The 70,587-nt window shown below is 46.8% G+C and overlaps 4 protein-coding genes across 7 annotated transcripts; 1 reads left to right on the forward strand and 3 right to left on the reverse strand.

Moving 5' to 3' along the window:
• Positions 1–22,838: 22,838 nt before the first annotated feature.
• On the reverse strand, positions 22,839–27,556 carry LOC125524151 (U-box domain-containing protein 70). 2 transcript variants are annotated; one of them, XM_048689223.2, is made up of 8 exons: positions 27,042–27,554; positions 26,651–26,939; positions 25,442–25,527; positions 24,964–25,187; positions 24,829–24,895; positions 24,130–24,249; positions 23,601–23,894; positions 22,839–23,421 (listed from the first exon to the last, which is right to left on the reverse strand). In XM_048689223.2, exons 1-8 carry the CDS (start codon positions 27,219–27,221, stop codon positions 23,227–23,229), a joined length of 1,455 nt encoding a protein of 484 aa, XP_048545180.1. In that variant the 5' UTR covers positions 27,222–27,554; the 3' UTR covers positions 22,839–23,226. The 2 variants fall into 2 exon arrangements, with proteins under 2 accessions (XP_048545180.1, XP_087390607.1); XM_087534481.1 differs by having other exon boundaries at positions 26,651–27,556.
• Positions 27,557–38,010: 10,454 nt separating this feature from the next.
• LOC147958231 (uncharacterized) lies at positions 38,011–41,015 on the reverse strand. Its single transcript, XM_087532002.1, has 4 exons — positions 39,952–41,015; positions 39,784–39,848; positions 39,435–39,645; positions 38,011–38,320 (listed from the first exon to the last, which is right to left on the reverse strand). The coding sequence occupies exons 1-4, from the start codon at positions 41,013–41,015 to the stop codon at positions 38,011–38,013; spliced, it is 1,650 nt and encodes a 549-aa protein (XP_087388128.1).
• Positions 41,016–43,201: 2,186 nt separating this feature from the next.
• Positions 43,202–46,416, forward strand: LOC125524150 (serine carboxypeptidase-like 13). Of its 2 annotated transcripts, XM_048689222.2 has the most exons (14): positions 43,203–43,505; positions 43,608–43,753; positions 43,875–43,951; positions 44,054–44,179; positions 44,268–44,370; positions 44,557–44,594; positions 44,707–44,808; positions 44,911–44,991; positions 45,083–45,235; positions 45,352–45,423; positions 45,522–45,640; positions 45,737–45,850; positions 45,977–46,022; positions 46,163–46,416. In XM_048689222.2, exons 1-14 carry the CDS (start codon positions 43,291–43,293, stop codon positions 46,244–46,246), a joined length of 1,476 nt encoding a protein of 491 aa, XP_048545179.1. In that variant the 5' UTR covers positions 43,203–43,290; the 3' UTR covers positions 46,247–46,416. The 2 variants fall into 2 exon arrangements, with proteins under 2 accessions (XP_087390608.1, XP_048545179.1); XM_087534482.1 differs by lacking the exon at positions 45,083–45,235 and having other exon boundaries at positions 43,202–43,505.
• Positions 46,417–48,312: 1,896 nt separating this feature from the next.
• LOC125524152 (sulfite exporter TauE/SafE family protein 3) lies at positions 48,313–52,212 on the reverse strand. 2 transcript variants are annotated; one of them, XM_048689225.2, is made up of 13 exons: positions 52,057–52,212; positions 51,733–51,950; positions 51,316–51,475; positions 50,490–50,690; positions 50,334–50,398; positions 50,208–50,235; positions 50,032–50,135; positions 49,855–49,941; positions 49,462–49,512; positions 49,146–49,367; positions 48,941–49,034; positions 48,718–48,858; positions 48,313–48,626 (listed from the first exon to the last, which is right to left on the reverse strand). In XM_048689225.2, the coding sequence occupies exons 2-13, from the start codon at positions 51,919–51,921 to the stop codon at positions 48,541–48,543; spliced, it is 1,428 nt and encodes a 475-aa protein (XP_048545182.1). In that variant the 5' UTR covers positions 51,922–51,950; positions 52,057–52,212; the 3' UTR covers positions 48,313–48,540. The 2 variants fall into 2 exon arrangements, with proteins under 2 accessions (XP_048545182.1, XP_048545181.1); XM_048689224.2 differs by having other exon boundaries at positions 51,733–51,960; positions 52,057–52,180.
• Positions 52,213–70,587: the final 18,375 nt, after the last annotated feature.

Below are 70,587 nucleotides of genomic sequence, written 5' to 3' on the forward strand. Positions count from 1 at the left end.
TGACTACTCAAGATACACTTGGGTTTATTTCTTCAAGACGAAGAGTGAGACCCAACAAACTGTCATTGACTTTGCAAATGAAGCACAACGTCAACACAATGCAAAGATCTTGACAATAAGAAGTGACAACGGCACCGAGTTCAAGAACTACACCTTGGATGAGTTTCTTAGTGATGAGGGGATCAAGCATCAATATTCCGCACCTTACACCCCTCAAAAAAATGGTGTTGCGGAGAGGAAGAACCGGACGTTGATGGATGCGGCAAGGACCATGATGGCGGAGTTCAAGTCTCCATACAACTTTTGGGTCGAAGCCATAAACATCGTGTGTCATGCATCCAATCGGCTCTACCTCCGCAAGGGCTTGAACAAGACTCCATATGAGATACTCACCGGTAACAAGCCCAACCTCAAGTACTTTCGGGTGTTCGGGTGTAAGTGTTTCATTCTCAAGAAAGGTGTTCGGTTGTCTAAATTTGAGGCTAGAGCTTATGAGGGCATATTTGTTGGTTATGCTACAAACTCTCATGCTTACCGTGTCCTTAATAAATCCACGGGACTTATTGAGGAGACGTGTAACGTGGAGTTTGATGAGAATAACGGCTCCCAAGTGGAGCAAAGTGGCACTTGTGATGTAGGTGATGAAATTCCTCCTCAAGCCATAAGAAGAATGGGTGTTGGTTTTATCCTACCCATTGAGGAACCCCTTGTGGCCAAAGGAGAAGGACAATGCTCCACTCAAGTGGAGCCATCACCAACCCAAGGCCCACACGCTTCCGAAGAACAACGTGAAGGCCCTCATCCTCAAGAACAAGACCAAGGACAAGATCATGCTCAAGACGGTGTTGACACACCAAGTGATGCCCAAGGTCAAGTTCTCTCCTCCGAGCAAGTTCAAGAACAAGAGCAAGCTCAAGACGATGCTCAAGATGATCAAGTGACCACTCCTCGTCTCACCCCCGAGGAGGAATTGGAGTGTCGTGCCGCCAAGGTTGCTTCCAAGCTCTCCACCAAGGATCATCTCATGACGAATGTTCTTGGAAGCTTAAGAAAGGGGGTAAGCACTCGTAGATAATTAGCAAACTATTGTGAACATCACGTGTTTGTCTCTTGTGTCGAACCCCACAAGGTCTATGAGGCGCTCGAAGATCCGGATTGGCTCAATGCCGTGCATGAAGAACTCAACAACTTCAAGCGCAACAAAGTGTGGAGATTGGTGCCAAGACCGACGGGGAACCACAATGTCATTGGAACCAAGTGGATATTTAAGAACAAGCAAGATGCCCATGGGATTATCATTCGCAACAAGGCTCGTTTGGTAGCACAAGGCTACTCCCAAGTCGAGGGTATCGACTACGGTGAAACATTTGCTCCCGTTGCTCGTCTTGAATCCATTCGCATGTTGATTGCATATGCTTCTCATCATAACTTTAAGTTACAACGAATGGATGTGAAGAGTGCTTTTCTTAATGGTCCTATTAATGAATTGGTTTATGTCAAGCAACCCCCCAGGTTTGAGGATCCCTACTTTCCCGATCATGTGTATCAACTCGATAAGGCATTCTATGGTCTTAAACAAGCCCCACGTGCGTGGTATGACCACCTTACCAAGTTGTTACAAGACCGTGGTTTTGAAGTTGGGCTAATCGACCCCACTCTTTTTACTAAGAAGGTCAAAGGGGAGTTGTTTGTGTGCCAATTATATGTTGATGATATTATCTTTGGTTCCCCTAACAAAGCTTTCAATGAGTAATTTGCCACTCTCATGACCTCAAAGTTCGAGATGTCTTCCATGGGAGAGTTGAAGTTCTTTCTAGGGTTCGAAGTGAAACAAAGAAGAGAAGGAACATTCATCAACCAAGCCAAATACACTCAAGACATGCTCAAGAGATTCAAGCTAAGTGTTGTCAAGCCGGCTTCCACTCCAATGCCCACCAAGTGCCAACTTGACATAGATCCCAATGGTAAAGCGGTGGATCAAAAGGTATATCGCTCCATGATTGGATCCTTGCTTTACCTTTGTGCATCTAGACCGGATATCATGTTGAGTGTGGGAATTTGTGCACGGTTTCAAGCCGCACCTAAGGAAAGTCACTTTGTGGCAGTCAAACGAATCTTTCGATATTTGGCTCATACCCCAAACTTTGGCTTATGGTACCCAAGAGGAACAAACTTCAAGCTTGTAGGGTATTCGGATTCCGATTGGGCAGGAGACAAAGTGGATAGGAAGTCCACTTCCGGAGGGTGCCAATTCCTTGGTTGCTCTTTGGTAAGTTGGTCTTTCAAAAAACAAAGTTGTGTGTCTCTCTCGTCCACCGAAGCGGAGTATGTAGCGGTCGGTAGTTGTTGTGCACAACTCTTATGGATGAGGCAAACTTTAAAGGATTACGGTGTCATTTGTGACAAAGTGCCTCTTTGGTGTGACAATGAAAGTACCATCAAGATCTATCTCAACCCGGTGCAACACTTCAAGACAAAGCATATTGAGATTCGGTATCACTTCATCCGGGATCACATTAGGCGAGGAGAGATCGAGCTCAACTATGTCAACACTCATGATAACCTTGCAGATATTTTCACGAAGCCCTTGGATGAAGCAAGATTTCGCGAGTTAAGGCATGAGCTAAATATCATTGATTCGAGCAATGTGACTTGAACCCTTGCACACCCCACCACACTCAATCTGTTGTCTAATTTAGATGTAGGCATGGACATAGGGGGAGTGTTGTTCTCTCAATGAACTCTCCCTCCCCCCTTTATGCATAAATTGATCAAGTCTTTCACAATTAGCCATTGTTGATGGTACTTGTGCTTCAAAGACGAGTTTTGTTCATGGGCCCAAGGATAAAATCTTCGCGGCGCCATACCTCTTGACTCAAACATAGGTGGCCTCGGCCACCGCCCTCTCTTGAAGAGGTGTGTCTTGGCCTCTTGCTGCTGTGTTCTCTCTTATTCTTGCCTTTTGTTCTCTTTTTTTCTCTCGAGCTAAGCCATGTTGTTTAGTTGCCGTGGCGTGCTGGGCGGTACTACCACTGGTGGTGCACGGTACTACCGCCCCCAGCGCTGTACTACCGCTGTGGGACGGGATCAGGGGGTTATATCGGGTGACGGTGTCCTGGACTAGGGGGTACTCACCATGTCATCTCCCGATCTATTAGATTGGGCCGAGGACCCCCATGGCCGTATACTCATGGGTCAGTTCGGACAGGTGCCGCATACAAGGAAGATTCCACAAAGACTTGGCGATCAAGACAAGGACTCCTCCTCACCGGCGTATTCGGCTAGGACTCTTGTTATCCTAGGCCTCTGGTGCATTATATAAACCGAGGCCAGGCTAGTCGATAGACAACGTACAATATATACAACAATCATACCATAGGCTAGCTTCTAGGGTTTAGCCTCCTTAATCTCGTGGTAGATCTACTCTTGTACTACCCATATCATCAATATTAATCAAGCAGGACGTAGGGTTTTACCTCCATCAAGAGGGCCCGAACCTGGGTAAAACATTGCGTCCCTTGTCTCCTGTTACCATCCGGCCTAGACGCACAGTTCGGGACCCCCTACCCGAGATCCGCCGGTTTTGACACCGACATTGGTGCTTTCATTGAGAGTTCCGCTGTGTGATCGACAAAAGGATCAATGGCTCGCCTGCAGATCAACTACGACTTCGGCATCTTCGTCACCAGCTCGACTGGTCACCTTGGTTCGACCAAGAATTGCACCCCGTGTTCGGATCACCATGTCCGTACGAGGGCCTTCATCAAACATCAACTCCGATCTCTATCAAGATCACAGAGGAATCATCTATGGAGCTCGGGGGCTCAACGTCAACATTGCCCTCAAGCGACCGTGCTGTTTTTCTGGACAGCGAACTCGTATCTACCACCACCACCTCCTTGAGTATCGCTTTGATGATCGCTTTGGTGAAATTGTGCGGAATTGAGTCTACAACAAACCTGAAAAATTTCGTCGAGTTCCGATGGAGGAATCTCTGGCAATCCATGATATACCGGAGCCCTGTCAAATTTGGACGGGAATTTGGATGAGTTTAGGGCGTGGTGTCCAGCTTCTAGCTCGGACGTCCTTTGGAAGATCCAACCGTTGATCGGCTGCGGAATTCCTGTATCTACCACCTCTCAAAATTTCGGCTCGATCCGACCGTCCAAACTCCGGTAACCTTCCGATTAGTGCATCACTTTTCGGATCTGTTTTCTACGCGAAAACGAATCCGACCCGAGTTCATCTTTTTTATGAACAGGATTTCGGACATCCCTTTTGAAGGAAGTTTTGTATGGGGTATTGTGTTTTGTTCCCGAACACATCCCACTAACTGTAAGATATTTTGAACATGATCTTCAACATAATGCTGGTGTCAAATCAGTCCGGCAATATTACTCCACGGCTGCCGACCTGCGCTAGACACGGCGTCACTTTGTTGAGCCGAGCTCAACTTCTTCGGATCATCATCTCGGCAAGCCGAACAAGAGCCCGGCATCGCGAAGGATAAATCATCACCAACATCGCCGCCCCACGGATTACATGGAGCGGGCATACCGGCATCGCCGCACGGTCGCTTCATCAAGCCGGCATCGACCACGTCACGACCTGCATCGACAGGGCTGCACTATTGCTTCTTCAAGCTGGTGTCCATCACGCCGACCTACTTCGACTCATCGGTTGACATCGAGGCTTCGACATCTCGGCTGGACCGGGGGCTTCGCCATCTCTTCATCAACCTACTCTGGACACTTCGGCGTCACTAGCCGACCAGCTCCGTCACGTTAGCTGGGCCGAGGGCTTTGCCTCGGCGAGTCAACCTTTACCAGCATTGCCATGCCGTCGTTTTATCGCCCATCAGGCAATGGGTGTGCGGAGCGGGTCCCAATTTTAGGAATCACCTTCCTTCGGATTGCTACAACAAATAAACCAGGTGCTATTAATCCCAGTATTTTTTACTTGTTTGGGTTCATTTTTCCCAAGGAATTATTATTCTGGTTTGTCCGTCATATGTACACAGGTCTATCAAATGGTGGCCGCATTAACGACAGTCGTATGGTGGTTCGGTCAGTTTCCGTACATAGTCCGGCGAACGCCGCACTCGGAGCTCGGACCGACCTGCGAATTCAGGCTTTGCCACGCCTTTACCGCATCACGCCGACGCCCTGCATCGACATTGACTTCGGCGCCAGGCCATATTTATTTTATTACTCACTTTGCATAAATTATTTATTATGCAACGATTTTTTTTTAATTATCATTATTACTATTATCTCCGCTTTGCACTATTTTTTGTGCACAGGAAAATGATCCAGGAACTTCGGCGTCACTCTGCCGGTCAGCATTGATCGTGCTATGTCACCACTTCGGTGTGTCAAGCTCTCCGCTCCGCCACCTCGGGACCGGCTTGAGGGATGGAACCTTGCCCCGCATCAAGCTCGAACCGCGTCATCAATACCGAACACATTAACCAGCTAAGTCGCTTTCATGCTTAAAGCTTTAATTTCTAACTTGCGTTCGGTTCGACCAAGCATTATACTTTTTTGGGAAAAAGTTGCTTCTAAAAAATTTCCTTGTCCAAACTTTGTTTGTGACACATAAATTCAAATACCCCGTTTACTTGGGGGCTTCCTTTATGAAGCTTTTCCTGTTGCATATGATTATACTTGTACGGCTTCGTTCCTTGTTCGTGTATTACGCCACAATATGCACCATATTGACTTAAGCGATTTGCAAGCTGGGTTGCCTCGCTCCTGTGTTTACCCCTACGTTCCCGATTGTTTGGCTAGGGAGTAAAGGGAGCACCTCTGCGATTGTCACGATCGGGTCACCCGAGCCGGACCTCAGACTGGGTGAAGCCGAAAGCTAGCACTCTTATAGTTATTCAATGATGGTCGGCACACAACGGAACTCATGAGTACAAAAAATCTATTGCACAAGTCTCATAATAACAATGAGCACCGAAGAAAGGTATCGGTGGGGGTACTATTTTCTTCGAAGATGCTTCTTACTCTTCGCAGTAATATAGCATAAGTTCCCTGAGCGCGCTCTGTCTGTTACAGCCTTATGGCCTGATTGCCTGATTATTGGAAACACCGTCGATATTCTCGACCGATGGAGTACATAACACTTTTCGGTCCTTAACCGAAGAGGGAGAAGCCGACGGTCGGTTAAGACGCGTTTAAAGTTCGGTTGAACATAGATATGATATAAGTACTTCGGTACATGCAATCATTCTTCTACCCAAGTCACTTGGGGGCTCTTAAGTTTATTTGAGCCGTTTTATAATAAGTGTTCTTCTTCTCAGTCGTTGCAAAGTTCTATTATTATTATTTATCACTCCTTTTTTCGACGCGAGTGTGCGGTCACTAGCCGGGGAGCCTAATTTCTCTCTCAAAGCCGCTAGAGTTTAGTTTGCTAAACTGGCCTAATGAGAAGCACTCCGCCCTCGGGATAGGAGGTTGAAGCCGTAGGCTGACCCGCTCGAAGTCTTGAGATAGGATGTGTCATGTTAAAGGACGACAGAAGCACTTCTTTTTTCTAAGACCAATTTTCGGATTGGCACCGAACACTTGATCTTGTTCGGACGTCATGTTTTTACTGACGTTTCTTGGTTTTCCAAGCTTTTTGGCACTTTTAAACTATTTGTGCTTTTCCAGCATTAGTCTCGCAGTGCAACGCCGGACACCTTTAGGGATTCGGCAAAAACATTCTCAGATATTGCTATATATGCATCGGTTTCGAATTGTGTCTTCGGTCAATAGTTGGGTTGCCCGGCTCCTGCACTTGCTTCCTACGTTCCGTTTTGTTCGACTAGGCGTGCAAAGGAAGAACCACTGCGATTGTGCTTCCAGCTCACATGGTTAAGCACCTCAGTGGAGAAAGCCGAAAACTGACTGTCACAATAAGCGTAAACTGGTCAGCGATCTGATGACTATGACGGGCCATTCATAACATTGGCCGAAGTGTTTACGGCTTGACCTCGACTGTCGCCGAACACTACCGGGGGCTATTAACTGGCCTCCCAAACTAAATCCTCGATATTTTGCTCTTACATTCGAGCTGAGGTTTCATGATCATGCTTAGCATGACAACCCAAAGAAAGGAACTGATAGCGGGACTATTTTCTTTGGAATACATTTCTTTTGTTAAACAGTAATATAACATATCTCTCTGCGTACCTTTGTTTATAAAATCGTATGGCCAGATTGCCTTGTTTGTCGTAAATCTTTGCCCTCATAAAGGCTTTATAAAGTAGGACAAACACTCCTCGGCTACTGGCCAAGGAGGTGGAAGCCGATGGTCGGTCAACAAAGTTTTGTACAATGCGGATCCGAGCATTAATGACGTAAAGTACTTGGATACATAGAGTCATTACACATAATTTGTGATTTTACTATGGATATTGATCCTTAATTCGGCCACCCGTGCCCGCATTAAGGCTCGGGGGCTACTGGGCTTCGGGCTTATTATTTACAAATATTAAAGGGGCACATCGATCCCCTGATCTGGTGTTACCACCCGACCAGTGTCTCGGGGGCTACTGCATTGCTTGTCCAATGCAGAAAATTTTATGTGCAATATAGTTTCCGAGGAGATTTTGATCCTCAGGTTGGTCGGCCGCACCCAACCTGAGTCTCGAGGATTGAGCACGCCGCTTTTAGTGTCCCGAAGTATTCTGCCGAGCTTGGACTTGATCCTCAGGCCAATTTTGCAAATCAACCTGAGTCTCAGTGGCTACTAGGATCAGCGGTCTTACGTCATCCTTCAGGTGCATCTCGGGTTTTAGACCGATACACACCTTGAGGGCTACTGGCTATATATCTCGGCAGAGAATAAATTGCACCAACAAAAAATATTCACAAAAATCGGCCCACATTCGGGGTGGTGCACCACCTCGGAAGCAGTCCGGCATAAAGCTCGGGCGCTAGTGGCTGGCTCCATAGAGGGCATTTCCGGCATTAAGCTCGGCTAAACTCCTTCAAACTTTTTTGAACCAAGGTGATATGACACCTCGGATATAGTCCGGCGTTGGAGCTCGGATACATAGTCCGGCGTTGGAGCTCGGATACATTCCGGCGTTAGAGCTGGGAAGCGGTCCGGCGTTGGTGCTCGGCTGCAAAAGATACCTCGAATGCAGTCCAGCGTTGGAGCTCGGACGCAAGAGGACGCTGCCACCCGAGAACAACTTCAAACCCGAGGTGTGGCATAAAAATAACAAGGCATTGATAAAGGCCAGAAACTTAAAGGGGCTCCTCGGATACCCGACGTGTAAACTCGCCGAATGCATTTCGGCGATCCTCAAGATCGAAGATGAGAAGATTTGTTGAACCAGTTTTCAAGACCGTCAACCGAAGATGAAGAACAGTTCGGAAGAATCGAGGAGCATCCCTAACTTGAAGACCGGTTCAGGGGGCTACTGACGGTGTCCTGGACTAGGGGGTACTCACCACGTCATCTCCCGATCTATTAGATTGGGCCGAGGACCCCCATGGCCGTATACTCATGGGCCAGTTCGGACAGCTGCCGCATACAAGGAAGATTCCACAAAGACTTGGCGATCAAGACAAGGACTCCTCCTCACCGGCGTATTCGGCTAGGACTCTTGTTATCCTAGGCCTCTGGTGCATTATATAAACCGAGGCCAGGCTAGTCGATAGACAACATACAATATATACAACAATCATACCATAGGCTAGCTTCTAGGGTTTAGCCTCCTTGATCTCGTGGTAGATCTACTCTTGTACTACCCATATCATCAATATTAATCAAGCAGGACGTAGGGTTTTACCTCCATCAAGAGGGCCCGAACCTGGGTAAAACATTGTGTCCCTTGTCTCCTGTTACCATCCGGCCTAGACGCACAGTTCGGGACCCCCTACCCGAGATCCACCGGTTTTGAAACCGACATTGGGGCAGGGGGAGGTTTCTTCTCCCTCATACCCATTCGCTTCGCCCCCTCGTTCCTCTTCCTCTCTCCAGCCACGCATCACCGCGGGAGGGCTCCGGCGGATCTTCGTCTCCGGGGGTCCCTCTCCATTTCCTTCGGTGGAGTCGATCCCCACCTCATTCTCTTGCCATGGATGCCGGTATTGCCCCTGTTTCTTCTCTCCTTTTGTCTCGTTTTCAGATCTCGCGTCTTAGGGGCAATGGTGGTTGCATCTCTAGATTTTTGGCTAAATCTAGGCTTGAGTAGGTTGGAGAAGGCAACTAGGCTATCTAGATTAGAGTTTGGTAGGAATATTTTTGAATTTGGCAGGCCGGTAGTGCCGGATCTGACCACGGTAGTAGGGAACTGTTGTTTCCCCGCCTCGAGCGGTACTACCGCTCTCTTTGGAGCGGTACTACCGCTTGGGCGGTACTGCCGCGTGCATGTCGCGGTACTACCGCTGCCTGCCAAGTTCCATCATGTTCCTGCCATACATTGATCCTTTTGTTGTGTTTGTTGGCTTATGCTCGTTCTTTCTGGGTTGTTTTGCGTGTTCTTGTGTTTGGTTCCAGGTGATGAACATCCTGAGCCTCAAGCTCGCCGTGTCAACCCCGGGCGTGCAACGTCAAAGCGCTACCGCACCTCTAAGCCAGCAGGTGGTTCCTCTAGCACTCAAGCGCCACCAGCAGGCGCATCCGCAAGTGCTCCTCCACCACCTCAGCAGTCGAAGAGATCCGCCAACAAGCCAAAGGGAAAGACTGTGACTGAGATGACTGCCAAGTAGTTTTGGGAAAAGCGTCACCGCAACCCCTATGAGGGGGACCAAGATCCCACTTTGGTCAACCGCCCGTTCTGGAACCGCTTTCAGTTTGCCATCTATTTTGATGTGATCAAGGCCAAGAAGAATATCTATGTTGATGTTCGCTCTATCGACACTGATGCCATGGAGAAGGACCCTGAGTACTTTGGCGAAGCCCTTTAGATGTGTACTCAGCTGAACATTCTCAGGATCATGCAGTTCAAGAAGGATTTCGATGCAGATCTGGTGGCTCAATTCTTTGCTACCGTTCATCTTGGAACTAATGCCGACAGGACTCTGACTTGGATGACCAATGGCAAGTTGCTTTCCGTCAAGTGGAAGGCCTTCATGGAGTTACTTGATGTGGAAGATCAAGGGCTTGAGACTCCAGTAGGCTTCCGCCCTCACCGCAATGCTACATCCACTCACAAGCAAGCCCTTTGGCCCTACTGCACTGTGAAGGTTCACCCAATGACCAAGAAGGAAACCTATGAGCTGTCTATGTTTCTGGACATTCTTCATTGTGTCTTCCGTGAGAGTCTCTTCCCTCGCATCGGGAATCTGGATCAGGTCCACTCCTCTCTCGTGGACATGCTTCTTTTCTGCTAGCATGAGAAGGAAGCAAACACTGGAGAGAGCCTGGACATTTCTCATGTTATGTGGTCTGAACTTCTCTCTGCCGTTTCTGAGCGCAAGTGCCCGATATATGGTCCATTCATCATGAGGCTCATTGAGAAGGCCTGGGCTCATGTCTATCCCAGAGTGTTGCTGGAAACTGGAGACTTGGTTTATCATGAGATCAAGCGTCTGAGGAAGAAGGACAATTGGGGCACCCCAGCGCCTAAACCCGGGGGTCCATCTACTGCTGTTGCTGCCGTGGAGGCTGAGGGTGAGGCTGCAACTGATGATCACGAGGAGGACTTTGGGCCCGCTAGTGCAGAACCTTCTTGGGCAAAGAAGCTTAAATGCAAGATGAAGAAGCTTTTCTGCATGGAGTCTCATGGTCAGTACATGACTCATGTGGCTGAGAAGCAGGCCAGGGTGCGCCACCTGGGTGCGACCGTTGTCAGCGGTTCTGAGGGACAGATCACTAAAGAGGAGGAATGGATTCACTAGCATTGCCCTTGGACTGATTCAGACGCCGAGCAATTTCCGACCAACGACGGAGATGCAGATGATCACGTTGAGATGTGATGTTCGAGATCCTCAGCTTGCCATCACTTGGAGCCGTAGCAATGCTCTTTGCCCTTTTGGTGTCTCGATGCCAAAGGGGGAGAGAGTTTAGGGATTTGGGTTGTTGCTGTGTTGTGAGTGTGTCTTTGTGTCTTGTGTTTTCTCGTGTGTTTTCTAGTTGTCTTTGCTTGGTTTGGTTTGGTGCCAGTGAGACCTAAGTTCTAGTCATATGGTGTGAGACATATGCTCCCTATCGCTACCTTATTACTTATGTCTATTTAGTACTGTAGTATCTTATGAGTTGCATGCTTATCCTATATTATACCCTTCTCTCTTATATCCTGTGCTTAGAATTGTTGGACTATAAAATATAGGGGGAGTGTTGATCCGAATGTGTATGTCTTGCATTCCAAAGGCTCCACTAACTAGGTGCACTCATTCAGGGGGGCCCGTCTATATTTTGTAGTTCTAAGTATCCTTACTTTTATATATTTTCTTTGTGCAAATCCCTAGTTGTCATCAATCCACCAAAAAAGGGGAGATTGTTGAGGCATGTCTCTCTCGATGTGGTTTTGGTGATTGATGACAATGTGTTTGCGGACTAATCGTGTGCTTTGAGCGTTTCAGAGATTCATCCTTGGCACGAGACGATTTCTTCCCCTCGGAGTGTCATTCAAGACGGTGTAGCTCTTTCGTTTCTCTTTCAGTGGTCTAGTTGCGTAGACGGCACCGTACTATCAAGAGGGGGTCCGCTGTGGTATTGCTTGGGTGGAATCAACACGTACACTTCCGCTTCTCACCCTCAGAGCTCTTCCGCTTCAATGGAGAGAGATCTTTTCTCTACTTGTGTGTCTTGTCTGGGTCCCAGCGGTAGTACCGCTGAGGGGTCACAGGCGGTAGTACCGCTCTGCGACGGTAGTACCGCCGGTGACTCCGCATCTGTACTACCGCTGGCTTGCCAGGTTCCTACCGCCTCGACTCGAGGGCTCTTTTTCTCGTGTCGGGTTTTGCGGCACTAGTTGCAACAGTAGAGGCGGTAGTACCGCTTCTCAGCGGTAGTACCGCCCTACCACCGCGGTAGTACCGCTCTGGGTCCAGGTCCCTGCTTCTCTCCATTGCGCGGTAGTACCGCTAGTTGGAATAGTAGTACCGCTTCTCAGCGGTAGTACCGCCCCTACCACCGCGGTAGTACCGCTCTGGGTCCAGGTCCCTGCTTCCCTCCTTTGCGCGGCAGTGCCGCTAGTTGGAACGGCAGTACCGCTGGCTCTGCGGTAGTACCCCCCCCTCCCCAAGCGGTACTACCACCCTTTGCGGGGCTGTTTAGTGGGGCAACGGTTGGATTGTTGCCCCCACTATAAAAGGGGGTCCCCTTCTTCCCCGTTGACTCACCTCTTCCCTCTCAAGCTCCATTAATGCTCCAAGCTCCATTTTCGCCCGATCTATCTCTCTAGCCAATCAAACTTGTTGATTTGCTCTGGAGTGGTTGAGAAGGCCCCGATCTACACTTCCACCAAGAGATTTTCGATTCCCCCACCTATCCCTAGCGGATCTTGTTACTCTTGGGTGTTTGAGCACCCTAGACGGTTGAGGTCACGACGGAGCCATAGTCCGTTGTGGTGAAGCTTCGTGGTATTGTTGGGAGCCTCTGATTAAGTTGTGAGATTGCCCCAACCTTGTTTGTAAAGGTCCGGTCGCCGCCTTCAAGGGCACCAATAGTGGAATCACGGCATCTCGCATTGTGTGAGGGCATGAGGAGAATACGGTGGTCCTAGTGGCTTCTTGGGGAGCATTGTGCCTCCACACCACTCTAACGGAGACGTACTTCCCTTCAAAAGGAAGGAACTTCGGTAACACATCCTCGTCTTCACCGGATCCACTCTTGGTTATTTCTTACCTTTACTTGTGCAAGCTCTTTAGTGTTACTTCTCTTGCTTGCTTGTTTGTTTGTTATTATTGCATCATATAGGTTGCTCACCTAGTTGCACATCTAGACAACCTACTTTGATGCAACGTTTAATTTGGTAAAGAAAAGTTAAAAATTGTTAGTTGCCTATTCACCCCCCCCCCCCCTCTAGTCAACCATATCGATCCTTTCAAAGTGCATTGAACATCGATTTGAAAAAAGACTAAGCTACTGGAAGGGCAAGCTTATGTCTTATGCGGGGCCGACTCGTGCTGATAAACTTAGTTCTGACTAGTTTGTCGATGTTCATCTTATCTTTTTTTGAATTACCGGTAGCGGTACAAAAAGATTAGACTTTTATCAATTTAGTTTTTTCTCTCAAAGTGATGAAGTTAAAAAGAAATACAGATTGACCAGATGAGATATAATTTGCAGACCCAAAGACCAAAGTGTGTTAGGGATCAAGAAATTAGAAGTTCAAAATAGATGTCTACTTAGCAAATGGCTATTTAGGTTATCAGTTGAGACCAAGGGTGTGTGGGTACAAATTTTGCGTAATAAGTACCTACAACCTAAGACATTGGCCCAGGTTATCGCTAGACCTAATGACTCGCCGTTTTGAAAGGGGTTAATGAGAACGAAAGAAACATTTTTTCATAGGGTGATATTTATAATTGGTAACGGTAACACGACTAGATTCTAAGAGGATGCATGGTTAGGGGAGACACTCTTAGCCTTACAATATCCCACTCTGTATAATATTGTACAATGAGGAAGCTTATGTTGCTACAATATTACAATCGGTCCATGTTAATATCCAATTCAGGAGGTCTTTGGTGGGGAAACTTGTGGCTGCACTTGATGCGTAGGTTGATGGATGTTCAAGTTTCTGACCAGCCAGATGCCATTCACTAGAAATTATCTAGGAATGGTAGCTTCACGGTGAAATCTATGTACTTGGACCTAATTGATACTAGGCCAATCCTAAGATCACTACATATCTGGAAGATTAAAGTTCCGTCTAAAATTAAAATTTGCATATGGTTTGTCCACAAGAAAGTGATTTTAATGAAGGGTAACTTGGTAAAGCGAAGATGGGTGGGTAGTTCTCGATATTGTTTTTGTAACGAGAATGAAACCATACAACACCTCTTTCTCGATTGTCCGTTAGTCAAACTTCTTTGGCGTACGATACATATAGCCTTCAACATTAACCCTTCAATTAGTATTAACGCGTTATTTGGGATTTTCCTAAATGGACTGGAATCAAATATTATGGGACGTATTCGGATAGGCATATGTGCACTATCTTGGGCTATATGAAACTGCAGAAATGATATGATTTTTAACTTTTTGCAGGTTATCTACAGAGGCACTGCTTGGATCTGTACGTGATCGTTACTCACTCGTGCGGACTCCAGGGAGATTTTGGTTATTGGGTGCCACCATTAGCATGGGTTATCTTCAACCGATTTGGATGGCGAGCTAATAAATATAGGCTAGGTGTTTAGTCATCGTAGCCGGTTTCTCGCCGGCAGTGGCGGTTTTATTATTTTTACCTCTTTTGGTCTCCATTTATGAGCCAGTACTGAACCTTAAACTCTTCACACTTTTGTTTAATAAAATGGTTGCATGCATCATTCTGATGCAGAGACCGAAGGCTTGATATGTCAATTTTGTATCATATTTTCCTACTGTTATTTATAGTGTTTTCAATCAATATAACACTTTGTGGAGTAATTTAATGTCTTTTCTCTCATAATATGCAAGATTTACACAAAGAGGGAGATTACCAGCAGTTGAAATTCTGGACCTGAAAAAGCTATGTCAGAGATATCTATTCTGCACATCTCCAAATGAGCTGAAATTTTACGAAGATTTATTTTGAAATATATAAAAATTATTGGAGAAAATAAATACTAGAGGGGGCCACCCAGGTGCCCACTAGGCACCAGCACACGCCTACCTCGCCCCCCTAGCGCGCCCTAAAAAAGCTATGTCAGAGATATCTATTCTGCGCATCTCCAAATGAGTTGAAATTTTACGAAGATTTATTTTGAAATATATAAAAATTATTGGAGAAAATAAATACTAGAGGGGGCCACCCACGTGCCCACTAGGCACCAGCACGCGCCTACCTCGCCCCCCTGGCGCGCCCTGGTGGGTAGTGGGTCCCCTGACCAGCCTCCGGTGCCCATCTTCTGATATATAAGCCCATTTGCCCTAGAAAAAAAATTAAGGAGAGGACTTTGGAAACGGAGCGTCGGCGTCTCGAGGCGGAACTTGGGTAGGAGCATTTTTCCTCTTCGACGGAGAGATTCTGTCGGGGATACTTCCCTCCGAGAGGGGGAAATCGAAGTTGTCATCATCACCAACAACCCTCTTATCATGGGAGGAGCAATCTTCATCAACATGTTTAACAGAATCATCTCATCTCAAACCGTAGTTCATCTCTTGTATTCAATCTTTGTATCAAACCTCAGATTGGTACATGTGGGTCGCTAGTAGTGTTGATTACATCTTGTAATTGATGCTAGTTGGTTTATTTGGTGGAAGATCATATGTTCAGACTATTATGCTATTCAATACCCCTCTGATTTTGAACATGAATATGTTCATAAGTAATCATGTGAATTTTATATTCATTCGATGTTTTGATGATATTTATGTTGTGATTTCCTTAGTGCACTAGTGGAAAAACGACTTTATGTGAGCTCCATTACTCCCAGTTTGATAACGACCCGGTACTAATGTGACCATTAGTCCCGATTCCAAGGGCTAGGGGGCAGGCATCATTAGTCTCGGTTCATGGCGTGCCTCTACTCCCGGTTTGTGTCACAAGCCGGGACTAAAGGGGTGGGGGCAGGCTTGGGCCCCCACGAGCACGTTTAGTCCCGGTTCGTGTCACAAAGCGGGACTAGAGGTGCAGCTTTAGTTCCGGTTTGTATAACCAACCGGGACTAAAGAGATCATTGTATATAGTACTTCGTCCAGCCCGAGCCGAAGCTCTCTGTTTTTCCCTTTCCTCTTTGTTTTCTTCCCCTCTTGCTCGAGCCCACCTTCATTTTTACCAAAATTTGTCAAGATTTGAAGGCACCCCATCCATCCAAGTGTTATGTGAGCGTCGACTACATGACACTTCGTCATCTTTGGGCCTAAGGGAATGCATTAATGTGGATTAATTATTAGATGATGGGTTGCTAGAGTGACACAAGCTTAAACCCTACTTTATGCGCTATTCCGTAAGGGGCTAATTTGGATCCATATGTTTAATGCAATGGTTCGATTTTATCTTAATTCTTCTTTCGTAGTTGAGGATGCTTGCGAGAAGGGTTAATTATAAATGGGAGGTTTGTTCAAGTAAGATTAGCACCCAAGCACCGGTCCACCCACATATCAAATTATCAAAGTAGCGAACGCGAATCAAACAAACATGATGAAAGTGACTAGATGAAATTCGCATGTGTCCTTAAGATTGCTTTGCTTATTATAAGAGACCGTTCCGGCATGTCCTTTGTTATAAAAAGGATTAGGCTATCTTGTTGCACATTTATTATCGTTACTATTACTTGCTCATTACAAATTATTTTGCTATCAAACTATCTGTTACCGACAATTTAAGTGCCTGTAGAAAATACCTTGCTGAAAACAGCTTGTCGTTTCCTTCTGCTTCTTTTTGGGTTCGACACTCTTATTTATCAAAAGGACTACACTAGATTCCCTATATTTGTGGGTCATCAAGGCTATCCTCTTTTCCAAAAAAATGCATCCAGTTGTAGGTAGCAACAACATTGGCACCAACAATAACAATGTATGTGGTTGGAAGATGCGTAGCAACAAGTGATTGTTTCTTGGGCATTGACGAAAAAGGTCTCCCCCGTTTTATTATATTATAAAGCGCCAACCACATAGCAAAGTAACGGTAGCAAGGTTCCGTCAGCCGGATCTGACAAACGGACATACAAGTACATAGAACAAAGGTCTTGCTGGGGAGCAGCACAACAATCCCCTAAAACGGGAAGGAAAAGCTAATCCAGCTCCGGCGGTGGCGGAGGTAGCGGCGGCTGGAGTGGAGGCGCGAGTCTGGAGGCGATGGAGCAGAGGTCGGTGATCATCCTGTAAAAAGCCACACAGTTTATATACGGCGTCAGTGACACGCTGAGTAATACTGTGTTCAAACACCAATTTATTACGGACATTCCATAATGTCCACAACAGCGATCCGACCAACACTCAGAGGGAGGGAACTGCAGAGCTAGGGAAGGTAAGAACTTCCGCAAGCATATCCGGAAGGTTAGTATGGCACCAACTGCCACCCACGATCTCGTGCATGCAACTCCATAAGAATCTCGCGGAGGGGCAAGAAAAGAAGATGTGATTCGAGTCTCCAGGAACTGAGCACAGAGGGCATAGGCCATCGAAGGGGCCATTCCGCTTAAGCACCTCCGTGCGAGACGGAAGGCGCCATTAGCACCAACAATAGCTATGTTACGAGTTTCGCGTGTTGGTACACCGTTTTCTCAAACTATAGGAGTATACCCTTTTTTTTCTTTGATCAGACGCATCCATGCTCCCGTTGACAACGTACTGCTGCTCCTATACAAACAAAAAGCCGGGCAGGGCAGGGCAGGCCGGGCCTGCTTTGAATGAACCGCCGAGGCGGCTGGCAAGCACTGTAGCGCGCTGTGGACCGGCCGGCCGGACGGGACGACAGACGCTGGGCGCGAGGCGAGCCAGCGGCGAAGCGACGCGCACTCTACTGTCGCGGGTGGGCACGTGTCGACCGGGGCCTGGCCGTGCCCCCGTCATTCCTTCCACGTACTCCACTCCACCCCTGGCCGGCTAATTAATGGATGAACGCCCTTCTCCTCCTTCCTCCGCCTTCCCTCTCTTTTTTCTCTCTTCGTCGGTTGGTCCGGACAAACAGTGCCATGCGTTCGCGTCCGTGGCTTTGGTTTGTCATCTAAAAAAGACAAATCTGTGAGTTTTTTTTCTTTTTGAGAACAGCAAATCTGTGACTTTGGTCTGTAAAACTTTCGCGGGGCCTCTTTGTCGGTGTTTGCGGTAAGATTCCATCCATGGCCACTTTCCTTTTTCCTTTCTCAGACACCGGCCGGTCTCTTCTTTTCTCATTTCTCACCTGATAAACAATACTAAATCAGATCCACTGGAACAGTGCCATGCGGCACGCCAGCACGCAGGGCCCGGCGTCGGCGTCTCCGGCTGTGGCATCTGCTGTCTGCTTCTTTGGTCTCTATGCAAGTACCTCCTCTGTCAAAAATTACAGGACGTCTACCAAAACCGTCTTATAGTTTGGGATTTGAGGTAGTATTTTCAAAGAAAAAACTTTCCCAGAGCCTCCTTCTCCTTGTGACTGCAGTAATTAAGGGCACGCTTGCCCTATATCAAATGCTCCGTCCCATCACAAATATGCAAAGATGTTTTGGATATTTTAATATGGACTACATACGGACTAAAATTAGTGAATAACATGGTAAAACTTGTCCATATGCATCTTGGTTTGCGAGGAAAACTTTCAATCTATTGATCCACTGTCAATGTTTGTACAAACAACAACAGAAAGTAAAAGATGCATTCAAGTTCGTAGACCACATAGCGACGACTACAAGCACTGAAGCAAGCCGAAGGCGCCCCGCCGTCATCGCCCCTCCATCATCGGAGCCTGGCAAACCTTTTTGTAGTAGACAGTCGGAAAGTCGTTGTGCTAAGACCCCATAGGACCAGCAAACGATCACATCAACCGCCACTAATGAAGATATGCGTAGATAAGAATGGTCCAACCTATAGACACATGAACATAAACGAACAAAGATCTACATGGATTCATCGAAGACAAACGCCTACCGAATACTACGAGATCCGCTGAAGACAAACCTCCATGTGCCCTCCGATGATGCTGGAAGCACCATCAGAATGGGACTAGGTGGGGAAAATCTTATTCCATCTTCATAGAGCCGCCACCGCCGCCTCGCCTCTTTGATCAAGACACAAACCCTAACAAAACTCAAAAACTCATCTAAAAACGGAGCCCTTCCACCGGCAAGGGTCGGAATCCACCGCACTTCCATGGCCCTAAGACTACAGAAGACGGGGTAGACCGGCGGCGGCGCCGACGGGAGGTAGGAGAAACCCTAGCGCTTGGGGTGCCCTTGCTGAGAGAGAGAGAGAGAGAGAGAGAGAGAGATTTGATTCCAAAAAAAAAGATAGAGCATCTTACCTTTGTGGACGGAGGGAGTAGTTTGCTAGCCAAAATGTTGGTGGAGCTTTTGCTTCAAAATTGGCTACAAAAATGACAAAGAATGGTAGGTTGAATGTTGGCCATCATCCACACAAACACCCCAAAATTTTCAAAATTGCACTGAATAATAATCCCTAATATTAGTTGCCCTTTGCTCCGAAGTAACATTTGCTGAAGTTTTGCTTTCGAGTGCTCCGATTTCATAGGAATTAGGGCATCCACTCCACAATTCTTTTTTTTCACACAAGTTCGTTCAGGATCAAGCGATGTGTTCCATGTTTGATTCAAATGATTGTTTCTTGCAGTTCTTCTGCCGATCAAGTATCTACTTTTGCATGTTCATGGATTATATATATGCACTTGCATTCCCTCCTGCAAATTCACAAGTTTGTACCCTCAGCCCATCGGAAAATAAAAACCCACGGTTTAATGTCATCAACATCGAGGCATCTATGGCCATTTTGTTAGAGTTATTGCTTCTTGATCTTTTCTTAGGCAGTATGCTCATGGGGTGGTTGTGCGTGCGTGTTGTATACTTTGTGTTTCTCAACAACAGCAAAATCTATGTTTCTGTTGTGTCTTAATAAATTCCTATATGATCCAAAGAGGCCCCTAATTTTTGCTCACTTTAGTTTAATAAATGGATCAAACTTGTGTTATGTGAGAGGTCACATGTTATTCTTTTGTGTGTGTGTGTGTGTGAGAGAGAGAGAGAGATTTCCAATCTATTTACAGAGAACACTAAAGGTAATACAAATTACAATCAGGTCCATGGACCACCTAGCGATAACTATAAGCACTAGAGCGAGCCGAAGGCACACCGCCATCATCACCCCTCCCTCACCGGACCCGGGCAAATTACCTTGTTGTAGTGGACAGTCAAGAAATCGTCGTGCTAAGGCCCCAAAGGACCAGCGCACCAGAGCAGCAACCATCGATGAAGAGGTCACATGTTATTCTTACTAGATAATTATCCGTGTGTTGCCAATGACATAATTTATACAACATGTGGTAAGACCCGGGGCAGTTGAGGTGACTTTTATGGGAAACCAGTGGGAGAAACCCATAGATGAAAGGGGAAAATCAAAATAGTGAAGGAGGAGGGGCACGCACATAGGGAGGTTGGACAAATGAAAGAGGTAAAGAGGGGAACACTATTATTTTTAAAATTATATAATTAGGTAGGAGAGGTCAGCAGCTTCGGCCGATGACTTTTCGCATGCACATTTAAATAAATGGTTATAAGAGACAACGTTCTTTTTTGAGGGATATAAAAGACAACATTGTTTTTTAGGGATACACAAAGACAACATTCATAAACAAAGGAAACCAATTTCCTACTAATTAGAAGAAAAAATAATGAAGTTTAACTGCATGTTTACTGGGGCATCATTATTTGAATAGAGGTAGTAGACAAAGAGTATATATTAGTTGTTTTTTTGAGCAGTGAGAGTATATATTAGATGGGGAAGATATAGCACACGTGAGGGTGGATGCTCTTGTTTACAAGATTCAATGTTAGTTTTATACTTTTACATTTGGGGAAATCTAAAAAAAAAGTGTGATGTAATATGATGTCGTGGTTTGAACTAAAACCACGACAAGAATAATGAAACGGAGGGAGTGTTAGCTTATTCATTGAACAAAAGAGTATGGTGTTATGCATCTACAGGTATTTCTTCACTATAAACATTAACATCGCACAGAAGTATCACGCAAAAAAAAACACACACACATCGCATAGTAATACATTTATATTTTCAGATATAAAAGCAACTCCAACAGGCCGACCCAAACGGACGGCGATTTCGTTCGCTTTTTGTCCGTTTGGGTCGGCCAGACGGACACAGATGCCCGCTTCTGCATTTGGGTCGGCGCCTGCGCCCAACGCTGGCTTGAGACCCATTTTGACGGCGCCAAGAAAAATGAACGCATGCATATTTAAAAAAAGAGAAACAGCATTAATTAAACATTAAAGCCGGCCACGAAGGCCGGCGAGAGTCCACGCGTCCACATTTGCATTTAAAAAAATAAAAACAGCCTAAACTACGAGGCGGCGCGCTGCCCTAGGCGTCGACGTCGTCGTCCTTGGGGTCCGTAAGGTCGATGAGCGTCGGCGCCGGCCCGGCCCAGGCGAACGCCGTGTTCTAGAGCGCCGCCATGTCGGGTTGTGCCGGCGCAGGCAGAGCATCGTCGCTGACGCGTGGGCCTGTCATCATAAATAAAGCTAACCGCGTGGGCAACGGGTAATTGAACGGCTGCCATATGAGAACGCGGCGGATAGTGAAAAGGCGTGCGAAGCGTCCGTTCGGTATCCGCGCCGACGCATTTGGGACACAAATTAGGCCGTAAATGCGTCGGCGCGGCCGTGATTTGGATTTGGATCGACGCGTTGGGCCGCCATTTTTGTCCGTGCCAATCTAAACAGACACAGATGGACGAAATGGGTCGGCCCTTTGAAGTTGCTCTAAACGTATGCATTGGTTGTAGTATCTGTGGCCACAGAGTTAGGCGGCAAATTCGAATAGTTGCCATGAAAACCATGATCGAACAGTCTACTTTCTCAAATTGATCCTTTGGACGGTGGACGCCAAGTTATCGGCGCGTCCACACCTACGCCGCGCAGCAGGCCCGGAGCCAGTTTTTTGGCGAGACGTGTGTGGCGGAATCCTTGGCAGTTGGATAGAAACGGGCCGGGCCGTTTGCTCCTGTGGGGTGGGGGCCTGTGGCCGTACCGGACGACTGTGCTAAAATTCCGGACCGGACACCATCAGTGCCGCTGTCTGCACTGTGCAAGGCTTTGATCAAAGGGTCTGCCACTCACACGTCCTTTTCGCGTACTCACAAGCGCTACTCCGCTTGGGCTGGGCCCCCATGGACAATCAATGCCGGCCTGACCCCCACCGGCCCACCCCCAGTGCATCTGTCATGTCATGTACCTGAGCCCCAAGCTTGGCATACACACATTTTCCTTTTACGGAGCGCACCGCGCCGTTTTTACCCCACCCCTTGCATTTTCTACCGCGTACGCGAACGAATGGCCGTGCCATCTACTCGTTGCATTTTATACTGTACGTATGATTCACATTCATGCATTTCTTGTAGCCCCTGAAGACACAAAGCTAGGTAAACACTTGTTAGAAAAATCTACTGCTGCTCAATGAAAAAAACTCCTCATCGTCGATGGTAAGCCGATTAATTAATTGGGCTGAAGGGTGTGATGTTATGCAAGTACGGTGAATTCTTCGCTGTAACCGTCGCCGTCGCGTGAAATTACACTTGCATTTTCAGATATAGCAACATGTTTGGTTCGGCGGAATTAGAGATGGGAAATGGGAATTGAGGGATAAGGAGATTAATAGTTCATCGTTTGATTAAAGGAAATAGGAGTTTAAGTGGGAAGGGGAATGAGAGTTGAGGAAGTCAATTCCCACCGATTTCTTCCCAAGAGATACCCTGTTAATTCGTGAGCAGAGTTTTATCCCACACCAATTCCCACCATATGCCAAAGAAGGAAATGAAAGTAAAAATCTACTTTTCATGTCTAATTCCTTTATAAACACCCTTATGCAAACTCTCATTCCCCTGCCCAAGTGTTTACCAAACAAGCTGTAAACACATAGGCTGTAGACTCGTATCGTAGCATCTGCAGCCACACACAGTGACGCGGCAAATTCAGATGGTTGCCGTGGGAACCATGTCAAGACAGTGTCCTTCATCAAAGCTAAAGAAGAAAACTGCAATTTCAGAAGACCCCCAAGCTCCAAAGCAAATGTAAAGTAAAACCACACTCCGCATAGTGAAACAAACAAACAAACAAACAAAGTGAGAAACATCTCCCAGAAAACACTCACACGCACGGGCTAAGAAACCAGCCCGCCCGGCTGCTGTTGCTGTTGGCCGTATCCGACTCTGCTAAAATCCCAGCTATGTATCTCTCCTGTGTCATGCAACTGTATACACAAATCCAGCCAACACACACACAAGCATCGCCTGAGGAAGGGCACAGGCCGTTTTCACCAACCCGTTTCGTTTTCTACTGTACACACAGATGGTCATGCTACCTGCTTGCTGCGCCTGTTAACAGACACCGTCTGATGGGAGCACAGACTCCTGCTTCTATACGGTACCAGCCAGGTGGCGGTTCATTGAACGTGGGATTATCATGCTGCCACGTTCTGCTGCTGGAGCCACTCCTGGATGGCGGAGCGGAGGGCGATGTTGGGGATGAGCTCGTCGTGCTCGAGCGGCAGGTTGGTCATCGGGGACGTGTCGCTGCCCGTGCTGAACCAGCTCCGGATGAAATCGCCTTCGTAGGTGAAGCCGTCCGCCGCAATGTGAGGGTCGTTCATCACATCCTGAAATTTTCACAACTGATGGTTAGCCAAAAGATAAGAGAGAGAGATTAATATGCTACACCCCAGGAGTTTCTGTAACAACACATTCACCTTTACGATCCAATTTATCAAGTACCGTTATCTAATTCGTTCATGTGCTCCTGAATAGGGAAAACTCAAATGATTCCTTCCCTACTCACCTGAGATATAGGGCAGATGAAGTACGACGGTATGTGGTTTTCATCCAGCACTGATCCCGAAGACGAAGGAGAAGCTGACGTTGCATTGCCCCTCATGGACTCGAGCGCCCTTATTGTTTCTGTGAGCTGGTGTTGAAGATTCTCATTGTGCTCGGTGGCTTTCTGAAATTCCTCACTGACCTCATCTTGCCGAACTTTAAGTTGTTGGAACTCTTGTTCTATTTTCGAAAGACATTCCTCAGCTTCTCTTCGTTGTTGGACTTGGTTTAAATATAAGTCCTCTGATGTCCTGGCCTGCAGAAATCAAAGCATCATTCATTTTTTGGTACACGAGTTGACTAATGTGCCTTCATGAAACACTAACAATGGCCCAGGAACTTTGTAAGAAGAAAGGGTGCATCCAGAGATGTGCAACATGTGAACCCTGGAGTTTAAATACGATGCCTTTTTGAAAGATGAAATGATTAAGATGAGAATTCTTTAGGACATCCTGGTGTTAGTTAGCCACTCCAGCATAAACAGAAATTACCATTCGTTCAGATTCAATCCGCCTCAAGCGCTCATCAGAGGCTTCCTTCTTGAGTGCTGCAGCTTCTTCCATGAGTTTTTGGAGTTTATGACGCAAATCATTATCTGAACTAACATTCCCCTGTTAGGATCATTGAGAGAAAATAATTAGTCACTTAGGGTAATACTCCCTCTGTAACAAATATAAGGTAGAACTTAACTAGATTTTTTTTAAAGGGGGTACAGTTCTAACTATTAACTACTCCCTCTGTTCCATAATGTAGTGCATACAGACTTTTTGAAAAGTCAAACCTCAAGTTTGTGGAGAAAAACATTTACATCTATAATGCCAAACATAGATCATTAGATTCAACATAAGATGTAGCTTCATATTTTATATATTTGGTATTGTAGGTATAAATAGTATTTCTATAAACTCGTGAAAGTTTGCAAAGTTTGACTTCTCAAAAAATCTCTATGCACTACATTATATAACGGAGGGAGTAAGAGCAGCAAGTTCTCATTGAGCTATCTTCATGCACCCCATACCGCCTGTTTAAGGTTTCTAAGTGCTACTTCTTACAGTTAAATTATATGTAGGCCAAGGACTGCAGTCTACATCAGTCACACTGAACCGCATATGCAATACATGCACTTCCAAGAACTAAACAGAATCAAGTAATGATGGAATACTTGTTAAAAAGAAGTCAACTAGACCAACCAAGATGTCTTCCAAATCATCAGGCCCAACATCACCGCCATTAGATCTGTTAATGCATGCTGCACATCTAGGCCAACAAAACAAGTTAGTTCATGTTATAGTGTCAACAAAGCTAACAGAGGGTTGGAAAGCTACCTCCTTAAGCCATTAATTACAACGAGATTGTTTGGATCACACTTAAGACCCTCTATGTATGTTGCCAGAGCACTTTCATAATACTCCATCAGGAATTGTACATTCGCTTTACGCAAATAGCCCTTCAGGAAAGTGGGATCCAACTCAATACATTTTTCGGCATCTTCCAGACCTTTAGGCAGATTTCCTAGATAGATGTGGCATTGAGCTCTATTGCTAAAGACCTGGATAATCAGTTATAACAATAACATTAAAGCACAATATTACAAGAATCAGGGTGGCATGATAACGAGGGGCATGCATCACAGTAGATAATGTATAACAAATATGACAGGTCAAAGATGACATGTTTATTGAAGAACTGTTTTTATTAATCAGAGAATCTTCTATTTTCAGTGGAGATATAAATTTAACCAATGAGGTAAAGTTGCCTTCAGATATTATATGTAGTATAATCACCATAAACCAAAATCCTTACTCTGGGATCATTTGGATTCTTTTCAATAGCTTCAGTATAGTGAGCTGTTGCTTCCTGATAATTTTTCCTCTGGAATAATTCATTGCCTGCAGCATGTGCACACACTCAGAAGTCAGAAGCAGTAGTTCGACATCACAATGGCATGCATGATACTAACTGGGATCAGGATATATCATGCTCGGAGAAAGAACATAGAACACTAGGAGCTATGTCCACTTGTTTTCATTTCAGTTATTCCGAACAATTGAGTGTTCGGTTGAGAGACCACCTCATCCCAGGATGATTTGTCCATGATGAGATGAGCGCATGAATTTGGTGCAATGGCACTGTCTCTCATTTTATAAGTAGTGTGCCTATGAGGGTGAGGTGGTGATGGAAACTCAAACCGCAAAATTTGATTAGATCCATAGTTAGGATCAGAGTATCCATTCACCATGTGTTTCTGTGCACCAGATACATCGTTGGTCGGCCATCATTGCGCGCTTGCGGCGCAGACGGTTGGCCATGTGTTGCCTGGCGGTGAAGGTCGTGCGTGGACTCCGGCCCGTGCCGCTCGCCCTTGCCCTTGCCGGCGAGGCGGCGTGCGAAGCGTTGGGAGTCACCTAACCGAGCGCGGGTTGGCGGGTATCCATGGCGGCGTCTCACTAAATTCATTTCAGTTATTCCATACAATTGAGTGTTCGGTTGAGAGACCACCTCATCTCAGGATGATTTGTCCATGATGAGATGAGCAAGAATTTGGTGCTTATGAGGGGTGAGGAGGTAATGGACCCAAAAGAAAACCCAAACCACAAAATTGATTAGATCCAGAGTTAGGATCAGAGGATCCATTCACCATGTGTTTCTTTGCACCAGATACATCAAGTGCTATGTATTAGAACTTTTTTGCACAGTTCTACTTCTAAACCTCGGTTCTATAGAGACCAGAAGTAAACCTTGGGAGAATATATTTGTAATTTACTTTTTATTTCTTCTTGCAGATATCAAGTTAAAAGTCTGAAATTTCCAAGAACTAAACACTCGCAATTCATGACCATGTTCTTTGGAGAAATTTCTTGATAACAAGGGTGACAGACTCTTAAGTTTATTTTCCGTTTTGTTGGAAACTGAATGTAGCCACAGAAATCGACTTCACAGCTACAGTACATTGCAATGCCACAATTAATCAGCAGCGTCGTGTCAGGATTCATTCAGGAAAAACGCCCAAACCTCTCTGGCGGTGGTGGTCGGCGGCCTCCTGATCCAGCCGCTCCCGCTCCTCGATCTCCTTCCTGGCGGTCTCCGCCTGGTCCAGCTTGTCGCGCGTGTCCTCGCAGTAGTGCTCGGCGAGCGACTGCTGCAGCGCCCTGACCGCCGGCGCGTAGTCGGCGGCGCAGGCCGCGAGCTTGAGCAGCGCGGCCGCCTTCCGCGACAGCGCGCGGGCCAGCAGCCTGTTGTCGGCGCGGAGCTCCCTGCCCCTCTCCACCGCCTCCTCGCAGTCCCTCACGCACTCCCTGTACTGCAACGGGTAGGAGACGCCGGGGCGCGGTGAAGGATAGAGATGGGCGACGGGGGGGGAGGGGAGGGGGAAGGCGAGGGTTTGGGGGCGGGGGCGACGGACCTTGGACATGAGGAGGTAGGCGGCGGCGCGGTTGGTGAGGAAGGAGATGTCGCGGGGGTCGAGGGCGGCGCCGCGGGTGTAGTGCTCCACGGCCGTCTCCAGGTACTGCTTGCGGTAGGCGTCGTTGCCGGCCTCCTTCTCCCGCTGCGCCTCCCCGGCCCGCTCCTCCTCCGCCTCCATCGCCGGCGCGCTTCTCTCTTCTCTCCTGGGGGCGGCGCGGGGCGGGGCTGCGGGAGCCGGCAATGCGCTTCGGTCGCCGGCGGTTACGGAAGTGGAAGTGGGAGTGGAAAGGGGGAGACTTGACCGGGGAGGGACTGGGCGAGAAGTCGTCCGGCCAGCGCGGGCGAGCAGAGTCTCTGACTGGTCGTCGGGGCCCACCTCGCAGCGGCCGCCCGAGGCCCGACTCAAATCTGCTCCGGTCTCCACCGCCGCTGTCACGGTATAGTCGTGGCCGCCGGTCTTTGTTTGTGCCGGTGAGTTGCCTCTCTCGTGCGGCACTCTGGGTGGAGGGCCCGATGTACCATTACCAAGGGGAAGGTCCGTCGCTCAAGTTATAAAAAATTGATAAAAATGGTGAACTATGCCCAAGTGTAGAAGAACAAGTTATCGGCTGTGCAATCTTGATATATTGATCGATGCACCAGGCACGTATATATAAGTATAGAGATGGGCCACAACCTTAACTATACAAAGGAAATAGGAGGTGGGCCCTACACACAAATATACACGTACACAATATACTCAACACCCTCTCCCCCCCTCCCCCGCAGTCGAAGCGGCGCCAGTGACGTAAAGACTGGAACGGAACTCCTCGAAGGTAGAAGTCGGCAGTCCCTTCGTCATCACATCGGCGAACTGTTGTGAAGTCGGCACATGGAGAACCCGAATACGTCCAAGAGCCACCTGCTCACGCACAAAGTGAATGTCCAGCTCAATGTGTTTAGTCCGGCGATGATGAACGGGGTTGGCAGAGAGGTACACCGCAAAAACATTGTCGCAGTAGACAACCGTAGCCTGGGAGACGTCGTGATGCAGCTCCTGGAGTAACTGTCGTAGCCAGGTGCACTCGGCAACAGCGTGGGCCACAGCTCGGTACTCAGCCTCCGCGCTGGAGCGCGAAACCGTGGGTTGTCGCTTGGACGACTACGAGACGAGTGAAGGACCGAGGTAGACGCAGTAGCCAGAGGTGGACCGGCGAGTATCGGGGCAGCCAGCCCAGTCTGCATCGGAGTAGGCCACCATCTCCAGAGAAGTAGACGCCGTGAGTGTCAATCCGAGGGACATCGTGCCGCGGATGTAACGAAGGATCCGCTTCACGAGAGTCCAATGGGAGTCATGAGGGGCGCGCATGTGGAGACACACCTGCTGAACAACATACTGAAGATCCGGTCTGGCGAGAGTCAAATACTGAAGAGCGCCGACGATAGACCGGTAGAAAGGAGCATCCGACGCAGGCGAGCCCTCAAGAGCAGAGACCTTGGCCTTCGTGTCAACAGGAGTAGCAACAGGGTGACAGTTGAGCATGCCAGCACGCTCAAGAAGCTCATGTGCATACTTCTGCTGATGAAGAAAGAAACCATCCGGGTGCCGAACGACCTCAATGCCAAGGAAATAATGTAGAGCACCCAAGTCCTTAATGGCAAACTCGTCACGCAGCCGGAGAGTAATCTACTGAAGAAGAGTTGCGGAGGAGGCCGTCAGAATGATGTCATCGACGTAAAGAAGCAAATATGCAGTCGTGTCACCGTGGCGATAGACAAACAGTGAGGCGTCCGAGCGAGTGACGCTGAAACCCAGTGTCTGAAGAAACCCGGCGATCCGCTGGTACCAGGCGCGGGGTGCCTGCTTGAGCCCGTAAAGAGAGCGGGACAGCAGACACACATGGCCAGGAAGTGAGGCGTCGACGAAACCGGTGGGTTGCTCACAATACACCTGCTCCTCAAGATGGCCGTGGAGAAAGGCGTTGGAGACATCCATCTGGTGAACGGGCCAGCCGCGGGACACGGCAAGCTGGAGGACGGTGCGGATTGTGCCCGGTTTTACAATCGGGGCAAACGTCTCAGTGAAGTCCACTCCAGCGCACTGGCAGAAACCATGGACTACCCAGCGAGCCTTCTAGCGCTCGAGAGTACCATCCGAGTGGGTCTTATGGAGAAAGTGTTGGGGAACGTAGCAGAAATTCAAAAAAATTCCTACGTGTCACCAAGATCTATCTATGGAGAAACCGGCAACGAGGGGAAGGAGAGTGCATCTACATACCCTTGTAGATCGCTAAGCGGAAGCGTTCAAGAGAGCAGGGTTGAAGGAGTCGTACTCGTCGTGATCCAAATCACCGGAGATCCTAGTGCCGAACGGACGGCACCTCCGCGTTCAACACACGTACAGTCCGGTGACGTCTCCCATGCCTTGATCCAGCAAGGAGAGAGGGAGAGGTTGAGGAAGACTCCATCCAGCAGCAGCACAACGGCGTGGTGCTGGTGGAGGAGCGTGGTACTCCAGCAGGGCTTCGCCAAGCACCGCAAGAGATGAGGAGGGAGAGGGGTAGGGCTGCGCCAAGAAGGAGAGGAACTCGTCTGTCTTGGGCAGCCCAAACCTCAAGTATATATAGGGGGAGGGGAGGGGCTGCGCCCCACCTAGGGTTCCCTCCCTAGGGGTGGCGGCAGCCCCCAGATCCCATCTGGGTGGCGGCCAGGTGGAGGGGAGAGGGAGGCGCACCAGGCATGGGCCCTAAGGCCCATCTGCCCTTAGGGTTTGCCCCCCCTCCTCCCCTTAGGCGCCTTGGGCCCTTGTGGGGGGGGGGCGCACCAGCCCACCTGGGGCTGGTCCCCGCCCACACTTGGCCCATGCAGCCCTCCGGGGCCGGTGGCCTCACTTGGTGGACCCCCGGGACCCCCTGGTGGTCCCGGTACGTTACCGATAAAACCTGAAACTTTTCCGGTGACCAAAACAGGACTTCCCATATATAAATCTTTACCTCCGGACCATTCCGGAACTCCTCGTGACGTCCGGGATCTCATCCGGGACTCCGAACAACATTCGGTAACCACATACAAACTTCCTTTATAACCCTAGCGTCATCGAACCTTAAGTGTGTAGACCCTACGGGTTCGGGAACCATGCAGACATGATTGAGACGTCCTCCGGTCAATAACCAATAGCGGGATCTGGATACCCATGTTGGTTCCCACATGTTCCACGATGATCTCATCGGATGAACCACGATGTCAAGGACTTAATCAATCCCGTATACAATTCCCTTTGTCTAGCGGTACGATACTTGCCCGAGATTCGATCGTCGGTATCCCGATACCTTGTTCAATCTCGTTACCGGCAAGTCTCTTTACTCGTTCCGTAACACATCATCTCGTGATCAACTCCTTGATCACACTGTGCACATTATGATGGTGTCCTACCGAGTGGGCCCAGAGATACCTCTCCGTCACACGGAGTGACAAATCCCAGTCTCGATTCGTGCCAACCCAACAGACACTTTCGAAGATACCCGTAGTGCACCTTTATAGCCACCCAGTTACGTTGTGACGTTTGGCACACCCAAAGTATTCCTACGGTATCCGGGAGTTGCACAATCTCATGGTCTAAGGAAATTATACTTGACATTAGAAAAGCTTTAGCATGCGAACTACACGATCTTGTGCTATGCTTAGGATTGGGTCTTGTCCATCACATCATTCTTCTAATGATGTGATCCCGTTATCAATGACATCCAATGTCCATGGTCAAGAAACCGTAACCATCTATTGATCAACGAGCTAGTCAACTAGAGGCTTACTAGGGACATGGTGTTGTCTATGTATCCACACATGTATCTGAGTTTCCTATCAATACAATTCTAGCATGGATAATAAACGATTATCATGAACAAGGAAATATAATAATAACTAATTTATTATTGCCTCTAGGGCATATTTCCAACAGTCTCCCACTTGCACTAGAGTCAATAATCCAGTTCACATCGCTATGTGATTAACACTCAAGGTCACATCCCCATGTGACTAACACCCAAAGAGTTCACTAGAGTCAATAATATAGTTCACATTACCATGTGATTAACACTCGATGAGTTCTGGGTTTGATCATGTTATGCTTGTGAGAGATGTTATAGTCAACGGGTCTGAACCTTTCAGATCCGTGTGTGCTTTACAAATCTCTATGTCATCTCCTAGATGCAGCTACCATGTTCTATTTGGAGCTATTCCAAATAACTGTTCTACTATACGAATCCAGTTTACTACTCAGAATAATCTGGATTAGTGTCAAAGTTTGCATCGGTGTAACCCTTTACGACGAACTCTTTTACCACCTCCATAATCGAGAAAATTCCTTAGTCCACTAGTTACTAAGGATAACTTTGACCGCTGTCCTGTGATCCATTCTTGGATCACTCTTGTACCCCTTGACTGACTCATGGCAAGGCACTCTTCAGGTGCGGTACACAGCATAGCATACTGTAGAGCCTACGTCTAAAGCATAGGGGACGACCTTCGTCCTTTCTCTCTATTCTGCCGCGGTCAGGTTTCGAATCTTACTCAATGTTCACACCTTATAACACAGCCAAGAACTCCTTCTTTGCCGATCCATTTTGAACTCCTTCAAAATCTTGTCATGGTATGTATTCATTTGAAAGTACTATTAAGCGTTTTGATCTATCCTTATAGATCTTAATGCTCAATACTCAAGTAGCCTAATCCAGGTTTTCCATTGAAAAACACTTTTCAAATAACTCTGCATGCTTTCCAGAAATTCTACATCATTTCCGATCAACAATATGTTAACAACATATACTCATCGGAAATTCTATAGTGCTCCCACTCACTTCTTTGGAAATACAAGTTTCTCATAAACTTTGTATAAACCCAAAATCTTTGATCGTCATCAAAGCGTATATTCCAACTCCGAGATGCTTACTCCAGTCCTTAGAAGGATTGCTGGAGCTTTGCATACTTATTAGCATCTTTCAGGATTGACAAAACCTTCCGGTTGTATCACATACAACCTTTCCTCAAAAATCGTCGAGGAAATAATGTTTTGACATCCTATCTGCAAGATTTCATAAATAATGCAGTAATCGCTAATATAATTCCAACAGACTCTTAGCATCGCTACGAGTGAGAAAGTCTCATCGTAGTCAACTCCTTGAACTTGTCGGAAAACATCTTAACGACAAGTCGAGCTTTCTTAATGGTGATACTTACCATCATTGTCCGTCTTCCTTTTAAAATCCATCTGTACTCAATAGCCTTACGACCATCGAGCCGTTCTGCCAAAGTCTACACTTTGTTTTCATACATGGATCCTCTCTCGGATTATATGGCCTCGAGCCATTTTGGAATCCAGGCCCACCATCGCTTCTCCATAGCTCATAGGTTCATTGTTGTCTAGCAACATGACTTCCAAGACAGGATTACGTACCACTCTGAAGTAGTACGCATCCTTGTCATCCCATGAGGTTTGGTAGTGACTTGATCTAAAGTTTCATGATCACTATCATAAGCTTCCACTTCAATTGGTGTAGGTGCCACAGGAACAACTCCCTGTGCCCTGCCACACACTAGTTGAAGAGACGGTTCAATAACCTCATCAAGTCTCCACCATCCTCCCACTCAATTCTTTCGAGAGAAACTTTTCCCTCGAGAAAGGACCCGATTCTAGAAACAATCCCTTATTGCTTTCGGATCTGAGACAGGAGGTATACCCAACTGTTTTGGGTGTCCTATGAAGATGCATTTATCCGCTTTGGGTTCGAGCTTATCAGCCTGAAACTTTTCACATAAGCGTCGCAGCCCCAAACTTTTAAGAAATGACAGCTTAGGTTTCTCTAAACCATAGTTCATACGGTGTCATCTCATCGGAATTATGTGGTGCCCTATTTAAAGTGAATGTGGTTGTCTCTAATGCCTAACCCATAAACTATCGTGGTAATTCGATAAGAGACATCATGCTATGCATCATATCCAATAGGGTGCAGTTATGATGTTCGGACACACCATCACACTATGGTGTTCCAAGCTGTATTAGTTGTGAAACAATTTCCACAATGTCTTAATTCTGTGCCAAACTCGTAATTCAGATATTCATCTCTATGATCATATCATAGATCTTTTATCCTCTTGTCACGACGATCTTTCAACTTCACCCTGAAATTACTTGAACCTTTCAATAATTCAGACTCGTAATTCATCAAGTAAATATACTCAACATCTACTCAAATCATCTGTGAAGTAAGAACATAACGATATCCACTACACGCCTCAGCACTCATTGGACTGCACACATCAAAATGTATTACTTCTAACAAGTTGCTTTCTAGTTCCATTTTACTGAAAACGAGGCTTTCAGTCATCTTGCCCATGTGGTATGATTTGCATGTCTCAAGTGATTCAAAATCAAGTGAGTCCAAACGGTCCATTTGCATGGAGTTTCTTCATGCATATACATCAATAGACATGGTTCGCATGTCTCAAACTTTTCAAAAATGAGTGAGTCCAAAGATCCATCAACATGGAGCTTCTTCATGCATTTTATACCAATATGACTCAAATTGCAGTGCCACATTTGTGTGGTATTATCATTACTATCTTATACCTTTGGCATGAAAATGTGTATCACTACGATCGGGATGGTATTATTCAAATAAGCAGAGTAACCATTATTCTCCTTAAATGAATAACCGTATCGTGATAGACATAATCCAATCATGTCTATGCTCAACACAAACACCAAATAACAATTAATTAGGTTTAATACCAATCTCGATGGTAGAGGGAGCGTACGATATTTGATCAACCTTGGAAATACTTCCAACACATATCGTCATCTCACCTTTTAGCTAGTCTCCGTTTATTCCGTAGCCTTTTGTTTCGAGTTACTAACACTTAGCAACCGAACCGGCATCTAATACCCTGGTGCTACTAGGAGTACTAGTAAAGTACACATTATAATGTATATCCAATATACTTCTGTCGACCTTGCCAGCCTTCTCATCTACCAAGTATCTAGGGTAATTCTGCTCCAGTGGCTGTTCCCCTTATTACAGAAGCACTTAGTCTCGGGTTTGGGTTCAACCTTGGGTTTCTTCACTAGAGCAGCAGCTGAATTGCCGTTTCATGAAGTATCCCTTTTTGCCCTTGCCCTTCTTGAAACTAGTGGTTTCACCAACCATCAACAATTGATGCTCCTTCTTAATTTCTACTTTTGTGGTGTCAAACATCGCGAATATCTCAAGGATCATCATATATGTCCCTGATATATTATAGTTCATCATGAAGCTCTAGCAGCTTGGTGGTAATGACTTCGGAGAAACATCACTATCTCATCTGGAAGATCAACTCCCACTCGATTCAAATGATTGTTGTACTCAGACAATCTGAGCACAAGCTCAACAATTGAGCTTTTCTCCCTTAGTTTGTGGGCTAAGAAAATCGTCGGAGGTCTTATACCTCTTGACGTGGGCACGAGCCTGAAATCCCAATTTCAGCCCTCAAAACATCTCATATGTTTCGCGACGTTTCAAAACGTCTTCGGTGCCTCAACTCTAAACCGTTTTAACTGAACTATCACGTAGTTATCAAAATGTGTATGTCAGATGTTCGCAACATCCATAGACGACGTTCGAGGTTCAGCACACCGAGCGGTGCATTAAGGACATAAGCCTTCTATGAAGCAATGAGGACAATCCTCAGTTTACGGGCCTGTCCGCATAATTTCTACTATCAACTTTCAACTAAATTTTCTCTAGGAACATATCTAAACAGTAGAACTGAAGCGCGAGCCACGACATAATTTGCGAAGACCTTTTGACTATGTTCAAGATAATTAAGTTCATCTTATGAACTCCCACTCAGATAGACATCCCTCTAGTCATCTAAGTGACTACATGATCCGAGTCAACTAGGCCGTGTCCGATCATCACGTGAGACGGACTAGTCAACATCGGTGAACATCTTCATGTTGATCGTATCTACCATACGACTCATGCTCGACCTTTCGGTCTCTTGTGTTCCGAGGCCATGTCTGTACATGCTAGGCTCGTCAAGTCAACCTAAGTGTTTTGCATGTGTTCCGAGGCCATGTCTGTACATGCTAGGCTCATCAACACCCGTTGTATTCGAACGTAAGAATCTATCACACCCGATCATCACGTGGTGCTTCAAAACGATGAACTTTCACAACGGTGCACAGTTAGGGGGAACACTTTCTTGAAATTTTAATGAGGGATCATCTTATTTACTACCGTCGTTCTAAGCAAATAAGATGTATAAACATGATAAACATCACATGCAATCAAATAGTGACATGATATGGCCAATATCCTATTGCTCCTTTTGATCTCTATCTTCGGGGCTCCATGATCATCATCGTCACCGGCATGACACCATGATCTCCATCATCATGATATCCATCATCGTGTCTTCATGAAGTTGTCTCGCCAACTATTACTTCTACTACTACAGCTAACGGTTAGCAATAAAGTAAAGTAATTACATGACGTTTATGTTGACACGCAGGTCATAAATAAATTAAGACAACTCCTATGGCTCCTGCCGGTTGTCATACTCATCGACATGCAAGTCGTGATTCCTATTACAAGAACATGATCAATCTCATACATCACATATCATTCATCACATTCTTCTTGGCCATATCACATCACATAGCATACCCTGCAAAAACAAGTTAGACGTCCTCTAATTGTTGTTTGCATGTTTTACGTGGCTGCTATGGGTTTCTAGCAAGAACGTTTCTTACCTACGCAAAAAACACAACGTGATATGCAAATTGCTATTTACCCTTCATAAGGACCCTTTTCATCGAATCCGATCCGACTAAAGTGGGAGAGACAGACACCCGCTAGCCACCTTATGCAACTAGTGCATGTCAGTCGGTGGAACCAGTCTCATGTAAGAGTACGTGTAAGGTCGGTCCGGGCCGCTTCATCCCACGATGCCGCCGAATCAAGATAAGACTAGTAACGGCAAGTAAATTGACAAAATCAACGCCCACAACTGCTTTGTGTTCTACTCGTGCATAGAATCTACGCAATAGACCTAGCTCATGATGCCACTGTTGGGGAACGTTGCAGAAATTCAAAAAATTTCCTACGTGTCACCAAGATCTATCTATGGAGAAACCAGCAACGAGGGGAAGGAGAGTGCATCTACATACCCTTGTAGATCGCTAAGCGGAAGCGTTCAAGAGAACGGGGTTGAAGGAGTCGTACTCGTCGTGATCCAAATCACCGGAGATTCTAGTGCCGAACGGACGGCACCTCCGCGTTAAACACACGTACAGCCCGGTGACGTCTCCCATGCCTTGATCCAGCAAGGAGAGAGGGAGAGGTTGAGGAAGACTCCATCCAGCAGCAGCACAACGGCGTGGTGGTGGTGGAGGAGCATGGTACTCCAGCAGGGCTTCGCCAAGCACCGCAAGAGATGAGGAGGGAGAGGGGTAGGGCTGCGCCAAGGAGAGGAACTCGTCTGTCTTGGGCAGCCCAAACCTCAAGTATATATAGGGGGAGGGGAGGGGGTGCGCCCCCACCTAGGGTTCCCTCCCTAGGGGTGGCGGCAGCCCCCAGATCCCATCTGGGTGGCGGCCAGGTGGAGGGGAGAGGGAGGCGCACCAGGCATGGGCCCTAAGGCCCATCTGCCCTTAGGGTTTGCCCCCCCTCCTCCCCTTAGGCGCCTTGGGCCCTTGTGGGGGGCGCACCAGCCCACCTGGGGCTGGTCCCCTCCCACACTTGGCCCATGCAGCCCTCCGGGGCCGGTGGCCCCACTTGGTGGACCTCCGGGACCCCCTGGTGGCCCCGGTACGTTACCGATAAAACCCGAAACTTTTCCGGTGACCAAAACAGGACTTCCCATATATAAATCTTTACCTCCGGACCATTCCGGAACTCCTCGTGACGTCCGGGATCTCATCCGGGACTCCGAACAACATTCGGTAACCACATACAAACTTCCTTTATAACCCTAGCGTCATCGAACCTTAAGTGTGTAGACCCTACGGGTTCGGGAACCATGCAGACATGACTGAGACGTCCTCCGGTCAATAACCAACAGCGGGATCTGGATACCCATGTTGGTTCCCACATGTTCCACGATGATCTCATCGAATGAACCACGATGTCAAGGACTTAATCAACCCCGTATACAATTCCCTTTGTCTAGCGGTACGATACTTGCCCAAGATTCGATCGTCGGTATCCCGATACCTTGTTCAATCTCGTTACCGGCAAGTCTCTTTACTCGTTCCGTAACACGTCATCTCGTGATCAACTCCTTGATCACACTGTGCACATTATGATGATGTCCTACCGAGTGGGCCCAGAGATACCTCTCCGTCACACGGAGTGACAAATCCCAGTCTCGATTCGTGCCAACCCAACAGACACTTTCGGAGATACCCGTAGTGCACCTTTATAGCCACCCAGTTACGTTGTGACGTTTGGCACACCCAAAGTATTCCTACGGTATCCGGGAGTTGCACAATCTCATGGTCTAAGGAAATGATACTTGACATTAGAAAAGCTTTAGCATGCGAACTATACGATCTTGTGTTATGCTTAGGATTGGGTCTTGTCCATCACATCATTCTTCTAATGATGTGATCCCGTTATCAATGACATCCAATGTCCATGGTCAGGAAACCGTAACCATCTATTGATCAACGAGCTAGTCAACTAGAGGCTTACTAGGGACATGGTGTTGTCTATGTATCCACACATGTATCTGAGTTTCCTATCAATACAATTCTAGCATGGATAATAAACGATTATCATGAACAAGGAAATATAATAATAACTAATTTATTATTGCCTCTAGGGCATATTTCCAACAGAAAGACCCACTTGCCGGTGATGACGTTGGCGCGAGGAGGCCGGGGAACCAGTGTCCAGGTGCGGTTCCGTAGAAGAGCATCGAACTCTTCCTGCATCGCCGCAAGCCAATGAGGATCACGGAGGGCGGCGCGAACGGACGCGGGAAGAGGCGATGGCTCCGCGGTGGAGGCTGCGAGGACATACTCGTCGCTCGAGTACCGGAGGCTCGGGCGATGAACGCCGGTACGAGCCCGTGTAACTGGGCCAGCCGGCGCCGTCGGAGCCACCGGCGAGGCGGCCGGCGAGGCAGCCGGCGAGGTGGCCGGTGAGGCGGCTGGCGTCAGGCCCGGCGAGGTTGCCGGCGTCGGAGCCGGCGAGGAGGCCGACGTCAGAGCCGGCGAGGAGGCCGGCGTCGGAGCCGGTGAGGAGGCCGGCGTCAAGGCGGCTGAAGAAGTGGCCGAGCCAGTAGCGCCCGACCCCGCGGCGCCCGAGTCAGGGGCAGCGAGTGAAGGAGGGACGCCAGCTGCGCCGGCAGGGTTGGCCGAGGAGGCCGAGGGGGCCGGCGCCGGCGTGAGGGCGCGAGGACCGCCAAAGCCCGGAGGTGGTCCACGGGCCGAACGAGACCGTCCGCCTGACGTAGTCGTCGAAGAGCCGCCGGTGGCCGGCGCTGACGAGGCGACAGGAGGTACCTGCTGCTGAAACGGAAACACCATCTCATCAAAGTAAACGTGTCGGGAGGTGAAAACATGATGGGAGACAGGATCATAGCAGCGGTAGCCCTTAGTGTTAGGTGGGTAGCCGAGAAAGATGCAGGCGACGGAGCGGGGTGCAAGCTTATGAGGCGCAGTAGCGGCGATGCTAGGGTAGCAAAGGCAGCCGAAGATGCGAAGCCCATCATAAGAGGGGGGTGCACCGAAGAGAAGATGATGAGGTGTAAAGTTCCCGCGAGTACGACATGGGCGGATGTTGATGAGAAGAGAAGCGGTGGCGAGAGCGTCAGGCCAAAAGCGCAAGGCACATTGGCATGAAAGAGAAGAGTCCTAACGCAGTCATTGAGAGTGCGAAGGATGCGCTCAGCGCGACCGTTCTGCTGCGAGGTGTACGGGCAAGTGAGACGAAAAATCGTGCCATGTGTGGTGAGAAGATTACAAACAGCGAGGTTGTCAAACTCCTTCCCGTTGTCTGTCTGCAACGCGAGAATGGGACGACCAAACTACGTGAGAACATAGGACTAGAAAGCGGCGAGAGTGGATATAACATCCGACTTGCGGCACAACGGGAAGGTCCACACATAATGCGAAAAATCATCAAGTATGACAAGATAATAAAGAAAGCCCGTATTAGTGGCAACAGGAGAGATCCAAATATCACTATGAATTAACTCAAACGGGTATGATGCAACAAAAGAAGAAGCCCTGAACGGAAGACGAGCATATTTGCCGAGGCGACATGCATGACACGAGTGATCCTCGTTCTTATTACATGTGAAAGAAAAACTCCGAAGTATGTGGCGAAGGGTGGCAGGATTAGGATGACCCAAGCGAGCATGCCAAAGATACACTCCGGTGGCGAGAGCGATAGGGGCGGCGGAAGTGGTGGAGGTGGCGGAGTGAACCGGGTAGAGCTCGTCGGGGCTGTCACATCGGTGGAGCACCATCCGCGTGCAAGCGTCCTTAACAGAAAAACCATATTCGTCAAATTCAACGGTAACCGGATTTTCACGTGTAAAAGAACGAACAGCAACAAGATTTTTAATAAGTTCAGGAGAAACTAGGATATTAGACATGGATATTGGAGTGGAGTTAGACAGAAAATATGCATGACCAATATGGGTGATAAGAAGAGAAGATCCGTCACCGACGGTGATCCGGTTGGAAGTGTGGACAAGATGGGCGGTTTGGAGGTTACCGGGGTACGCCGCCATGTGAGCGGTGGCGCCGCTATCCATGTACCAGTCGCCGCCGCCGGTGTAGCTGGACGGTGAAGGAGTGTTGTGGAGAGCCGCCAGAAGGGCCGGGTCCCATGGTGCCGGCGGGAGAGGCAGCGCGCCCGTTAGGGGCAGCGGCGGCGGCCCACCTGGCTGCGCTGCTGGCCGTAGGGCGCCACGTAGGGCTGCGCCGCGGCGTAGAACGCCTGGTGCGACTGTGGCCGGGCGCCGAGAAGTCCCGGGGCAGGGGCCCGAGGTACCGGCATGGAGTAGGCGTGCACAACGCCGGTCCATGGGTTCTGACCGGCGTACCACGGGGCCGGCTGAGAAGCCTGCTGCGGTGGGCGGGGTGCTCCTCCCTGAGCGCCTGCGCCCCTGCTTGCGACCACCACGACGGCCGCCGCGACGACCCCCCCCCATTGGCCGCCGGCTGGGGCGGCGGGAAGGGGGCGGCCGGGGCGGGCGGGAAGCCTGGCGGAAAGGCGGGTGCTGCCGGCTGTGGCGGCGTCGGGCGCGGCGGTGGCGGGGCTGAACCCCCGTGGGTGCCGGCGACGAGGGCGGTGTGGGTCGCGCGAGTCCGCGCCACCCGCATCCGGCGCTCCTCCAACTTGAGGTACGCGACCACCTTAGCGAAGGTAGGCTCCGGGATGAGGGTGAGGTTGGAGGCGGCGTTTCCGAAATCCTCGTTGAGGCCGCCGGAGAGGGTGCTGATGAGGAGCTCGTCACCGATCTTTTCCCCGAGATCACGGAGCTCATCGGCGAGCTTCTTGTGGTGCATGCAAAAATCATCGATGGATGAGTCAAGTTGCTGGCACCCATAAAACTCACCGTAGAGAAGGACCTTGCGCTGCAGCCGGTTGTCGGTGAAGAGGCCGTTGAGCTTGGTCCAGACCGCATGGGCGTCGTCCTCGTCGTCCACCACGGTGTGGAAGAGGTCGCTGGAGATGGTGAGGTAGAACCAGCGGATGATGGTGGCGTCGAGGATCATCCACTCCTCGTCGTTGATCATGAGCGCCGAATCCACGGTGCCGTCCATGTGGCCGTGTAGGAGGTACTCACGAAACACAAGCGAAAAATACCGCTTCCAGGCGGAGTAGGACGTGGTGGTGTGATCAAGCTTGACCGGAACACGCTCATGAATGTTGAGGTCGCGGACGAGAGTGACATCGGGATCGGCGAACGGGTTGGAGAGGGTGGACGAGGAGGAGCTCATGGCGCGGGTTAGGGTTTGGGACTCGGCGCGGGTGGAGGGAGACGGGGTGCGGCGGCGCAGGTGGCAGGGGGGTAGGATGGTGCGGGTGCGGCGCGGGTGGGAGGGGAGGGTGCGGGAGAGGGAGGGCGTAGGCGGAAGAGGGAGTAAGCGGCGACGGCGGCCTCGGGAAGAGGCGGCGGCGGCGGGTTAGGTGGTGGAGAAAGGTGGCGGCGACCAGGAGGAGAGTGGCGGCGGCGGCGGCTGGTGGCGGCGGCGGGGAGTAGCAGCGGCGGCGGCGGCGCGTAGAGGCGCGGCGGCGGCGGCGGCTTTAGGGTTTAGGACCGTGCTGCGATAGATACCATGTAGAAGGACAAGTTATGGGCTGTGCAATCTCGATGTATTGATCGGTGCACTAGGCACGTATATATAAGTACAGAGGTGGGCCACAACCTCAACTATATAAAGAAAACAGAAAATGAGCCCTACACACAAATATACACGTACACAATATACTCAACATCAAAGTTGCCCCATCAGGACCCTGGCTAGCAAAAAATTAGTTGAGATTTTGGTACATGTCAAAAAATTGGCTAACATTGAAGGAAAAAATGAACTAGATTAGGCGAAAAGAGTGTTGGAATGCTAAATGTTTTTTTTATATTTTTTGAGAGAATGGCATGCCAAAAGGTTGACAACCATCCAAACAAAGATCAACCTTCCAGTCGTGGACAAAAAATTGTTACGGTACACATTGGTGGAAATCCAAACATAGCATGATGACTGGCATAGCCAAATTCAGAATCTCAATGAGAATACCACCACCGCATAGCTCCAATTCTACAACATTGGCACAACGAGGCGAAGAAGTCATACATACTCAAAGGATCAGGAGGAATTTAATGTTGAGTGGCACCTCCGTCACCTTGTTGAGAATGAGTGGTACCATTTTTTTCGGACTCTACCACTTTCATGTTGTTGAGAATGAGTAGTACCACCTTTTCGAACTCTATCACTTTTCATGTTGTTGAGAATGAGTAGTACCACTTTTTCAGACTCGACCATTTTTTCAGACTCGCCATGGCACCTTGCTTTACCAAGATTAGGCAGCTCAGTCAAGTCAAGAGTATTATGCTCTAGAAATCAACCGGTCTGGAATACCAGCTGCTCTCCCACGTATATATGCTCCTGTGAAATCCAGGGCCGTCAAATTTAACAAATGGCAAAGTGATGGCAGGGGGTCTTCTTTCAATTGTGACTAATATAGATGTATAGAATACAAGCTCTGCTTCCGTGCAACATGGAGGAGATGAGACTTGCCCAACACTCCTTACGATAACCAGCCCCTCAAACACAATGTTTCAAGGTCTGGCGAGAGTGTATTGAACTTGAGAACCTCACCCTCATCACTTGCATTCACATCACCAAATACTTCACCTATGTGCTATGTATTTAAAATCCTCAAGCTTCGCCAAATCAGGGAGTGCATAAATATAATAATCTGAGAAATGGATTTAATTCGAGCTAGTTGACTTATCTCATCCAAGCACTAGATCGCGGAAAACGTAAATACTTTATCATGTGCCTATTTTTCAATTCAATCGGTTTGGTTCCCCTGAGCGTTTTCTTAACATAATCCTCAAACTTTATTTCTCAAATTAATAACATCCATTTTGCTTACAATTTGGTGAAGAATAAAGTCGGGGACGTTGGAATCCCAGAACTCTGAAGAATTAGTGCTACTAGAATGTTCTGCTAGTTAGTACAAAGTTGAGTTATCTATTTTAGAATGGAGGGAGTATCTGATTAGCTTCTCTGCAACAGTAAATGAAACAATCGTGTACACTCAGCTAAAATCGGGACTTGAGGACCCATGTATGCATAGGAAACGGATCCTCTAACATTGATAAGGAATGTTAGAGAAGCTAGCCTTATATTATTGCACCCAATTTCTGCTGCCAAAACCAAACCAGCATTCCGGATTGCATTCGTCTCCGATCCGCCGAGTCTACGCTGCTGACATGTCCAATAATGGCCACATGGTCGGTTTTGTATATAGTGCATGCGCGCCTTGCATGCTGACAGGGACGTACATGTATCTGAGCTCGTGTCATTATTGGACCAAGAGCTGATCATAGCCATTTTTTGCATTATCGTAAGCACGCGAGGCACATGGACGGATATAATACAGTAGCTGGCATGCAGCTGTAGTTGCCTCCACGTCGCCATCCTCGAGTCGTCCCCTCGTAACATTGAGCCCGCACCGCATGGATCGATATAGGTGGAAAATGTGCCCCACATGCACGCACAGCAGATCGAGAGGAAGAAGATGATGTCCTTGAAGCATCTCCGGGCGCCTACCGCCGGGCAGCGCCGCCCCTCGCCGCTGCTGCGTCTCGTCCCCGGGCTCCTGCTTCTGCTGCTCATCTCGCGGCCGGCGCAGGCGTCGGCGTCGACGGTGGTCACCCGCCTGCCGGGATTCGATGGGCCGCTCCCCTTCCACCTCGAGACCGGGTAACCATCCCACATCATCTGAATCTAATGCATTCGCTGCTGCTTCCATCTCGGAAATGAAAGGGGAAATGGGCGCGGGATTCTCATAGCCGGAGCTGGCAGGTACGTGGGCGTGGAGGAGGAGACCGGGACGGAGCTCTTCTACTACTTGGTGGAGTCGGAGCGGAGCCCCGGCGCGGACCCCGTGCTCCTCTGGCTCACCGGCGGGCCTCGCTGCTCCGGCTTCAGCGCCTTCGCCTTCGAAGTCGGTCAGTACTCCACCCACCAACCAATAACCACAGCCGCGCCCCGGCCGCCGGTCTGGAGATAAGTTGATGATACCCATCCATGCATCGTCGTCTTACATACAACCAATGGAGTACAATTCAGGTCCTGTAAAGTTCGTGTTGGCGCCGTACGACGGCGATCTGCCGCAGCTGGTATACAACCCCTTGTCATGGACCAAGGTGAGTGACATCCACGGAGATGTCTCTACTCTCTAGCCACTTCCTCATTTTCCTTCCTAACTAGTAGTAGCTTCCTGCTGTACTGACGACGACGATCATCAGATGGCAAGCATCATCTTCTTGGACTCGCCCGTCAGCTCCGGTTTCTCATACGCGCGCGACCCCAAGGGCCGCGACGACGTCGGAGACTACTCGTCCTCCCTGCAAGTCCAAAGATTTCTCAATAAGGTGACGAGAAGGGGCGTTAATCGTTGTTGCGCTGCCCTGGCAGTGATTCAGTGTACACTGACCGCTCGATGCCTGGTTATTCATGCAGTGGTTCATCGATCACCCGCAGTATCTTTCAAACCCTTTCTACATTGGAGGAGATTCGTATGCCGGAAAGGTTGTTCCACTCATTGCGCAATACGTTTCAGAAGGTGAAATTCTCTTCCTAACAGCAGTACCACTTAATGCATTGTAGGACCTCTCTAATTTTCTTTACAAGGTTTATTATTCATTATGCGGCAAGTTCTTCCAAGGAAGCTAGAAAAGCAGATGCATTTTCCATTTTGTTTCCGGGTCACCGAGGTCGCTTCTAATTTGCTTCTGCTATGCACGTCCAGGAATTGAAAAAAGGCAGCAGCCTCACATTAATCTCAAGGCAAGCTATTTCTCCAGCATTCAAACCACCCTTTGTTATATACAAATAGTGTGTGTGATCATGATAACATCTCTCGTTCTTTTGTTGCGTTAATGCAAATATATATTTCCAGGGCTATCTGGTCGGCAACCCTATGACAGACCCAAAGTTCGATCGCAATTTCCAGGTTCAAGCTGCTCATGGCTTCGGGATAATATCTGATCAAATATACGAGGTAACAAAAAATCCATTCGCTTTGACCAAAAGTGTGGTGACAAATTTTGTATTGTGTGTCGATCTAAAGAATTCATAGCATGTTTTATTTTCTTTCCCAAAGGCTGCCATGAGGAACTGCAAAGGAGATTATGTAAACCACGTGAATCAAATGTGTGCTGAGGTGCTACAAACCGTAAAGAGTGTAAGATTCATGCATTGACCATTTTGTTATGAACTTATGGTACTACAAGTGCCAGCACCGGCTGGCTAATTCAGGCATATCCCTACTGCAGCTCATTTCTGAAATCCTAGATGCACACATCTTGTACAAAAAATGTGTCTTCTCCGCACCAAAGCCCACAAATGATGCGACGGCAAGAAAATATATGTTAGAAGAATCTATCGAGCTAAATGAGGCGCCTGGTCGACCTGCCATCGATTGTCTTGTCAGTCTTCCATTATCCTTGAAGCGTTAGCTTGAATAAGATGTGGCAACGTCATATGGTTGTGACACTATTTTCATATCACAAACTTATAGCTGGAATTCCTTTCAAAAGTGCAGACATACGGTTACTACCTGTCATACTTTTGGATGAACAACAATATGACTAGAGATGCTCTCGGGGTCAAGCAGGTAAAGTCACAATTATGTATCGCTAGAAATATCTTTCAGATTATTCATGTAGGATTAAACACTGGCAAGTCATTGACAAATAAGAATTCGCCAAATAGGGGACGGTCGATGAGTGGGTAAGATGCAAAAGAGAACTCCCCTACAAATTTGACATGCCAAGCAGCATACCATACCATCTCAACCTCACCATGAGAGGTTACCGTGCACTCGTTTACAGGTGAGAGCGAGCATCAAAATAAGTTTTCTTACTCATAATTGCAGCTAATCTTCTTCCAGAACTTCTTATTGAAACCTTCTGTCTGCACGACCGCAGTGGAGACCATGATCTCCAGGTGCCTCAGCTCAGCACGCAAGCGTGGATAAGATCTTTGAACTTCCCCATAGTCAATGACTGGAGGGCATGGCATCTCGACGGCCAAGCCGCAGGGTCAAGTCATCTGACTCCTTTTCTTCGCATTTATTCATACGGAGAACAAAAGCTTTATGAATAAGCATGATGTAGCATATTCCTCTATCTTTTCTGATGAGAAATGCTACTTTTGTGTGTGTGCAGATTTACCATGGGATATGCAAACAATTTGACATTTGCAACAGTAAAGGTAGTCTTGTTTTCCTCATCTTCTTTTTTGCGTGGAGTCTTGTTTTCCTCTTTATACCATGTTGCCCATGGATTAGATTGGATGGTAGAACTGTTGTGTGAGATATATCTAATAGAGCTCCTGATCACTTTTTTGTGTAGGGTGGTGGCCATATTGCTCCGGAGTACAGGCCTGAAGAATGCTTTGTGATGGCCGAGCGCTGGCTGGCCAATGAGCCTCTTTGATGATTTGACCATACAATTTTTATCTCTTAGCACAAATACTTTTGCATTTTGCTTCATTCCACCTGTAAAAATGCACTGAGTAGTGATGTACATCAAATGGAGTTTTTTAACAGTCCATCCATCGCCCCTGCGCGATTAATCGCCTCTAATTGTTATCTACCTTGAAGATATATAGAGTCCTCGGGATCTCCTATTTAGCGCGGTGTGCGCTGGCGAAGGAGCCAATACGCACCCTCCCTTCGCCTCGTGCGCCTTTTGGACCGGTCATGTGCGGGGCGGTCCACTCCCTGTTTTTTCTTTTTTCTTTTTTCTCTTTACTGTTCTGTTCTGATTTGGTTTTATTCTTCACTAAAGTAATTCGGGATTTCAAAAATGTTTCAGATTTCAAAAAACAAATGTCAAAGAAATCATAATATATTCACGGATCCAAAAAATAATTGTGATTTTTACAAAATGTTCACATATTCAAAAAATGTTCATGATTTCAAAAAAGTTTATCAATTCAAAAAGTTTCACAATTTTGAAAAGAAAAATGTACATGATTCTTAAACATGTTTGTATACTAAAAAATGTTCATGAATTCAAAATTGTTCATGTGTTTATAGAAAATGTTCAGCTTAAAAACTATTCATGTATTCAAAATACCAACAATTTTCATAAATTAAAAAAGTTCATCAATTAAAAAATGTTCACTGGTTCAAAAAATGATGAATTCAGAAAATATTAGCGAATTAAAAAATGTTCATGAATTGAAAAATATTCACAGGTCTATAAAAATGGTCGTGTATTCAAAAAATGTTCACAACTTATAAAAATATTCGAGATCAAATAATGTTTATTAATCTGAAAAAATCTTCATGATTTCGAAAAAAAAATTGAGGAAATTTCATAAAATGTTTGTGAATTAAAAAATTGTCTACGATTTCAGAAAAATGTTCATGTTTTCAAAAAAGTGTTCATGAATTCCTAAAAAATTTCATGATTTTAAGAAATTTTCATGAGTTTAAAAGATAATCGAAAAATGAAAAAGAAAATATGGAAAATAAAAACAAAAGAAAAAAGCGAATAAAGGAAAATGTAAAATGTAAAACAAACATGAAACAGAAAAAAGAAAATCAAAAATGAAAAAATAAAAGAAAATGAAAAACAAGAATCAAAATAAAAAAATTTAAATAAGAGAAAAACCATTTAAAAAAATAAACCAGTTCAGGGAAGGTACGCGCATGGGCCGGCCCATACAGAGTACTTGCATATGGTAGGGGGTCCGCGCTAGGTCGCTATTTGGCGACCTACGCGCCAAATAGGATATACTTGATCTAGGGTCGAAGGATGGCAACAACAAAGTTGTGGGCTTGTGACGCTCTAGAGAGACGCCACCTGACGCTGACATGCTCCCTTCCATGTCAAGCCCATGGTTTTCACCCCAGGTCTGGCCTGGCGTGGTCGGCACCCCTCGGCCTCATGTTGGGATCCATAAATAGTTGAGTTTTTTCATTTATTGATGTTGTTCTCTCATGTTTTTTGCTAAACAATCCCCTTCCCCTAAAAAAAGCTTAACAATTCTCTAAAAAAAGATAAACAATCATTTAGTACTCCCTCCGTCTCAAAATAAGTGCCTTAAACTTAGTACAACTTTGTACTAAAGTTAGTACAAAGTTGAGACACTTATTTTGGTATGGAGAGAGTAGTAAATTGGAAAAGTTACAAAGGGTGTTTAACTTCATGAAATTTTAGACATTAGCAATCACAATAAACGTAAATGCTACAACAACTTACTGAAAATGACGTTTCGCCTGAGAAATCATTCCCTTCACCATAGAAAACAGAAGTTATGTTGATGCTTGTACGATTGCTTGCTCGATAATATTCTGCAAGACGCAAAGGCTTTGTACATGCGTTTTCCCCCTCTCTTGTATGTATTTATCGCTAAATTGCTTTGTTGATTTCCAAAAAAGGAGGTTTGGACTGCACTAAAGAATGGTTGCTCTACAGTCTACACAAGCGGAAATTGAGTGATTTCATTAAAAAAAAAAGAGCAATGCAGAGCAGGGAGAAGGGGGGCAGGATTAAACTCTAAATTCGAACACTTTACTTGTAACAATTCACAATTTACAGTTTAGCTCTTACAATTTGCAATTTACATGGACTTTGGAATACTCCAAGCATTGTTCACCTTGTTAAACCACCCGATGGAATCCTGAGCTCCAAGCCTTTGGTCACCTTGACATTTCCAAAGTCCACTGATACTGCACAATACATCACGCTGTTCGTGTACGCCCACAGGCTACGGATTTCTACGCCTCGTATTTGCAGATGTTCTCGAATCCCATGTACTCATGCCGCGCGATCTTGTGGATCGTGTTGGAGATGCCGACTCCGCCTGCGCAAAAATTTCAGGGCCTGATGTTCGGTTTGAAACCATGTGATGGTTGCACACTTGCACTGAGAGTGAGGGGAGGGAAACCTGGTACCTAGAGAGAGCGCACTGATGAAGATCATGAAGGACAATATGAAGACGATGATCGACGCCCGTCCTAGCAGATCAATTAGCTTCCTCACAACCCTCTGGCCGACGATTGCAGAGAAAAATGCCAGGATGGTCAAGTAGACAGCTGCACAGGTTTCATTTTAGAGAATAAGTAACAAGTGCTAGATAATCATGGGAGGATATATGAGAGAAAACAGAGGCGGTACCATATGGCACGGGGAACCGGTTCAGGAGGTAGTACTCCATGACGGACATGGAAGATGAGAACATCATCGCGAAGGTGGCGGTGGCACTTGCGACCTGGGGACGTTCAACAGAATGCAAACATTTCGAAAACATGTGATAAATAGATAGCAGAAACCATGATGGAAACATAAAGTTCTTAACATGAGCAAACAAAGATATAATTACTTGCGGAGGGACGCCGAGCTCCAGGAAGAGAGGCCCCATGATGGAGCCCCCACCGACGCCAAGCAGACCGGCGACGACACCAGCGGTGACGCCCAAGAAGCAGTATACCAATAGCTGGTGAGCTCTCAGGCTGTTCTGCTCATTCCTCTTTGATGATATCACCCTCCTCCCCTGCACCAAACCTACTGCCTCGTACATGGCCACCCCAGCAGACACTGGGATCTGCACACATATCCAACATGTAGATGAACTACGGATCCATTTTGTATGCGCTATAGTTGAATACCGAGGTGAAGAAAATCGGTACAGTCAGTACCTGGAGTAAGTTCAGAACCCAGTACCAGATGGAGCAAGTTGCCATGTAGTTCTGCAAACATGAAGAATTAACATAAGCCAGATGTCACTGTCGATATTACTATTTCTCCTGATGTAATTTCATATACAACATCTTTTTTTTTGTAATAACATGAGTTGCATGTAGTAGTTTTCCATTTAGAATATCTTTCTGTGCAACCTGAACTACATTACTGAATACAATTATGGATACCATAGGGAACAGGGAAACTGAACACACAAGTGCACAGCTTGGTATTGTAAAAGGGAACAATTGATATTTAATAAAGCAGCTGATCATTGAAAACTTAAAGTACTTGATAATTTTACTGGAATTCATATTATTATAGTTTCAAATTGTAGTTGAGTTTCACACCTTAGTGACCTGAAGCGCAAGGAATGCTACCCAAACGAAGGCAAGAAGGCCAACCTCCTTCCAGTAAACATTCTTCCAAATGGATACCTGCAGTATCAGACCAGCTCTAGTCTTATGAGTCCTTAAGATGATTGTTTCCAAGGCCAGGGAATTAATGTTCATCGGTTTTTATTTCACCGCTTCGTCTGATGGGGTTTCATTTTGATCATGATCTGACAGAATTTCAGACTGAGATGCGGCGTCAAGTCCTTCAGACAGCGGCATGTACTCCTGTTGTTCACCTGCAGATAGCTGTGGCATTAGATCCCGCAGAAAACGTAAGCAATTTTCCGCGCTTTTTATTGCTCACTTACTTGTTTGCTCTGATTGTTTTGCGGTCTCCTGAACGAATAACCAAATGAAAGGGATTATCACTTATCAGCATCCCTGATGTGGTGTAAAAATGAAAATACACGTATCCAGAAAAACAAGAACATTACCGTTATGATTATCGTCTCTTTCTTCCATGTTTCGACAGCCTTCAGAAAAGCTTTAGTTGAAGTAACTGGAATTTAATTCGGAAATCATTCTGAAGTCAGCCACTATCAAAGTTTAGGATTAACGGTTGATGCAGTTTCAGGGCAATGTCCGAGCACCTATGAAGAGAATGATTAAGAGGACTGTGACAAGCCAGTCAGGGAATATCACATTGCAGATAACCCCAATGCTGACCCCTAGCATCAGCATGGGCTGTATGAGCAGGGCTAGATCATAGTCTATCACTGGCATGTCCAAAGTTGGGTGCTTCAGCTTGAGGTTACAGTACACGGTTGACACAGCAGCCCCCATGATCATACCTGTGACAGAAACAATCATGAACCGAACAATTTTCCAAAGATGCATTCTGTCATGAGGATTTTTTTTTGCCTTGTGCATTATGGTAAATATTAAGAGAAAATTTATGTTCAACCAATGGAATAGATTTGAGATGTACCTTGCACTTCAAATTATAGGACATTCTTTCAAAAAATGCCTTTTGGCATTTTTAAAAAAATGTTTCTACTTGTAGTGTTGAATATGCAACTAAGCCTTTTTATTACAAGCTAGTACTCCCTCTGTAAAGAAATATAAGAGCGTTTAGATCACTACTTTAGTGATCTAAATGCTCTAATATTTCTTTACGGAGGGAGTAGTTTATAGTGACATGATGTGCAGAATAAGTGTTGGGCCATTTATGTGTGTGGATTTTTTTTTGAAACAGAATGTGTGTTAGTTTTTGGCCTAAGTGGCACATGTATGCATGTATAAATATATGTATAGCGAACGAGGAGAAATGAATGACTCCAGATATTTCCACCATATTCCTCAGTAAGACATGTAGGGCCTCATTGCAAATAATACAGTCTGAAGCTAAATCATGAAGAAGAATACATGGATAAATAATAAGAAAAATAATAGCATGAAGATGAACTGAATCCTCACATTTTGACATCGCCGCAGACGACTTGGGATCAAAGCCAATGATCAGGGTCAGCATCGGCACGAAGATCCCGCCGCCACCTACACCGCCGATGCTGCCGAACGCTGCTCCGAAGAATCCAATGAACGACCCCAACACAATTTTCCATCCCAGTTTCATGGGCTACACAGGAAGGTACAGATAAGAAACACCAAATTAGCAGTCATCTCAGTTAACAGCGACTCATGGATAAAAATGAAGAAGTGCAGAGTGGGTCAGAATCATCAAAGGAGTCAGCTCAAGTTTAACTAGCCGATAGGTAGATCCCCTGAAGAGTGGATTTAAACAGCTTAATTTGTTGATATGTGTTTCTGCACAAGCTCTAGGACTAGGATAAGTACAGCTCGAAATCAACACAGAAGAAAGGCTTCAGTTATTACCGGCCACACGTGGTGGTAGGCGGTTCCGTCACTCTGCCACAGGGAGCTGGCCAGCTTGCGCAGGTCGTAGCTCGCTTCCTCCGGCGGCGCCGTGGCGCCGGCGAACGAGAGCCCCCTGTCGGCGGCGGCGGCGGCGGCCACAGTGCAGGCCACGCCCAGCGCCGCGACGACGTGCCATTTCATCCCCATTTCTTGCCCCCCTCCCCTCCCCTGCAAATCTGCAAAATTCTTTGGGCGCACAGTCAGCGTGTGCTGTTTTTGACCGCGAAAAAAGTAGAGAGATCACGGCGAAATTTAGTGATCTTCTCAGAAATCTTTGCGTACCTGTGCAGGAGCAGGGTCAATGAGCGATTTTTTAAGGAGATTTGAGGGCGAGCGAGCTGCAAGAGCCGCCGAGCGGAAGTAGGAGAAGGCGGGTGGAGATTTATTAACGACTTCCTGTGGCGACAGAGCGGCCCAACGACCATAGTAGAATGAGATCGTCCGACAAGGCCGATGCGAATTAATTGAACAGTACGGTTGACAACCATTGATTTGACCCACCTATCAATCATACAAAATGGGACTTGTGTCACTAGTAATTGTGTTTGTACGAATGCACGTTAATCATTTTTATTTTTTTAGACTACGCAATCGCAATCGTGTACCTTAACTTTATAAAAGGCAGAAATATGTATAAAAAGTTTTACAAATAGGAAGTATGTCCTAGCACACGACAAGACCGTTGTCAGAGACCCCCTAACTCCACTCCTGAACTAAACTCTACTACTCCCAGAATATGCTAACTCCACGGCCTCCTACCAACATCGAAGACCATGTGCGTAGTACATCGAAGGTCTGCAAGGTGAATTGCTGCACTGTGGCGGCGATTGATGTTCTTGGACCAAACACGATCTCATTTTTATGATTCCAAAGCTGCCAGGAAATCAACATTACCAGCGAGTCGAAGGCCTTCCTATGTTTAGCTGGTATTCGTGCGCAACTAGCCATCCATCAGGGTTCCAATGTATCGTTCGTTGTAGGGACCAGCGAGGTGTCCACTCTGGCATGTTGGAAGCACCTATGCCAAACTTGACGAGCGAATACACACTGAATCAGGATGTGATCCACAGTATCTTCTTCTTGAGCACATTTTTTTTAAATGGAGAAGGACCCCAGGCCTCTGCATCTGAACGATGCATGCAACCACTTTATTAAGCACATATGTAGCATGGTGATCGTTGGTCCCGAAGCCCATGTTTGAACCTACGATCAGCAGTCCAAAGTCAATATTGCGTGGCTAGCCACATGAACAGCTTGCAAGAGAGAGGAGCCCAACACTTCCAGATCGCCTTTGCCGGGGCAAAACCGATACTCCCTTCCCACATCATCGCATAAGTAGATGTCAAGGAATGTACACCTAGATTGTTCCATTTCCATATTGGGGTGTCGGATTGTGCTGGATCTAGCTGAATGGTGATCATGATTTCTCACAGACAAACAATTTGCACCAATCCATCTGCCGACAATTCCCCGATCACATCATTGGCCCAGCGATGTAACTGTAGCACATCCGAAACCGTCCTCCTATTAGCCACTTGCGTACGCACCCTTGCACAAACCATCAGCGTGAGCTCAGCGACGGTGGAACCATTGAGCCACTTATCCTTCCAGAATAAGATTCGTCGCCCGTCTCCCACATTCCATTGCACAAGACTGGTGAAGGCAGCCTGTGTCTGATTATCCATCACAAGCGAGAGACCCTGCACTAGTGCAGAACCGGGCTTTAGCGCCGGTTCGTAAGGGCCTTTAGTGCCGGTTCTACAACCGGCACTAAAGAGTGGGGACTAAAGCCCCCCCTTAGTACCGGTTCGGCACCAACCGGCGCTAAAGTGCCACCACGTGGCACAAGCCTAGCCCCGGGTGCTGGTAGATCTTTAGTACCGGTTGGTAACACCATCCGGTACTAAATGTTTGGGGTGTTTTTGTTTTATTTTTATTTTTCTTTTAATTTTGTGTTTTCAATTTAATTTAGTGATTGTTTTACATTATAATGAGTTGTTAAATCATTAGGTGAAAGTACCACAGATTAGTTTCGACTGGATGCATGTGGGTCCTGGCAGCTAAGTGATCAAGTATATGCCAGATCCATATTACCTTGATCACAAGGTAATATGGATCTGGCATATACTTGATCACTTAGCTAGGATCCATCCAGTTGAAACTAATCTGCGGTTTCTTTCATAAATTATATAATAACTCATCAACATCATCATATTAATATAAAAACTCTTGCATCATATCATCACCAACAACAGTATATACTAGCTAGCTAAAAATCATCATAGTCGTCATTACCACTATTTAATCATCATAGTCATTACCGCTATCTAATCACCACCAACACTAGCTTAAAGAAAAAACATTCACTTGTACCAGAAGCAAAGATATCATCGAGTTCAACATGGTCATGATATTATAAGCGTTCATAACACCACAAAAGCAAATCACCTTTTGAGATTAAGTTCAGTACTAAGAGCATGAACTAGCTAATCACTCCTGCTGCTCTCTCTCAGGTAAAATAGCACAGAGCATGTATAGCTCTCCTGATTCATCAGATTGGAGCATGCAGATGAACCTATCTCCTAATCGTGGGTTGCGCTTCTGATTGCTGCCCCCTAGTACTTCTCTGCGATCGTTAACAATTTTGCTCCAATCTTTCACTATTAAACATTGCTCGCTTTTAGAAATCCTAAATGCACTCATGTGCAATGTAGGATGTCTTGGCCGTAAGCTAACCATTGACATGCGAGCTTTAGTCTCGATCCACTGAGGCACAACTGTCATCGGGAGTCCCTGTTCAAGAACATCGCATAGTAATATACTTAGCAATGAAAGTTTAGCTTGAAAAATAATGTATGCAAAAGATTCACTGAGGATAAACGGTAAAAATCATACCATCTTTCCTAAATAGATGTGACCGTAGTTCAATACGATCACTATTGGTCGCACGTTTTGAGTACTAAGATTTTCAAATTCAGGAACATAATTTCTCTTGAAAGCATCAAGATTATCAAGCCATGAAACATAATGACTTGCCTCCTCGCAGTTTAGTTCAGCCCCGGGACAGTGGACGGTCCTGTCTACCAAGCGCCAGACATGTTTGCTTGAATGGAAATAAGCTGTCAATAAAAATTACCTGTCAACTATTTTTGAATAAACAATATCGAAGACATAAATATGGTTGAGAAACTCACATAATGGTAGAACTAGAGGCGTTTGCACATCGACCCAGATGTTTCTGTTACCTTCAATATCATCTTCCGGACGAATATCAAAGGTGATAACTATATCAGGCTCAAATGCATAAGTGCATAGTGCTTGCCAAGTTTTGCATTCAAAATAGGTGTATGTGTTTGCATTGTATAATTTGATGTTGAAGGTATAACCATGCTCGGTCTTCAAGTAAACCTTTTTTACCTTCATAGTTTTGTTAGGACTGAAACCTATCTTATCCAGAACAAAAATTCTTGCATGGCAGGGGAAACTCTAGTATAGTAGTGAAAAATTAAAATTATAAGTTGAAGCAAATGAAGCATAAGTCATGCTTAATTACGAAAAAAGAATTGTTGTTGTGACTTATTGTATCCACTTCGAAGTTCTCATCCAGCTTGATGCTGAAGCGCCTATCATCAACTAAAAAATTTCCGTTGCACAGGCCGCACTGGCCTTCGCAGTATTCGCACATAATGAAACTGTGTTCGTCGTCAGACGACATTCCTATGTTCATAGGTGAAACATTAAACACTTATTTGTTCTCATCCATCTTGATGCTGAAGCGTGTATCATCAACTAGTTTAATTAATTCAACTAATTCAACTAAGCACTTACTAAAAATATACCTAAATAAAGTAGCTCAACTAATTCAACTAACTAGTTCAACTAATTAATTCAACTAATTCAACTAAACTAGTTCTATTAATTTTTTTTACTAAAAATAAAGTAGCTAGTTCTATATAGTAAAATTTTAATTAGATGACCAAATCTCATATACTAAAAATAACTAGTTCTATTAATTCAACTAATTCAACTAATTCAACTAAGAATTTACTAAAAATAAACTAGTTCTATTAATTTTCTTACTAAAATATATAAAGTAGCTATATATAGTAATATTTTAATTAGATCATCAAATCTCATATACCTAAATTTTTTTACTAAAAATAAACTAGTTCTAATTCAACTAGCTAGTTCAACTAAGCATTTACTAAAAATAAACTAGTTATATTAATTCAATTAGTTCAAATAATCTCATATACCTAATTAATATCTAGCCAATTCATCTAACAATTGACATTAATATTTAACTTTTCTATCTAATTCATTTAACATTAACATTCTAACATTCTTATCTAGGTAATTCATCTAATTCGATCATTTAATTAACAATTTGACATGCATTAATCTAAAAACCAGAAAACAGAAAATAAGTAAAAAAATGTGTGTGTGTGTGCGCGCGTGTGTGTACGTGTTTGTGTGTGTGTGTGTGTATGTGTGTGTGTACGAGGGCGGCGGTGTACGGGTGGTGGGGGCGAGACGACAACAACGGGGATGATGGGGAGCAGCGGGGGCGGCGCGAGACGGCGACGACGGGCGACGGGGGCGACGGCGCGCGCGGGACGGGAGAGAGGTTGGAGATGGGAGATGAAACTGAATTTTTCGCAAGTGCTATATATATAGGAGGGGCCTTTAGTACCGGTTGGAGCCACCAACCGGTACTAAAGGCCAATTTTGGCTTGGTCAAGTGGCGGGAATCAGCCCACTTTAGTACCGGTTCGTGGCTCCAACCGGTACTAAAGGATGGCTTTTAGTACCGGTTGGAGCCATGAACCGGTACTAAAGGTGTGCGTTGCGATGCGCAAAGTTTAGTCCCACCTCGCCGGGCGAAGGGCAGCCGCATTGTTTATAAAACCCAGCCGCGGCTGCTCTATCGAACTCCTCTGTAAACCAGGCTTCTGGGCTAACTATGACGCGCTGTCCTGTGAGCTTGCTGGCCCTTGTGGGCCTGAATTTACATGCCCAAGGCCTAGCAGGCCCACTGGATAGCGCCCCAACAATTTTTTATATAGTTTTTTCTGCTTTATTTATTTTTTCTATTTATTTCTGACTAGTTTGTTTATATAGTTTTTTCTTTTCTACTTTATTTATTTTCTTCAATTTGTTTCTGAGTAGTTTTTATATAGTGTTTTTCTTTTCTGCTTTATTTATTTTCTTCTATTTATTTCTGAGTAATTTTTTATATAGTTTTTTTTCTTTTCTGCTTTATTTATTTCTGAGTAGTTTTTTTATATAGTCTGGAGTCCAAATAAGTTTTAAAAAATGAAGTAACCGTGTAACAGATGAGTTCTCGTCCGAAACTCTGATACTCCGGAAGAGATTGTCCAGTTTGTACACGAAGTGCGTCCAGTTTTTGTCGTAACCCTCTCCACTCTTTTGCACATGCTATGTGGGTGAAATGATGATATTATGCCAAGTTTCAACATTTTCAGAGTTCATTTTGTAGTGATTTTTAATTTCACGGTCATTTAGCTCTCTAAACAAATCGGTAAATGACTGAAAAAGAGCAAATGATGTCAGAAAGGGTTGAAAATTGACGACGTCGCTTTGAATGCTGCATAAGGAACGCAAAAAGTCTGGAGTTCAAATAAGTTTAAAAAAATGAAGTAACCGTGTAACAGACGAGTTCTCGTCTGAAACCCTGATACTCCGAAAGAGATTGTCCAGTTTATACACAAAGTGCGTCCAGTTTTTGCCGTAACCCTCTCTACTCTTTTGCACATGCTATGTGGGTAAAATGATGATACCATGCCAAGTTTCAACATCTTCAGAGTTCATTTTGTAGTGATTTTCAATTTCACGGTCATTTAGCTCTCTAAAAAAATCGGTAAATAACCGAAAAAGAGCAAATGATGTCAGAAAGGGTTGAAAATTGACAACATTGCTTTGAATGCTGCATACAAAATGCAAAAAATGTCTGGAGTCCAAATAAGTTTAAAAAATGATGTGCCCGTGTAACAGACGAGTTCTCGTCCGAAACCTGATACTCCGAAAGAGATTGTCCAGTTTGTACACGAAGTGCGTCCAGTTTTTGTCGTAACCCTCTCTACTCTTTTGCACATACTATGTGGGTGAAATGATGATACCATGCTAAGTTTCAACATTTTGAGAGTTCATTTTGTAGTGATTTTTAATTTCACGGTCATTTAGCTCTCTAAACAAATCGGTAAATGACTGAAAAGAGCAAATGATGTTAGAAAGGGTCGAAAATTGATGGCGTCGCTTTGAATGATGCATACTGAATGCAAAAAAAGTCTGGAGTCCAAACATGTAAAAATATACATAAAAAATACAGTGATTATCAATGATCTTTTTGTGTACAATCTGAATTGTCATCATGAGTCATCAACGGTTTACAAACCGGTGAAGACTCATATTGCGACCAAAAATTCTACACATAGAGTTCAATGAAGACCAAGTGCTTGTGATAGTTTGAGAAGTAACATATTTAGGGTGGTAAAAATCTTGCTAGGGGAGCGAGGTGGGACTAAAAACAGGCTGCCACAACCTCTTTACTATCGGTTCATACCACGAACCGGTACTAAAGGGGCTGGCCCGGCCCCAGCCCCTTTAGTACCGGTTCGTGGCATGAACCAGTACTAAAGGGTCGCCCTTAACCGGTACTAAAAATCTCCTCCCGCCTAGCCGTTTGAACCGGCACTAATGGACACATTAGTGCCGACTCCAATGCAAACATTTGACCCTTTTTCTACTAGTGCTGCCATGGCCTTCCCTGGTCAGTTCGCTTCAGCCATTCCCAGCGTAGTCTAAGGGCTAGCCCCTGCCTATTGAGGTCTAGTATTCCAAGCCCTCCGAGTTGTTTGGGACGGCAAACTCTTCGCCAAGAAACTAAGCATTTACCTCCATGTATGTGATCAGAGTTTTGAGACATCAGAGTTTTGCTGCCGTACACCCCTTAAAAGTTTGCACAAATCTTAAAGTTATGTAAAACACTATTACTCCCTCTGTCCCAAAATAAGTGTAACTGATTTAGTACAATTTACGTTAAAATAAGTGTCATTGATTTAGTGCAACTTACTACTTCTTTTAGGATGGAGGGAGTATCATATTAGTTTGCAGATCAAACACATTGAATAGATTGATTTGTATAGAAAATACTCTATTCTCATTTTTTATTGAAGGGATACCTTCTAATCTTCACCTTTAATTTGCATAAAAAATGTAAACATTTCTTGGGGAGGGGGGGCGTACCAAAACAAAGTTCTTATTCAAATCCATTAAACTAGTAGGATTTAATCAATGTTCATGACATGGAATAAAAATCAGTAGGTTCTAGAAGAAAATCATAGAAGGAGATTGCATATAAGCACTGTCGTATGAGACTTATTTTAATTTTGCCAGTAATTTCAACCTGCCTATCAAATTCCAATTGGCGGACTGCCATATGTTTCCATTTCTTTTTAGTTGGTAGATTATTACTCACAAATAGTCCCCCCTTCTCCTCCACATCTAAAGGTGACTAGGGTTTTCACCACTCTAACCAGCGTGATCGCCAATCCTCCCTGCCCACATTGGCTCGAAGGGTCTTGGAGGTGCGGCAGACCCTAGTCCCTTGTCGGCGGCCGGCGGGGGAGGGGGTAGAATCTTTTCATTGGTAATTTTAGTGCACTAGTCGGGCCGACGAGGTAGTAGTGACATCCTAGGTTTAGAATAATGCCCTCTCCACCCTACCCCGCCCCAACGGTGCGCCTAGCGCTAGTAGAGGGCATGTGGAGTTGTGTTTTCAAGGGATCTGCTTATATCTGGTCAACATTGGTCTCCGGTAGATATGTCTAGATTCGACCGATGTTCATTATCATTGGGGTGTTTGCAAGCATGGTCCTTCTACTCTACGTTTTCCTTCTTCAGTGACGTTGCTAGACAGATCATTGTGGGTTTAGCACAACTTCTCCTCGACTGTCAACTTTAACAAGGGTGTCCGGTTCTGGTGAGAGAGGACAATGATGGTGGCGCACCTTTGGCTCGTGTTAGTTAGGAAGAATGGGTTTGCATGAATCGATAATCATTGATTGTGTGCATGGTGCACATATATAGGTACAAGGTGGACCGGCCTCTACTTGTCTCCCAAGATGTATAGATATACGAGGGGGGAGAGAGAGATACAACGGTATAAATACAGACCCAAGTCCTATACATATGCAGTGTACAACGTACGCTCAACACCCCCCGCAGTCGAAGCATCGCCGGAGACACAGAGAATGGACCGAAACTCCTCGAAGACTGGGGTCGGTAGTCCCTTAGTCATAACATCGGCAAACTGCTGAGTGGTAGGAACGTGCAGAACACGAACCTTCCCGAGAGCCACCTGCTCGCGAACGAAGTGAATGTCGAGCTCAATATGCTTCGTACGACGATGATGGACGGGGTTGGCGGAGAGGTAGACGGCGGAGACGTTGTCACAGTAGACAACCGTGGCCTTGGGGACCACACAAAGCAACTCCTGGAGAAGCTGACGGAGCCAAGAGCACTCAGCAACGGCGTTCGCCATTTCCCGATACTCCGCCTCGGCACTCGAGCGAGAGACCGTGGGCTGCCGCTTGGACGACCACGATATCAGTGAGAGCCCGAGGTAGACACAATAGCCGGACGTAGAGCGACGCGTGTCCGGGCAGCCAGCCCAATCAGCGTCGGAGTAGGCGACCATGTCGATGGAGGAGGAACCCGTCAGGGTGAGCCCATGGTCATAGTGCTGCGTATATACCGAAGAATACGCTTCACCAAAGTCCAATGAGAATCACATGGGGAGTGCATGTGAAGGCACACCTGCTGGACTGCATACTGCAAGTCAGGCCGAGTGAGGGTGAGATACTGCAGAGCACCGATGATGGAGCGGTAGAACGCCGCATCTGGTGTAGGGGAACCCTCCAAAGCAGAAACCTTCGCCTTGGTGTCAACAGGCGTGGACGCGGTTTTGCAATTAAGCATACCCGCGCGCTCAAGAAGCTCATGAGCGTACTTTTGCTGATACAGAAAGAACCCATCGGCACGGCGAACGACCTCAATGCCAAGGAAGTAGTGCAACGCTCCAAGATCCTTGAGGGCAAACTGTTGGGGAACGTAGCAGAATTTTAAAATTTTCTACGCATCACCAAGATCAATCTATGGAGACATCTAGCAACGAGAGGTAAAGGAGTGCATCTACATACCCTTGTAGATCGCAAGCGGAAGCGTTCAAGAGAACGGGGTTGATGGAGTCGTACTCATCGTGATCCAAATCACCGATGACCGAACGCCGAACGGACGGCACCTCCGCGTTCAACACACGTACGGTTGGGAGAGACGTCTCCTCCTTCTTGATCCAGCAAGGGAAGGAGAGGTTGATGGAGATCCAGCAGCACAACGGCGTGGTGGTGGAAGTAGCGGGATCCCGGCAGGGCTTCGCCAAGCGCAAGCGGGGAGGAAGAGGTGTCACGGGAGGGAGGGAGGCGCCAGGGACTTGGGTGCGGCTGCCCTCCCTCCCCTCCACTATATATAGGGGGCCTGGGGGCGCCGGACCCTACAGATCCCATCTAAGGGGAGGGGGCGGCGGCCTAGGGGTGGCTTGGCCCCCAAGGCAGGTGGAGGCGCCCCCTCCCCCTTAGGGTTTCCAACCCTAGGCGCAAGGGAGGCCCAAGGGGGGCGCACTAGCCCACCAGGGGCTGGTTCCCTTCCCACTTCATCCCATGAGGCCCTCCGGGATAGGTGGCCCCACCCGGTGGACCCCCGGGACCCTTCCGGTGATCCCGGTACAATACCGCTGACCCCGAAACTTTCCCGGTGGCCAAAATTGGACTTCCTATATATAAATCTTTACCTCCGGACCATTCCGGAACTCCTCGTGACGTCCGGGATCTCATCCGGGACTCCGAACAACTTTCGGGTTACCGCATACTAATATCTCTACAACCCTAGCGTCACCGAACCTTAAGTGTGTAGACCCTACGGGTTCGGGAACCATGCAGACATGACCGAGACAACTCTCCGGCCAATAACCAACAGCGGGATCTGGATACCCATGTTGGCTCCCACATATTCCACGATGATCTCATCGGATGAACCACGATGTCGAGGATTCAATCAATCCCGTATTCAATTCCCTTTGTCAATCGGTACGTTACTTGCCCGAGATTCGATCGTCGGTATCCCAATACCTCGTTCAATCTCGTTACCGGCAAGTCAATTTACTTGTTCCATAACACATCATCCCGTGACCAACCCTTAGTCACATTGAGCTCATTACGATGATGTCTTACCGAGTGGGCCCAGAGATACCTCTTCGTCATGCGGAGTGACAAATCCCAGTCTCGATTCGTGCCAACCCAACAGACACTTTCGGAGATACCCGTAGTGCACCTTTATAGTCACCCAGTTACGTTGTGACGTTTGGCACACCCAAAGTATTCCTACGGTATCCGGGAGTTGCACAATCTCATGGTCTAAGGAAAAGATACTTGACATTAGAAAAGCTCTAGCAGACGAACTACACGATCTTGTGCCATGCTTAAGATTGGGTCTTGTCCATCACATCATTCTTCTAATGATGTGATCCCATTATCAATGACATCTAATGTCCATAGTCAGGAAACCATGACTATCTGTTGATCAACGAGCTAGTCAACTAGAGGCTCACTAGGGACATGTTGTGGTCTATATATTCACACATGTATTACGATTTCCGGATAACACAATTATAGCATGAACAATAGACAATTATGATGAACAAGGAAATATAATAATAACCATTTTATTATTGCCTCTAGGGCATATTTCCAACACAAACTCATCGCGAAGACGAGTCATGAGCTGCTGAAGAAGCCCAGGCGAGGATGCCGTCAGGATAATGTCGTCCACATAGAGCAGGAGGTACGCAGTGGCAGTGCCCTGATGATAGACGAACAGGGACGCGTCGGAGTGGGTTGTGTGAAACCCAAGCTGCTGTAGGAACTCGGCCATACGCTGGTACCACGCCCCGGGGCCTGCTTCAGTCCATAGAGGGACCGAGAGAGCAGGCAGACATGGTCGGGATGCTCGGCGTCGACGAAGCCAGTCGGCTGCTCGCAGAAGACCCGTTCCGTGAGGTGGTCGTGCAGAAACGCGTTGGAGACATCCAACTGATGCACTGGCCTAGCACGGGAAACCGCCAGCTGAAGCACTGTACGAATCGTGCCCGGTTTAACGACCGAGGCAAAGGTGTCGGTGAAGTCCACGCCGGCGCGCTGGCGGAAATCGCGCACCACCCAACGAGCCTTGTAGCGCTCGAGAGAACCGTCGGGGTTGGTCTTGTGACGAAACACCCATTTGCCACTGATGACGTTGGCGTGAGGGGGTCACGGCACAAGATGCCACGTGCGGTTGCGCTGCAACGCATCAAACTCCTCGCGCATCGCGGCAAGCCAATGTGGATCACGAAGGGCGGCGTGTGCAGACGAGGGGATGGGCGATGGTGGAGAGGATGATGTCGACACCGCGCACGCGTACTCATCAGCACCGTAGCGCGTGCTAGGGCGGTAGATACCGGCACGAGACCGCGTCACCATGCCAGCAGGAGGTGGGTCGGTTGCGGTAGGAGAGACGAATGGAGGTGATGAAGAGTCCGCCGCTCCCGGCGTCGCAGCGGGACCGGGGCCAGCCAAAGTAGTGGGGCCAGCCGGGGTGGTGGAGCCGGCCGGAGCGGCGCCAGCCGTGCCACTCGGCGGAGTAGGAGCCGAAGGGCCACTCGGGGCCATGCATGGCCGCGCCAGGGCCGAGGCTGAGGGACGGGCTGCCGAGGCCGCGGCGGAGGGGCCCACATCGGGGGCCGCAACAGAGGGGCCAGCCGCGGGAGGGCGCCCCGAGGCCGCATCGGGAGGAGCCAGCGGGAGCCGCGCTGGGGCCAGGAGGGGCCGCGCCGAGGGCTGCACCGGGTCCACATCCGAGACACCATCATGGGGCGCCGAGTCCTCTGCAAAAGGCGGTACCTGGTAAAAGGGAAAAACCCGCTCAGCAAAGTACACCTGTCGGGAGGTATACACGCGGTGGGAGACGGGGTCGTAGCACCGGTAACCTTTGGTGTTAGGAGGGTAGCCTAGGAAGATACAAGCTACGGAGCGAGGAGCGAGTTTGTGTGGTGTAGTGGAGGCGGTGCTAGGATAACACAAACAACCGAAGATGCGTAGACCATCATAGGATGGAGGGGAACCGAAGAAAAGTTGGTGTGGGGTGTAGTTCCAGCGAGGACAGCAAGGCCTAATGTTAACTAGGAGAGTGGCGGTGGCGAGTGCATCGGGCCAGAACCGAGGGGGCACGTTGGAGTGGAACAACAATGTGCGGACACAGTCGTTAAGAGTGCGTAGGATCCGCTCGACGCGACCGTTCTGCTGGGATGTGTATGGGCATGTGAGACGAAAGGTAGTACCGTGAGATGCGAGAAGGTGACGGGTGGCAGCATTGTCAAACTCTTTTCCGTTGTCAGTCTGGAGGGCGAGAATAGGGCGCCCGAACTGGGTGGTGATGTGGGAGTAAAAGGCCGTGAGAGTGGCGAGAAAATCAGATTTGCGACGGAGCGGAAACGTCCACGCAAAATGAGAGAAATCATCAAGTAAAACAAGATAATATAAGAAGCCCGTGTTGCTCGCAATGGGAGATGTCCAAACATCACTGTGGATTAACTGAAACGGAAAAGAAGAAATAGTGTTTGCCTCGCTAAACGGTCTATGAACATGTTTACCGAGATGGCAAGCATGACAAGTGTGCTCGTCGAATTTATTACATGAAAAAGAAAAACTCTTGAGAATCTGGCGAAGGACGGTGGAGTTGGGGTGACCCAAGTGTGCATGCCAGAGGTCGACACCGGCGGAGAGGGCGACTGGAGAGGTGGTGGCGGTGGCGGTGGAGGCGGAATGCACCGGGTACAAGTCGTCGGGGCTGTCACATCGGTGGAGCACCATCCGTGTACGGGCGTCCTTCACAGAGAAACCAAGACCATCAAATTCAATAGTGAGAGGATTGTCACGTGCAAGACGACGAACAGAGACAAGGTTTTTAACTAGGTGAGGGGAGACAAGAACATTAGTCATGTTAATAGGCAGAGAATTAGACAGAAAGAAACTGTGACCGACATGAGTAATGGGTATGGAGGAACCATCACCAAAGGTGATGCGGTTCGAGGTGGTGACCGGGAAGGAAGAGGCAAGGTTACCGGGGTGCGACGTCATGTGGGCGGTAGCCCCCATGTCCATGTACCAATCACCGCCACCTCCGTAGTTGGAGGGAGACAGCGCCGAGTGTAGCGCAACGAGCAGGGCGGCATCCAAGGTGCCGGAGGGAGCTGAGCCGGCGCGGGCGGTGGTGCGTAGCCGAAGGAGGCGGGCCCGGAAGGGGCGCATAGCCACCCGGGGCGTAGCCACCTGGTGCGTAGCCGCCCAGTGCGTAGCCGCCCCCACCCGCCTGGTGAGGTGCGGCGGCGAGGTGCGCCTGAGGCCCGGCCGGGTGCCGCCCGAGGATGCCCGGAGCCCGTGGGACCGGCATGTGGTAAGCGTGGACCACACCGGTCCACGGGTTAGGGCCGACGGCCCAGGGCGGGGAGGGCTGATGGTGGCGTGGAGCCCCCCCCCCCGTACCCCGACTACTGCTGCTGCTGTTGGGGGCGACCTCCGCCCCCGCCCCCACGACGCCGGTTGCGGCGACCACCGCCCCCGCCTTGCTGTGAAGAAAATATGCCCTAGAGGCAATAATAAAGTTATTATTTATTTCCTTATATCATGATAAATGTTTATTATTCATGCTAGAATTGTATTAACCGGAAACATAATACATGTGTGAATACATAGACAAACAGAGTGTCACTAGTATGCCTCTACTTGACTAGCTCGTTAATCAAAGATGGTTATGTTTCCTAACCATAGACATGAGTTGTCATTTGATTAACAAGATCATTTCATTAAGAGAATGATGTGATTGACTTGACCCATTCCGTTAGCTTAGCACTTGATCGTTTAGTTTGTTGCTATTGCTTTCTTCATGACTTATACATGTTCCTATGACTATGAGATTATGCAACTCCCGTTTAGCGGAGGAACACTTTGTGTGCTACCAAACGTCACAACGTAACTGGGTGATTATAAAGGTGCTCTACAGGTGTCTCCGAAGGTACTTGTTGGGTTGGCGTATTTCAAGATTAGGATTTGTCACTCCGATTGTCGGAGAGGTATCTCTGGGCCCACTCGATAATACACATCACTTAAGCCTTGCAAGCATTGCAACTAATGAGTTAGTTGCAGGTTGATGTATTACGGAACGAGTAAAGAGACCTGTCGGTAACGAGATTGAACTAGGTATTGAGATACCGACGATCGAATCTCGGGCAAGTAACATACCGATGACAAAGGGAACAACGTATGTTGTTATGCGGTTTGACCGATAAAGATCTTTGTAGAATATGTAGGAGCCAATATGAGCATCCAGGTTCCGCTATTGGTTATTGACCGGAGACATGTCTCGGTCATGTCTACATAGTTCTCGAACACGTAGGGTCTGCATGCTTAAAGTTCGATGACAGTTACATTATGAGTTTATGTGTTTTGATGTACCGAAGGTAGTTCGGAGTCCCGGATGAGATCGGGGACATGACGAGGAGTCTCGAAATGGTCGAGACATAAAGATCGATATATTGGACGACTATATTCGGACATCGGAAAGGTTCCGAGTGATTCGGGTATTTGTCGAAGTACCGGGGAGTTACGGGAATTTGCCGGGGAGTGTATGGGCCTTATTGGGCTTTAGGGGAAAGAGAGAGAGGCAGGCTACGCGCCCCCCCTCCCAAGGCCTAGTCTGAACTGGACTAGGGGGAAGGGCTGCGCCCCCTCCTTCCTTCTCTTCTCTTTTCCCTTTCTTTCTCTCCTACTCCTACTACTTGGAAGGGCTCCTAGTTCTACTAGGAAAGGGGGAATCCTACTCCCGGTGGGAGTAGGACTCCCCTAGGGCGCGCCATAGAGAGGGCCGGCCCCTCCCCTCCTCCACTCCTTTATATACGTGGCCAGGGGGCACCCCATAGACACAACAATTGATCTCTTGATCTCTTAGCCGTGTGCGATGCCCCCCTCCACCATAATCCACCTCGGTCGGGTCATGAAGACGTACGACTACATCAACCGCGTTGCGCTAACGCTTCCGCTTTCGGTCTACAAGGGTACGTGGACACACTCTCCCCTCTCGTTGCTATGCATCACCATGATCTTGCGTGTGCATAGGATTTTCGTTTTAAAAATTACTACGTTCCCCAACAGTGGCATCCGAGCCATGTTTTATGCGTTGATGTAATATGCATGAGTAGAACACAAGTGAGTTGTGGGCGATATAAGTCATACTGCTTACCAGCATGTCACACTTTGGTTCGGCGGTATTGTTGGATGAAGCGACCCGAACCGACATTACGCGTACGCTTACGCGATACTGGTTTTACCGCCGTGCTATGCACACAGGTGACTAGCGGGTGTCAATTTCTCCAACTTTAGTTGAACCGAGTGGGGCTACGCCCGGTCCTTGAGAAGGTTAAAACAACACTAACTTGACAAACTATCATTGTGGTTTTGATGCGTAGGTAAGAATGGTTCTTGCTCAGCCCGTAGCAGCCATGTAAAACTTGCAACAACAAAGTAGAGGACGTCTAACTTGTTTTTGCAGGGCATGTTGTGATGTGATATGGTCAAGATGTGATGATATATAGGTTGTTGTATAAGATGATCATGTTTTGTTGAAGTTATCGGCAACTGGCAGAAGCCTTAGGGTTGTCTCTTTATTGCATAAGATGCAAGCGCCAAATAATTGCTTTACTTTATCTCTATGCGTTAACAATAGTTGCAGGAGCAATAGTTGGCGAGACGACCATGTGACGACACATTGATATAGATCAAGATGATGGAGATCATGGTGTCATGCCGGTGACGATGGAAATCATGATGATGCTTTGGAGATGGAGATCAAAGGCACAAGATGATGATGGCCATATCATGTCACATATTTTGATTGCATGTGATGTTTATCTTTTATACATCTTATTTTGCTTAGTTCGACGGTAGCTTTATAAGATGATCTCTCACTAATTATCAAGTTACAAGTGTTCTCCCTGAGTATGCACCGTTGCGAAAGTTCTTCGTGCCGAGACACCACGTGATGATCGGGTGTGATAGGCTCTACGTTCAAATACAACGGGTGCAAAACAGTTTTACACGCGGAATACTTAGGTTAAACTTGACGAGCCTAGCATGCATATAACAGATATGGCCTCGGAACACTGAGACCGAAAGGTCGAGCGTGAATCATATAGTAGATATGATCAACATAGTGATGTTCACCATTGAAACTACTCCATCTCACGTGATGATCGGACATGGTTTAGTTGATATGGATCACGTGATCGCTTAGAGGATTAGAGGGATGTCTATCTAAGTGGGAGTTCTTAAGTAATATGATTAATTGAACTTGAATTTATCATGAACTTAGTCCTGGTAGTATTACCATATCTATGTTGTAGATCAATAGCTCGCGTTTAGCTCCCTTGTTTTATTTTTGATATGTTCCTAGAGAAAACTAAGTTGAAAGATGTTAGTAGCAATGATGCGGATTGGATCCATGATCTGAGGTTTATCCTCATTGCTGCACAGAAGAATTATGTCCTTGATGCAACACTAGGTGACAGACCTATTGCAGGAGCAGATACAGAGGTTATCAACGTTTGGCTAGCTCAATATGATGACTACTTGATAGTTTAGTGCACCATGCTTAACGGCTTAGAATCGGGGCTTCAAAGACATTTTGAACGCCATGGAGCATATATGATGTTCCAAGAGTTGAAATTGGTATTTCATACTCATGCCCGTGTCGAGAGGTATGAGACCTCTGACAGTACTTTGCCTACAAGATGGAGGAGAATAGCTCAACCAGTGAGCATGTGCTCAGATTGTCTGAGTACTACAATTGCTTGAATCAAGTGGGAGTTAGTATTCCAGATAAGAGAGTAATTGACAAAGTTCTCTAGTCACTATCACCAAGTTACTAGAACTTAGTGATGAACTATAATATGCAAGGGATGACAAAAGTAATTCCCTAGCTCCTCGTGATGCTGAAATCGACGAAGGTAGAAATCAAGAAAAGCATCAAGTGTTGATGGTTGACAAAGACCACTAGTTTCAAGAAAAGGGCAAATGGAAGAAGGGGAACTTCAAGAAGAACGGCAAGCAAGTTGCTACTCAAGTGAAGAAGCCCAAGTCTGGACCTAAGCCTGAGACTGAGTGCTTCTACTGCAAAGGGACTGGTCACCAGAAGCGGAACTGCCCCAAGTATTTGGCGGATAAGAAGGATGGCGAGGTGAACAAAGGTATATTGGATATACATGTTATTGATGTGTACTTTACTAGTGTTTATAGCAACCCCTCGGTATTTGATACTAGTTCAGTTGCTAAGAATAGTAACTCGAAACAGGAGTTGCAGAATGAACAGAGACTAGTTAAGGGTGAAGTGACGATGTGTATTGGAAATAGTTCCAAGATTGATATGATCATCATCACACACTCCCTATACTTTCGGGATTAGTGTTAAACCTAAAATAAATGTTATTTAGTGTTTGCGTTGAGCATGAATATGATTGGATCATGTTTATTGCAATATAGTTATTCATGTAAGTTAGAGAATAATTGTTGTTCTGTTTACATGAATAAAACCTTCTATGGTCATACACCCAATGAAAATGGTTTGTTGGATCTCGATCGTGGTGATACACATTTTCATAATATTGAAGCCAAAAGATGCAAAGTTAATAATGATAGTGCAAATTATTTGTGGCACTGCCGTTTAGGTCATATCGGTATAAAGCGCATGAAGAAACTCCGTACTGATGGACTTTTGGAACCACTTGATTATGAATCACTTGGTACTTGCGAACCGTTCCTCATGGGCAAGATGACTAAAACGCCGTTCTCCGGAACTATGGAGCGAGCAACAGATTTGTTGGAAATCATACATACAGATGTGTGTGGTCCGATGAATATTGAGGCTTGCGGCAGGTATCATTATTTTCTGATCTTCACAGATGATTTGAGCAGGTATGAGTATATCTACTTGATGAAACACAAGTCTGAAACATTTGAAAAGTTCAAAGAATTTCGGAGTGAAGTGGAGAATCATCTTAACAAAAATAAAAGTTTCTACGATATGATCGCAGAAGAAAAATATTTTGAGTTACGGGTTTGGCCTTCAGTTAAAACAATGTGAAATAGTTTCACTACTCACGCCACTTGGAACACCACAGTGTAATGGTGTGTCCGAACATCGTAACCGTACTTTATTAGATATGGTGCGATCTATGATGTCTCTTACCGATTTACCACTATCATTTTGGGGTTATGCATTAGAGACAGCTACATTCACGTTAAATAGGGCACCATCTAAATCCGTTGAGACGACACTGTATGAACTATGGTTTGGCAAGAAACCTAAGCTGTCGTTTCTTAAAGTTTGAGGTTGCAATGCTTATGTGAAAAAGTTTCAACCTGATAAGCTCAAACCCAAATCGGAGAAGTGCGTCTTCATAGGATACCCAAAAGAAAATGTTGGGAACACCTTCTATCATAGATCCGAAGGCAAGATATTCATTGCTGAGAATGAATCCTTTTTAGAGAAGGAGTTTCTCTCGAAAGAAGTGAGTGGGAGGAAAGTAGAACTTGATGAGGTAACTGTACCTGCTCCCTTATTGGAAAGTAGTTCATCACAGAAATCTGTTCTTGT

Source organism: Triticum urartu, chromosome 7A, assembly GCF_056163025.1.
Source record: "Triticum urartu cultivar PI428250 chromosome 7A, HENAU_Tu73, whole genome shotgun sequence".
NCBI lineage: Eukaryota > Viridiplantae > Streptophyta > Magnoliopsida > Poales > Poaceae > Triticum > Triticum urartu.

Bases quoted from the DNA above. Each gene is read 5' to 3' on its own strand.
- LOC125524151 (XM_087534481.1), bottom strand. From the start codon at position 27,221: ATGGAGGCGGAGGAGGAGCGGGCCGGGGAGGCGCAGCGGGAGAAGGAG. The intron at 24,896-24,963 runs GTAGCTTTCCAA...TTGTTGGCCTAG, and splicing joins GTAATTAATGGCTTAAGGAG to ATGTGCAGCATGCATTAACA. The intron at 23,895-24,129 runs GTAATTTCTGTT...TGATTTCTGCAG, and splicing joins GGATTGAATCTGAACGAATG to GCCAGGACATCAGAGGACTT.
- LOC147958231 (XM_087532002.1), bottom strand. From the start codon at position 41,015: ATGAGCTCCTCCTCGTCCACCCTCTCCAACCCGTTCGCCGATCCCGAT. The intron at 39,646-39,783 runs GTAACCTCCAAA...CTAATATCCTAG, and splicing joins TCACATGGCGGCGTACCCCG to TTTCTCCTGAACTTATTAAA. The intron at 38,321-39,434 runs GTATCTTTGGCA...CCACTTCTTCAG, and splicing joins ATCGCTCTCGCCACCGGAGT to CCGCCTTGACGCCGGCCTCC.
- LOC125524150 (XM_048689222.2), top strand. From the start codon at position 43,291: ATGCACGCACAGCAGATCGAGAGGAAGAAGATGATGTCCTTGAAGCAT. The intron at 43,952-44,053 runs GTGAGTGACATC...GACGATCATCAG, and splicing joins ACCCCTTGTCATGGACCAAG to ATGGCAAGCATCATCTTCTT. The intron at 44,371-44,556 runs GTGAAATTCTCT...ATGCACGTCCAG, and splicing joins TGCGCAATACGTTTCAGAAG to GAATTGAAAAAAGGCAGCAG.
- LOC125524152 (XM_048689225.2), bottom strand. From the start codon at position 51,921: ATGGGGATGAAATGGCACGTCGTCGCGGCGCTGGGCGTGGCCTGCACT. The intron at 50,399-50,489 runs GTGCTCGGACAT...ATTAAATTCCAG, and splicing joins CTTAATCATTCTCTTCATAG to TTACTTCAACTAAAGCTTTT. The intron at 48,859-48,940 runs GTACCGCCTCTG...AAACCTGTGCAG, and splicing joins CCGGTTCCCCGTGCCATATG to CTGTCTACTTGACCATCCTG.